This window comes from Nuphar pumila, chromosome 10 (genome assembly GCF_984573655.1).
Source record: "Nuphar pumila chromosome 10, dmNupPumi1.hap1.1, whole genome shotgun sequence".
NCBI classification, from domain to species: domain Eukaryota; kingdom Viridiplantae; phylum Streptophyta; class Magnoliopsida; order Nymphaeales; family Nymphaeaceae; genus Nuphar; species Nuphar pumila.
Genome location: NC_143258.1, coordinates 100,936,807 through 100,997,440, shown reverse-complemented (window position 1 = coordinate 100,997,440; position 60,634 = coordinate 100,936,807). Strand labels below are relative to the sequence as shown.

The 60,634-nt window shown below is 38.8% G+C and overlaps 2 protein-coding genes across 3 annotated transcripts; both read left to right on the top strand.

Annotated features, from left to right (window-relative positions):
* Positions 1 to 27,659: 27,659 nt before the first annotated feature.
* On the top strand, positions 27,660 to 35,985 carry MED21 (mediator 21). Of its 2 annotated transcripts, none has more exons than XM_090018179.1 (5): positions 27,660 to 27,985; positions 33,699 to 33,950; positions 35,171 to 35,248; positions 35,497 to 35,548; positions 35,636 to 35,985. In XM_090018179.1, exons 2-5 carry the CDS (start codon positions 33,741 to 33,743, stop codon positions 35,710 to 35,712), a joined length of 417 nt encoding a protein of 138 aa, XP_089874305.1. In that variant the 5' UTR covers positions 27,660 to 27,985; positions 33,699 to 33,740; the 3' UTR covers positions 35,713 to 35,985. The 2 variants fall into 2 exon arrangements, with proteins under 2 accessions (XP_089874305.1, XP_089874306.1); XM_090018180.1 differs by lacking the exon at positions 27,660 to 27,985 and adding an exon at positions 28,029 to 28,122.
* A 2,309-nt stretch (positions 35,986 to 38,294) lies between these two features.
* Positions 38,295 to 57,210, top strand: LOC149827604 (Spc97 / Spc98 family of spindle pole body (SBP) component). Its single transcript, XM_090018539.1, has 15 exons — positions 38,295 to 38,578; positions 39,202 to 39,987; positions 41,889 to 42,095; positions 42,170 to 42,526; positions 43,468 to 43,595; positions 43,893 to 44,350; positions 44,499 to 45,135; positions 46,115 to 46,238; positions 46,379 to 46,538; positions 46,647 to 46,810; positions 47,248 to 47,321; positions 50,934 to 51,033; positions 52,021 to 52,082; positions 53,520 to 53,679; positions 56,952 to 57,210. Exons 1-15 carry the CDS (start codon positions 38,321 to 38,323, stop codon positions 57,105 to 57,107), a joined length of 3,831 nt encoding a protein of 1,276 aa, XP_089874665.1. The 5' UTR covers positions 38,295 to 38,320; the 3' UTR covers positions 57,108 to 57,210.
* The last annotated feature ends 3,424 nt before the right edge of the window (positions 57,211 to 60,634 follow it).

Here is a 60,634-nt window from a genome sequence, read left to right as displayed (position 1 = left end):
CGACCTGAATCCGACCCGAGCAATATGAGGGTCGGGTTTGGGTTAAGATTTTTGTCAGGTATCTGATCCGACATGGCTTTTTTTGCCAATACCCAATCCAAATCGAGTATGTTATATGTATTTTCAGCAAAAACAGATTTCTAAAATTATGCGAGTTCGAGTTTGGGATTCCATTGTTTTGACCCGACATAACCTGAACCCAGAAATTTATTATTTGGGCGGATTTGGATATATATCCTGATGGGTGGAGTACTCGACCTGTTGGCAGCTCCCTTGTCCACCAGATAATACACCCAGCTTCAGTCGGGTGATAAATGACACACCTGTGGTTTTTTAACTCATGACATTCAATTAGATTTATAATGAGCCAGCTTGAGCTCGGTTCGATGCAGGTTCATACTCAATTAAGCTCATCACAGGTTCGGTCTTAATTTCGACTTTAAGAAGTCTAGACTGAATAAGCCAAGTTCAGCTCGTTACCAGCCCTGGAACTGCCACCTACAAAGCTCGTTGATAAACTTGTTACTTGTCTGGCAGGAGCAGCTAGTGCAAGCCACCTTGTGTTGGGACGTTGCAAGTTCGAATCTCAATGGTATTATTGTATAACTGGTAGGGGTCTGCCTAACCCCAGTTTGCATTTTTTTTTTTTAAATAAACTTGTTAAGATTTACAAGTTCACACACATACCATCCATAACTATAATTATAACATTTTTTTCTTTATCTTAAATATATGTATATGTGCTCCAAGTTTTTGTGTGCGCCCACCATGAACCATCAAATCAAACTAGCATAATCGACTAAAAAACACATTGTTATGATCTATATGGTTTGAAAAGTAAAAAGTAAATTTTGGATAATGTGATTGCATTGTATAAGAAGTTCTGTATAATGATATGACCAAGGAAAGTCTTTATCATAATATTTTTGCTTTTTACTTCGGGTATCGGTGGTGTTTTGCATCACAAAACCCTTTGTGACTCGTGTGTTACATATAAAAAAAAAATGTTAGGGTGTAACACTGTAAATCCCTAATTTTCTTCTCAAATCTTTTCAAAAACCTGGACCCAGGCCTTGGGACGGCAGGTCATGAGTCTTCGTTCCTATTCGGGATGGCCACAAACAGGGTCCTTCCATTTGGGAATGGCGCCATGTTTGGTCGTCTCTGTCTGGGATGATTCCTCTTCTCTTAGGTCATACTGGCGTCTGGTTGTCGCACATATGGGATGGTTGTTTGATTGGTCGTCCCTGCCCGGGGTAGCCAAATTATTGGGGATAAAGCGAAAACAAACCGATCGAGTCTTCTCCTCACAATGTGAATCAATGGAAACAATACAATGATAACATTGAAAGTAATAAAACCAAACCAACAGTGCACACAATGATTTACGTGGTTTCCTCTCAACTGAAGTACGTCCACGGCGATCGATAGGTCAGCAACTTCTATTATCTTTAAACAAAGATTACAAAAGGCATAAGCCTTACAAACACACGAGGTGTAACAAATGAACAAGATGATATACCTCACTGAAGAACAAGAAACAAATGATCTGAAGAACCAACTTGACAAAGTTGTCCTGAAAGAAGTGTAGCAGCACTTCTTACATTTGCTCTCTCTACACCCTTTTGGTACCCTAAAAGTGTTTCTCACACTTTCTGCATTCTCACGTTTTGCAAAGCTCTCACTGAAAAGTTTTTTCTCTTTTCTCATCCATCATATATTTATAAGGAATAAGACTCGCATTAAATGCCAAAAAGACTAAACGTCTTTCACAACTTACGAAGCGCCTGAAGCGCCAATTGCTAATCCAGCAATACCTGCAAATCACTATGTTGCGATGACCACAAATCGCCATGCAGTGATGTCACGAAACGACTACCAACTGAAGCCACAAATAGTTATCTAGGGATACACACAAATCGTTGTTCGGCTGACAACACAAATTGTTATCCCACGATACTCCAAATCACTATACAGTGATACCACAAATCGTTGTTCGACAGACAACACAAATCGCTATCTCACGATAACCACAAATCGCTATTCCAGCGAATACGAAGTCGACTTACGCAGCTCCAAACCCAAACCACAAATCGCTGATTCACAAACTCTGAACAACTCAATCGTCATTCAATTGAGAGGACTTCTACAAATCATTGTCCAGCGAATACGAAACTGTCCTTAACAAGATCAAGCGACGTGCTTGAAAGAGACTGCAGCGAACAGGGTTTGGAGTGCGGCGAAGCTGAATAAGGAGAAAAACCCAACAATTCTCCCCCTTCTCGACTTATGTGGAAGCTTCTTCCATTCTCGCTAGGAATCGACACATCTCATGCTTGTCATCAGTATGCACTTTCTCCAGTTGAAGTAGCTTTCCATTAAAGACATCCTGAATCCAGTGATATCGAACATCGATATGTTTTGATCTTGAATGAAACGAGGAATTCTTTCTCAAGTGAATCGCACTCTGGCTATCACAGTGAAAAATATACACTTCTTGCTTCAAACCCAACTCTTGCAAAAGTTTCTTTACCCACAGCAACTCCTTACTGGCTTCTGTAATGGTGATGAACTCAGACTTTGTAGTGGAAAGAGCTACACACTTCTGCAATTTCGACTGCCATACAATTGCTCCCCCTGCAAAGGTAACCAAATACCCAGAAATAGACTTTTTACTGTCTACATCACCAGCCATATCAGAATCTGTGAACCCTTCAAGAATAGGTTCACCCTTTCCAAAACACAAACTCATCTTTGAAGTGCCCTGAAGATACGTTATAATTCATTTCATTGTTGCCCAGTGTTTCTTCCCTGAATTTGACAAAAATCGACTAACAATTCTAACAGCATGAGCTATGTCTGGTCGAGTACAAACCATAACATACATCAACGAACCTACTGCCAAAGCATAGGGAATTTTTTGCATCTCGATTCCTTTTTCATCATTTGCAGGACATTGACTTGAGCTAAGTTTGAAATGGCCTGCAAGTGGACAATTAGCAGGCTTTGCTTTATCCATATTGAACCTCTCAAGAACTTTTCTGACGTACTTCTCTTGCGATAACCAGATCAGCCCATGTGATCTGTCACGAACGATTCTCATCCCAAGAATCTGTTTTGCTGAACCTAAATCCTTCATGGCAAAGGTCTCACTCAGCTTCAACTTTAACTTGTTTATCCTATTGATGTCTTGGCTCACAATCAGAATATCATCCACATAAAGCAAGAGAATGGTAAAATTACCATATGAAAATTTCTTCACAAACACACAGTGGTCTGTGGAGGTTCTTGAATATCCATGCTCAGTCATGAAGGAATCGAATTTCTTATACCACTGTCTTGGTGCTTGCTTTAATCTATATAAGCTCTTCTTCAGCTTGCAGACAAGGTGCCCTTTATCCTTGTCAATGAAGCTCTCAGGTTGCTTCATATAAATTTCTTCTTCCAAGTCACCATGCAGAAATGCATTTTTCACATCAAGCTGCTCAACTTCTAAATTCATGCTTGCAGTTATACCGAGCACAGTTCGGATGGAGGACATCTTCACAATTGGTGAAAAGATCTCATCAAAATCAACTTCATTCTTCTGAGCAAGGCCTTTCACTACAAGTCGTGTCTTGAATCTAGTATGGGAGTTGTTTTCATGAGTCTTCAGACCCACTTGTTCTTCAACACCTTCTTTAGTTTAAGTGTCTTTACCAGATCAAAGATGTGATTTTCATGCAATGAAATCATTTCTTCTTTCATAGTCTTAAGTCACTCAGACATGTTTTCATCCTCCAAAACTTCTTCAAAAGTTTATGGCTCACCTTTATCTGTAATTATCACATACTCATTTGATGAGTATTTCTTGGATGATTGTTTTATCCTGGTAGACCTCCTTATCGGAGTCTAAAGAAGTGGCACTTGAAGTGTTGGATCCCCTTCAATTTTTGTCTCAGCACTTCATTCCTCTGCATCATCATGAGGAGGTGACATCTCCTCCACGGAATCACGAACAACTGGTGCATCAAGGGGATCTATGTCAACAAGATCACCTTTACTTGACTCTGATGGCTCTGACTCACCAATGTCTTCAATGGTTTGATATTTCAAGAAGACAACATCTCGACTTCTGACCACCTTCTTATCAATAGGGTCATACAGTCTGTAGCCAAACTCTTCATGTCCATAGCCAAGGAAGATGCACTGCTTGGCCTTTGGACCTCTCTTCCTTCGGAATGTGAACAAATGCTCTGCAGCAGAACACTCTCTAGTGTCCTTAAGAAGGTTCTTTCCTAGTCCAAGATTTCTCTGAAAATCTCCCTTCAAGGGAATAGAATGAGACAAGTTGATGAGATCAACTGTTGTCCTCATTGCCTCACCCTAGAAAGATCTTGGCAATTTTGAGTGAGACAGCAAACATCTGACTCTCTCAAGAATGGTATGATTCATCCTCTCAGCAACTCCATTTTGTTGAGGTGTCATCCTCACAGTCCTTTCAAACTTGATGTCATGATTTGTGCAATACTGATCAAATGGCCCAAGGTATTCGCCGCCATTATCCGAGCGAACATACTTCAACTGCCTGCCAGTTTCTCTTTCAGCCATGGCCTGAAAATGCTTGAATACATCTAGAACTTGGTCTTTAGTTCTTAGAGTATAAGCCCAGACTTTCCTTGAGTGATGATCAATAAAAGTCATAAAGTACAGTGCACCACCAGGTGTCTTGACCTTCAAAGGTCCACATACATCAGATTGTACAAGATCTAGAACGTGAGAATTTCTAGATGTAATGCTTCTATGAAAAGAAACTCTATTTTGTTTACCATGAAAGCAATGAACACATGATTCTAATAATGTACCTGCTGCACCTACCAGGAGCTCTTTCTTGGCCAAAACTTACAGCCCCTTCTCACTCATATGCCCGAGCCTTCTATGCCATAATTTTGTGGACAAGTGAGTCTCCACAACATTCACAACACTCTTGCAAATCTTCACTTGCAAAGTGTAAAGGGAACAGGCCTTTGTCCCTCTGGCTACCACCAAAGAATCCTTAGTTAGCTTCCACCTTCCATTACTGAAGGTGTTGTTGTAGCCCTCATCATCCAACTTTTCGGCAGAGATCAGATTCAATCAGATGTCTGGTACATGCCTCACGTCTTTCAGCAACAACTTGTAACCAATGCTTGTTTCCAAGCCGATGTCGCCTATGCCCACAATCTTTGACGCATCTTTATTTTCCATTCGGACATTACCGAAATTACCTTGCGAATAGGAAGTGAAGAAGTCAGCCCGTGAGGTAACATGGAACGAAGCTCCAGAGTCAATCACCCAATCAGTCGCCTGACCGATTAAATTTATGTTGGTGTCATCACAGACAACCAAGAGCTCTCCGTTTGTGACTGCGGTTGTGGCACCCTGCTTCTCTTCTGTGCTCTTCTCTTTGCTTTGATCCTTGAACTTGAGCTTCCTGCAATCCCTCTTCATATGCCCCTTATTGTGGCAATAGTAACACTTGACGTCTTTCCTTGAGCTCGAGTGTGAGTGACCTTTAGATTTGCCATGGAAGTGCAGAGTATTGCTCTTACTCCTGCCTCTCTCTTTGTTTTCAACCACAAACGCCCGAAGATAAAAGCAGCACCTGATGACCTTCTCCTGGTATCTTCATTCAGCAAGCTACTGGTAACTTGACTCATAGTTACCGTTTCATCAGGTGCAGAGTTACTAACAGTAACCACCAATGTTTTCCAACTCTCATAAAGGGAACTGAGGAGCAACAAAGGTTGCAGCTCATATTAAAAAATGATGTTCATTGTGGTCAGCTGATTCACAATGCTTTTGATGTCATTCAGATGCTTTGATACGAGATGTTGGAGATAAAGCGGAAACAAACAGGCAGATTGAGTCTTCCCCTCACAATGTGAATCAATGGAAACAATACAACGATGACAGTGGAAGTAATAAAACCAAACCAACAACGCACACAACGATTTACATGGTTCCCTCTCAACTGAGGTATGTCCACGACGACCGATAGGTCCGCACCTTTCACTATCTTTAAACAAAGATTACAAAAGGCATAAGCCTTACAAACACACGAGGTATAACAAATGAACAAGTGGATATACCTCACTGAAGAACAAGGAACAAATGATCTGAAGAACCAGCCTGACGAAGTTGTCCTGAAAGAAGTGTAGCAACACTTCTTACCCTTGCTCTCTCTGCACCCTTTTGGTGCCCTAAAAATGTTTCTCACACTTTCTGCCTTTTCGCGCTTTGCAAACCTCTCACTGAAAAGCTTTTTCTCCTATCTCATCCATCATATATATATAGGAGATAAGACTCACATTAAATGCGAAAAAGACTAAATGTCTTTCATAACTTATGAAGCGCCTGAAGCGCCAATTGCTAATCCAGCAATACCCGCAAATTACTGTGCTGCGATGCCACAAATCGCTCTCCAGCGATGACCACGAATCGCCATGCAGTGATGTCACAAACTGACTTCCAACTAAAGTCATAAATCGCTATCTAGCGATACACACAAATTGTTGTCCGACTGACAACATAAATCGCTATCACACGATACTCCAAATCACTATACAGTGATACCACAAATCGGTGTTCGACAGACAGCACAAATCGCTATCTCACGATAACCACAAATCGCTATTCCAACGAATACGAAGTCGACTTACGCAGCTCCAAACCCAAACCACAAATCGCTGATCCACAAACTCTAAACAACTGAATCGTCATTCAACTGAGAGGACTTCTACAAATCTTTGTTCAGCGAATACGAAACTGTCCTCAACAAGATGAGGCGACGTGCTTGAAAGAGACTGCAGCGAACAGGGTTTGGAGTGCGGCGAAGCTGAATAAGGAGATAAACCCAACACAAATGACCTCCATTGTCCTGCGCCTCAGGTGGAGGATAAGCCACTGGGCTTATCCTATCCCAAACTCATCTCTCAACTGCACGATTTTCACAGGGGAGAACTTTTTTTGGATGAAACTTTCAAGAATAAGGACTCTCACAAGTGAGTTATATTATCATTCAAGATAGACTTTGATCTGTTGGAACTAAATCCAAACCCGAAAGAGCCCAATGACATGTGTCCCGCTCAGAAAACTATAAATAGGGGCCTCCTCCTAGAACTTGGTCATATGGAGTTTCTATGTTCGAGCCCTGACCCTAGAGAGAACGAGTTTAGGCTTTCATACCCTCCTCTTTATAGTTGTCTTACCTGCACCGAGGTATTGTCTAAGTTGTTGTAATTGTATTCGTGCCTACGGAGGGGTGTTGTTCGACCCAAATAAAGACTTAAAAGTTTAACGAACCCTCGAGTCTTAAAAAGGTAATTATTAAATCATTCATTTTATTTCATTTTGATTATTATTATTTTTATTGAATATTTGAGCATCCCGATGGTGGAATTCGAGCTATGGAGATCGAAGAACTTGCATAGATCATACCTTTCTGTTAAGCAAAGTACGATCGAGGCTTGTATACAACATCCTCACAATTTCAAGAAAGATTTCAACAAATCCGGGTAAGTCACCTCTTTCCCCATTTTAAAAAAAGCATGTAAATAGTTTTGGTGATCATGGTGGGACGCCATAAAATTTTTATTTTTATAGTTAGAAAAGCATTTTGGGACATAGAAAGGCCATTTTTTTTATTCAGACGGCTAAACAATGTGGTTAATTATTCGACCCTCCACAATTTGATCCTATGGCCATTCGTACCCCCGTCGTTCGTCTTTCACAATCTGCAGTCTTCGGAAGTCATCGTTTGTAGACCCAAAAGTCTGCAGTTTCTTCAATCGTCCAGACCCCCATCGTTCGACTTTCGCCATCTGCAATTTGTGGGAGTCATCATCTGTAGACCCAAAGTCTGCAAATTCTCCACTCATTCGGACCCCCACCGTCCGACTTTCGCCATCTGCAGTCTGCGGAAGTCATCGTCTGCCAACCCAAAGTCTACAGTATCTTCGGTCGTGTTCGGACCCCTGTTGACTGGCTTTCGCCATCCGCAGACCCACTATCTGTGGTAGTCATCATCTCCAGACCCGAAGTTTGCAGTTTTTTTTATCGTCTGACGCCTCATCGATCGGTCTCCGTCATCCGCAATCTGCGGGAGTCATCATCTACAGACTAGAAGTCTGTAGTTTCTCCAGTCATCCGACTTTCGCCATCCACGGACCCACTGTCTACGAGAGTCATCATCTGCATACCCGAAGCTTGCAGTTTCTATGGCCGTTCGACCCCTCCCCATCCAGGTTGTCTAGTCGCCCCGTCGTCTGGCCTCTTTGCTGTCCAGAATTTCATGGGCACTTTACTTCACCATTTTAGTGATTTTTCCAATAGTTTTTATTTTTATTTATTTATTTCATTATAGGGTTACTTTTTTTTCCTCCTCTTACGTATAGGTTCTTTGCATTAGTTTGTTTAAATCATAACAGAACTTGGTTTCATAACATTATTTAGAGACTCTTGCCGAAGATTTTCATGTCACGTAAAATTTAAGAAAATACCACCTCCATCAAATTAGGTTTTTTATGTGAGACTGTTTGACTTCTCTGTTTGCTTTGTTTTACACTTCTCTTTTAGTATTAGAACCTTTTTTTTATTTTTTTTGACAAATCCTGTCCTATCATTTGAATCTATGGATCTCCCACACTGGTACTCTTAAGCAATGAGCTTAGGTATATCGGTGGTAGTACCTTGAAGTCAAATAATCTATATATCAGTACCTTTAAGCGGTTAGCTTGAGTATATCGACAGTGGATCTGAAAGAGAGCCATAATTTATAGAATCCAAAAGGACCTCATGGATCTTTAGGAGAATTAGGGTACCTATTGATTTCAAAAATCTCGTCATTTGTTTGGGCTTATTTGAACCATTGTTTGGTGTATCATGAATACCTGATCTAAAACCCAAAAGAATAAAGTCTCATTCATTCTAGTGGACCCATCCCTGAAAACTATCACTTATGGGATGTTACCCATGGGAAATTCCGTGTATTGGATGCCCCTCCATATGAGATGAAGATTTGGACGAAGAAACCCACATGGATGTCCCGGGTAAGCCTAAGCAAGATCCAAGGAAAGGCAAGGGTTCAAAGATTTCCCGAAAACCCCAGTCAAGGAGGCATTTTCGCCATCCTCCAAAGGATTCCCTACATATGATGAGAAAGATACCTCCAATTCAAATGGGTTCACTAGAAGAGAAACTCTTAGGATCATGCATTTCAAAGTCCGGTTTAGAGAAAGGGATGCGCTAATACATGTCAGGAGGAACATGGAAAAGATGGAAGAAATATGATAGAAATCCAAGAGAAACTAGAATGGAAATAAGCACGTGCCCACCGAACAACTAGAAGGGCCCAAGAATCAGAACGAGAAAAAGGGTGTGTCTACATAAAGGACAGAAAAACCCAAGAGTCAGACTTTGATAAGGAATCCCTAGTGTTTGATTGTCAAGGAAAATTTCATAGACCCAGGTTGCCTGAACCAGGTCAAATGACATCAGAATCAGACCGAAAAATGAAGTTTCTAGAAGACATTGTCAAGGACCTAAGTGCCAAAATAAGGTATATGAAGACGGATCAAAGAGAATACTCCTTAGAAGACTTCCACCATGAAGAATATGATGAATAGGATGATACTCCCCTAAGTTCTTAAAGTTCAATGAAAAAAGGGATCAAAGAATTCATATGTCCTTATTCATGGGCAGTATAGCCAGATAAAAACATTTGTAAATTTCTCTAATTCTTAATAGAATAAAATAGTACTTATATTGAATTAATGTGTGCTCATATTACATTGTATGTGCAATTAGGTCTCACATATAATAAATAGTGAACTTCGGACATACATATATAGATCTAAACTCTAATGTTTAGATCCAATAGATAGATTTTTTGATATATCCAAGATGGACCTAAATTCAAGCATTTTGGATCTAATATGGATATTGAATTAATTAATGGGTTTGCACCCATATCTAATTAAGGTTAAATGGATCCAACCTAATTGGGTTGGATACCACATAAGACTTTTTTTTTATCCAATCTCATTGGATCGGACTGTGCCACCTATGTGGGCCCACTTGAGTATAATTGCCTAGGTAGCAATTTAGTTTAATTAATTAACTTAATTAATTCGAGGAGACTAAGTGGGTGGGACTTCCCTAACTCTCCTTCCTAATTAATAGAACAAGAGGTAAACTAACTTGTATATATATAGCATAATATGATATATGGAGTAATGAATACAAGCTTAGTATATAGACATAAGGAAAGAGGAATAACAATGAAACAAAGTTGCTGGAGTTAGAATAGGATTAGGAAAGTTGAATAATTGGGACTTTGTGGTTTTTGACTCTATAAAAATAGGGGTTCACACCTCTCTCTCTCTCTCTCTCTCTCTCTCTCTCTCTCTCTCTTCTTCTCTAAAACCGGTTCAGACCTTTTCTCATAAGAGGTGAGCTATATACAGCTGCAAAGGAGTAAGCTTAAGGAGATCTGGCCGGTCCATTTGAAGCCCGCAACCCACACGTCCGACCTTCTCTAGATTACACATGCGATTTTCAGGTAAGGGGTTCTATTGGATACTTGTAGATTGAAGATTTGTATACACAAGCATAATCTGAGTGCTAATGAGTTAGAACTTATACGTCAATTTAAACCTATACGGGTGTCAATGTAGGTTTAGACGTATCAAGCACCAAATCGGTCTCAAATCTGATACATGATTTCATGGACTGATCCGAATATGGATCAATCATGAACTTTCTTTTTTTCTGTGAAGCTGAATCTGGATCAGCCCCTGGAAGAGCCGGGACTGATCAATTATGCTCTATAACAAAATATATATATGATCAGTTTTTGAAAAAAATAATAATAATATGAATAAATTTTGATAGGAGACGATTTGGGTGTGGATGTGACTTTTTTCTTTTTTTGGATTCAACGGTGGTATGATTTGAGCAACTAACCCACTTATGGATCAGTTCCGAACTACCACTAGACACAGGCTAAACCAATCCTTCGGCGGACTAGACCTGCTCATTTTTGATAGAACCGTTTTTGAATATGAATATACATATACAAATTGAAGATTTGAAAATCGTGTGTCTAATCAGTTTCAATAAACCTATTTGTGCATGACAGGACAAAAATATGTAGAAATATATATTTAATAAATGTTATTATTTTATGTGTGGTTGGTTCATTTTTTCTCAAACATGTGAGCTAGGCGGTTCACGAATCTGACTCGTCTATGGGTCCGTTCTGAAACCATCTTGAGAACAAGTCAGACCTGCCTCGAAGGCGGGCTGGGCCTTTTCTGGTTCAGAAAAAAAAGGAGATGAATTGGTAAATGAAAAAAATATATATGTATAAATAAATATAAGGAAAAATTGTTAATGGTGATATTCGATTATTGTATGAGCCTTCGAAAAATGGATTCAACCTGGTAGTAGTCATGACAGTAGTTTTCATTTATTAATTACTCTTTTGTTCTTTCGTTGTTACAACCAATATATATATATATATATTGTTGAACATCAGATTTTGCATAAAAGAGCCAAACATGTGAAAATTCAATTAGTATCGTTGAATATTGTGCTCTCCGGAGAAACCGAAGCCTTAATGCCAAAATCCATTTTTTTTAGATGTTAACCAAATAAAATAAAGCAAGCCAACATCATCCATAAAAAAAACAAAAGTAAATATGAAGCATCAATCCCACTAAATACATCTAAATCTCAATATGCATGTAAATAGTCATAGAACTCAAGGGTGCCAAAGGCAAGTCACATATGAGCACAAATTTATTCATGTGTCACTTGCATGTTTTTTTTTTTTTTAAACACGTTATTGAAAACTTTAGAGAATGCCAACTATGATTCTGCGTCTAGATTTTTGGGATGGAGGCGGGGGTGGAGGTTGAAATCCATTCCCGTGCCGGGATGGAGGCAGGGATGAAGGTTCAGATTTTGAAACGGGGCAGGGGTAGAGACCTTGTCCCCCGCCCCACCCGGTCCACTGCCATCCCTAATGAAGGTGAATCAATATGTGTATCGATTTGTGGTTCGGCATGATCCTACATGTTGGCCCATCAAGAACCCTACTTTTGAGAGCTTGATATAGTCGAGGAACAGAGCACGTGTGGGTCGTGATCCCCCCCTCACAACAACGAACAAAATCCTAGGCTGTCCGCACTCCTCCAATCAACACAAGTAACCTTCAATGGAGGTTCTTTCCACTAGTGTGGAGGAAGGAGTATAGAAAAAGCCGAGAGAAGAGAGATTGGTAGAGGATATGGTAAGAGAGAGAGTGTAAGGTAAAATCGTGTGTGAGGGTCCCTATTTATAGGGCCTCACATAATATATGAACACGTTCCATGGCGGCATATTTGTATGTGAGGCTCTCTTTATAGAGCCTCGTTAAATATGAAAAGGCAATGAGAGACACCGCATTTTATCCTATGGTGTCCCTCAACTGCCTTTATGGTTATTATTATTATTATTTGTTACATTTTTAAAGAAGAGTGAGGGGGCTGTGGGAAAGAGAGAGGGAGGCATTAAATGTGAAAAAGAGAGGGACATGGTGTCTCGTCTTCTTCCTATTACATTTGCTTTATTTAATTTCTTGTTTATTATTTTAACTCCTTTCCAAAAGAGAGAGGCTCGATCCACCCTTTCTTCTTCCTTATTAATTTAAGGTGGGACCACTCTTGTCTTTTTTCTTTATTTATTATTTTATCATTTAACTCAGTTTATCTATTACATTGCTTAGGTTATTTTTAAGAAAAATCGTTAAGATAGTTTGTTAGGTCTCAAGTGATATATATATAATAAATATACTGTCTAACACTAAATTTTAAAATATTTAATTAAAACCAAAATTTATAATTTTTATTAGATCCTGGATGTATAATGAATGTTGGATCCATATTAGATCCAATTTTATTTGTATCAAACCCATACCTTATCAAAATCCAAAGTGAATTTTAGATCCTCTTGAGATCCAGGTCCAAATACCAAACCCAATTATTATTTTAATGGATTTTGGATCCTTTTGCTATCCAGAGTTAGATACTAGATCTGCTTAACTTAGATAATAGAGTTCAAATCTTTCTAGGATCCAGATCAAAAAACCAAAATCCAAATGGATGTCAAATTGCGAACTTAAATTTCAAATTTTAAATTTCTTGAAACATTTAATTTATCTCGAATTGATATTTCATATTTTTATTCAGTTATGAACAATTGATAATTCAGGAATTATACTAAAATCCTTTTTTATTTATTGAAATAATTAACAAAAATTTATGGGTCTTACAACAACGACTTGGATAATATACTTCTTTGAAAAAGGGACCAAGAAGTACTAAAGGACGATGGATCACACAAGACAGTGTAATAGTGGTGTCTAAATATGTTTCATGTCACCGAATTGAGGGTCAAGCACTCTAGAAGTCTGCAATAAAAGCAAAGTGAATCACAACCATCATGATCTCGAACTAGGCAATACCCAATGCCCACTAGATTTGAACGAAGAGTAGGAGAAGATTGTTCAGCACGAAAGTGTTCAAAGAACCACACTAGAAGGAGAATTCTGCAACCAAGGAACTTTGGGTGCCCCAAAACAGAATACTTGCTCACCCCCCTATAAGTTGCCAACAGAACAACCGTTCCCAAAGATAAGTTTGGCCCATTGATGTACCAACTTTTTGCATGCATATATAGTGGAGGTCCATGAGATGATCCCCATCAAGAAAGAGCAAGAGTCCCATAACACAAAAATAAAAAAACTTGTTTTGAAAATTATCATTGTGTGTCTACTTCTTTGTCATTAATTGAATCATATTGATTAACAACAAAGGGAATCATTTATAGACACCTAGTTTTGTTTTCAAATCTTTTCAAAAACTTGTGCCCAAACCTTGGGACATACAACTCATAAGTCAACATTCCCATCCGGGACGGCCACAGAGAGGGTCGTTCCATTTGAGGATGGCACCATGCTTGGCCATCCTTGTTTGAGATCACTCCTCTTCTCTTAAGCAACACCCAGGGACTCGCATCATCCCAAGATGGGGCGATGACCTGGACATCCCACCTATGGGACGGTCATTTGGTTGGTTGTCCCTACTTGGGGTGGCCAAATGACCTCCATTGTCTCGTGCCTCGAGTAGAGGATAAGCCATTGGGTTTATCCTATCCCAACTTTCTCTCTCAATTGCATAATTTTTAGGGAGGAGATTTTCTCTTGGATGAAACTTCCAAGAAGGAGGACTCCCTCTGGTGAGTCTTATCCTCATTCGGGATAGACTCTGATCCATTGAGATTAGATCCAACTCCGAAAGAGCCCAATGCCTTATATCCCGCTCAGAAAACTATAAATAAGAACTTCTCCCTAGAACCTAGTCATTTGGAGTTTCCCAGTTTGATCCCTAACTCTAGAGAGAATGAGCTTAGCCTTCCATACCCTCATCTCTATAGTCGTCTTACCTACATCGAGGTACTGCCCGAGCAACTGCAATCCTATTTGTGCCTATGCAGGAGTGTTGTCCGGACCAAAGAAAAACTTAAAAGCCTAACAGACCTTCGAGTCCGAAAAAAGTAATTTCCAGTTCATTCATTTTATTTTATTTCAACTTTTATTATTTTATTAATGAATATTAATACACTTTGATATTTATTGCATATCTGAGTATCTTGACAATACAACTTGAGTTACGAAGACCAGAGAACTTGCCTAGATCTTACCTTTCCATTAGATTAAGCACGATCGAGGCTTTTATACAACATCCCCACAATTTCAAAAATGATTTCAACAAACTGAGATAAGTCATCTCTTTTTCCATTCAAAAAAAAATTGTAAACAAATACCTAGCAAACAAATCATGTTGAATGCATCTATAAGGTGTGATTGAGTGATTGAGAGGTTGTTGATAATTGTGCATGTTAACTCTGGTCCATGCATGTCAATCTCTTATTTTGGGAGGTGTAATTAAGTTGGATATACTTGGGTTAGACCCAACCTGACCTTATATTAATAGGCCCATTGTCCGGTTAGGTGGGCAAGTTTGGTTGCATATCATATGATTTGAGATTTAAAAAGTGAATCTCATTTGAATCGTACTCTAAAAGCAGACAACCATACAACTTTTTTGGCATAGAACCTCAAAAGAAGGCCTCATGAAAAAGTGAGTTAGTACAAAACTCTAAAAGTGAGATTTCGTAAGTGAATCCTATTTGTGTGAGTGAAAAGATTTGAGCACACGATAATAGGATGAAAGTCAAGGAAAGAGACACCCACACATACGGGTTCTCTTGATTTACATTTATAAAGAAGATTACATACTAAACAACTTTCCTAGATTACAAAATTTCAGTTTTACAAAGATAGGAACAACATTTGAAAAGCTTGTGTGTTTCTCTACGAGATGGACGTGGACGTTTTTGTGTGAGTTGGAGATGATCATGATTACGCCAGACGTTATTCATTAAGTTACGCCAGCTTGATCTCTTTCCTTAACATGCCCCTTCAATCTGAGCGTGGTGTCTTCAACGCTCATATTGGTTCTAAATAGACTGAACATAGCAGAATCTAATGATTTTGTGGGTCCATCTGCTAGCTGCCCATTTGATCAGATGAATTCCACAGTAAGTTTTCCCTTATTAACAAGATCCCGAATGAAGTGGAAAGCAACTTCAATATGCTTGGTTTGTGCATAAAAAACAGGATTAGACGCCAAGTAGATTGCTCCTAAGTTGTCACACCATAGTATGGGAGCAGAAGGAGTAGAAAATCCCAACTCATTAAGTAGAGATTGAACCCAAAGAAGTTCGGCAGCACCTCCAGCTAATGCTTTATATTCAACTTCTGTGCTTGACAGGGCTACAATTTTTTGCTTTCTAGAGTACCAAGTGACAACATTGTTGCCCATAAAGAGTATACACCCTTCTGTTGATATTCGATCATCAATACAACCGGCCCAATCAGCATCGGCAAATGCTTGAAGCAATAATGGGGAATTAGAAGGTCTAATTATAATCCCATATCCAGTTGTACCCCGAAGATATCTGAGAATTCGTTTAACAGCTTTCAAATGATCTGTGGTAGGATTATGCATATATTGGCAAACTTTATTTACGACAAAGGCAATATTAGGGCATGTCATGCAAGCATATTGAAGGGCACCTACGATGCTGCGATAAAGAGAATCATCTTGTAATTTTTCTCCATCCTTGTGTAGCTTGGTAGACGAATTCATGGGGGTGATAGCTGGCTTTACTTTGTCCATTTTGGCCTGCAATAGAATCTTGTTGAGATAATTGGTTTGACGTAGAAGAATTGTACCAGCATGATATAGAACTTCCACGCCCAAGAAATAATGACCTTCCCTTTTCTTGTGTGGATAGAGTGTGCGGGGTTAGTAGTTTATATCTCGTGGCTACCTCGAACGAGTTGTAGCCTGAAGACTCACTCTTCTGAAGATTATAATAGAATTGGGCTACGTCTAGGAGCTTCACCCAGTCTTTCTGATTGGCACTAACAATGTGTGTGAGGTACTCCTCTAACAATCTATTGATGCGCTTCATCTGCCCATCGGTCTATGGGTGAAAACTTCTTGAAAATAGCAAATTGGAGTCGAGTATCCAAAACACTTCATAACATAATTTGCACGTGAAGCGAGCATCACGATTGCTCACAATGCTTCTTGGTACACCTCAATGGTTTACCACATGCGTGACTCTGTAGGTCACTCTTTGAAAGCTGGAATGAAGGTGGCGTACTTAGAGAAACGATCTACCACCACCACGATGGAGCTGAAGCCGTATGCTTTTGGCAGACTAATAATGAAACTTATGAAAATGTTGTCCCAAGAACGTTCTAGGATAGGTAGAGGCTCAAGGAGACCTGCAGTCTTCTGGTTTATCTCCTTGTCTTGCTGGCAAATGAGGCATGCTCACACATACCTCTCAACGTCGTCTCTCATATGTATCCAGTAGTAACCACACTCAAGGAATGCTAAGGTATGCTCTTGACCTGGATGACCGACCAATAAAGTAACATGGTACTCCTTAAGCAATTCAAGGTGGAGGCCTCCCCACCGTGGCACAAATACGTGTCTTTCTTTTGTCATGAGAAGGTTATCCCGTAGCCAAAATCGTTGAGTCTTGCCCGACTGCGCTAGGGAGACAAGGTGTTGCGTTATTGAGTCTTGTTGTATTCCTTCATGGATGCAGTTCAACAATGCACCCTCCAAGTGAACTTTAGAAGACTCCACCCGCACAACTCCTAGTTCAGCCTTATGACTGAGGGTGTCCGCAACAATGTTGGTCTTTCCCATGTTATACTCCAAAGCGAAGTCGAACTTAACTAGAAACATTTACCATTGAGCTTGCTTGGGCGCTAGCTTCTAAAGCGTATGAAAATATGTCATAGCATAATTGTATGTCTTGATGATGAACTGGGCACCAAGAAGATAGTGTCGCCATGTTCTGAGCCAATGCACGATAGTCGTCATCTCACACTCGTGCACTATGTAGCACCTCTCCACATCCTTCGGCTTTCGACTCTCATAGGCAATCGAATAACTCCTATGTATGATAACTCCACCGATGGCGAAGTCAAAGGTATCTGTGTGCACTTCGAAGGGTCTCAAGTGGTCCGATAATCACAACATTGGTTCCCTCACCAAGGCCTTTTTTAAGTCATCAAAGGCATCTTGACAGACTCTTGTCCAAAGGCATACTCGACTTTTCTTCAATAAATCAGTGAGGGACACAACAATGAGTGAGTAGACTTTGATGAACCACTGATAATAATTGGAAAAACCAAAAAATGATCACAATTCTGGTAATTTGATCGATGGATCCAATTTCTATATGACTTGTATCTTCTGCTCATCCATGCGCAACAAACCACGCCCCACGATGTGGCCAAGGAAGCTGATCTCCTCCTGGCCAAAGAGATCTCTCGCTTGACACAGATGTCATTTTTCTTCAACACCTGAAACATTGTTCGTAAGTGCTTGACATGTTTCTCTATGTTGGTGTTGTAAATCACGATGTCATCAAGATAGACTATCACGAACTTCTCTAAGGGTAGAAGATCTTGTTCATTAATATTGTGAATATGTCTGAAGCATTTGTCAAACTGAATGACATCACTAAAAATTCATATGCACCATAGCAAGTGTCAAAAGTCATCTTAAGCTCATCACTGTCAATAATCCTTATTTGCCAATAACTCAATCATAAGTCTAGCTTTGAAAAGATACGAGCACTGCCTAGCTAATTGAACAAGTCTGCCAGTAGCAATGAATACTTGTTCTTCACCGCGACCTTGTTTAATGCACAATAATCCACCCATAGTTGTTTGAAACCATCATGTTTCATCTAAAAGAGTATTGGAGCGCCAATGAGTGCTTTTGATGGACAAATAATGTTTGCTTCCAATATCTCGTCTAGCTGCCTACACAACTCCTTCAATTCAGCTGGCCTCATGCGATAAAGGATCATAACAGGAGGTTTCACTCTAGGGGTTAACTCTATCTTATGGTCGACCTTGTGTCTCAACGGTAGATGCTTCGGCAGTTCCAGGGGCATCACTCCCTGAAACTCCGCCAACAGTGGGGCAAGGGTCGGCAACACTATTGCTTTCACCTTCACTTCTATGGTGTGCATGATAACTAAGAATGTTTGCTTTCCTCACTTGATACTCTTCTTCAATTGTATAGCAGATAACATTGAAGACTTGCCTCCAAGAGTGAGGCATTGCATCGTGTGTGAAAAGTTCTACCCCATGATCGTCAATGAGTTGAACTTTGGTAGCATAATCACATTCTCGCTGCGAAGAAACTTCATGTCCAAAATCATCTTAAAATCATCCAGAGACACCACTGAAAAGTTGGCTTTGCCGACCTAACTCCCTATTTGGATAACCACATCTCTTGCTTCACTAAGGATTGGATTGACCTCAAAGTTCACCATCTTGATGGTCCTCTATTTTGACCCATGCTTCAAGAATAACCGCTTTGTCTTGTTCTGCAAGATGAAGTTATGCATAGCCCTAGAGTTTTCCATTGTCATAGTAGACTTTCCATTTACAATTACTTCGAGATACATGCGCTCCATGCTAACCGACATGATTTCGGCTGCACAACTTCTAGTTGTGTTGATTGATCTTATGACCCCCATCCTCGATTGCATGACTTCAGTGTCGCTACTCTCTGCTTGTACCACATTGGCTTGTTTATCATCCTTCACGAGGCGCTTTGAACATTGCCTTGTGATATGTCTATTGCCATATAACCAAAAAGTTACAACTGACCCTTTGTTGTTGTTAGTGTTATGCTTTTTATAATTCTGGCTCTTGTCAGAATAGTGTTAGGTCGATGGCTCACCCTTACTGTTGTGTTGATCCTCTTTCTTGCCTTTGTGGTCTGGCTTCTTTCTACTTTGGTCGATGCAATGAAGGAATTGCGTTGAGTATCTACTAGTCGCTCAGCCGTAACATACACATCTTCCCAAGTCTCAAAATTACTCATTTCCACTTCAGATTGTGCCCATGTCTGTAGTCCCACAACAAACCAGTTGAGTATGTCTTCATCCGACATATTAGGTACGTCTAGCATGAGCTTCTGGAACGTCTTGATGTTGTCTATCAAGGCTCGAGTATGCTTCAAATTTGACACCATCCGATAAGCTTGTCGTTGTACATTATGCGACATAAAGTAGTTGTGTAGTTCATTTTTGAAGGCTTCCAAAGTATCTATTACGCATTGTCATTTTCCATGTTGTTATGTTTCTATCTTCATCAGGCTATAACATCTCCGTCGAGCAAAGCTGTTGTAGCCTTCACCTTTAGGTCCTCGGCCAATACATTTTGAATATCTAAGTAGTCTTCTAACTGAAAAAGAAAGTTCTTTATAGCCTTATTGTCTTAAGAGTCATTAAATTTCGCTGGTCTTGGCACATCTATCTTTGATGGTCTATCCTAATTTTTGCCATTAAGGGTCACTGTCTGTTGCAAAGTGTGGTTCTTCAACTGAAGCTTCCAAACTTCAGTCTACAAGGTGGTCATTGTTGTAGTCAGCGAAGTAACCTGACCCATCAGCAAGTTAACCTACTATTACAGACACATCACATCATCATTTAGTCCTTTGAATGACTCAACTTTGCATGAAATTGCTTCCTCACGCGAAGTCACATCAACCACCAGTCTATTAACAGTCTCGGCCATCTGATCATGACCCCGAGGTGAACCCATTTTATCAGCTTTGGTAACTGCCTTACCTTTGATGCTACGCAAGTTGTATTGGGGTGCCATGATGTCTTGCTCACAAATTGGGCCAGTCGATATGTCTCTTGACACCGACTCTTGAGTCCTTTCTCCAGCTTGAGAACGAGCTCTGATACCACTTATTACATGCCTGTTTCTTCAATAGGCCAGTGCGACACGACAATCCTTCATTACTGTCGCAAGTCTTCTGGTCACTCGCTTACCGTTGTGGAAGCTTTGATCATAGAGAGTGCAAGAGAGCAAGAAAGAAGAGAGGGAGAGAAATTGCAATCACTCGAAAGCAATCACAGTGAGGGTGAACAAAAGAAAGCTCAACACATTTGCATTCATTCACAATTTTTCCCGTAGGCTCATTACAATTCAGATATATGAGCTAACCTTTCAGGGCATTATTAACCTCAACTAAAGTGCAAGGGTGGTTTGAAGAAAGTTACAAGTGACTTGACACTTATATTAAAACTTAACCAAAGCAAAATAGACTCTGGACACAAGTGTACAAAGTAGGTCATAGGAAAACATATTGGGTCTTGTCTATTTATTCCTAATCGGACCCAAGTATGGTAGGTCCGGTCAGACCAAGGTCAAGCACCTCCAGGCGGATCTGGGTTTGAAACCACCCATTTCTGTTGAGGGGTTCCAAGTCTTTCGACTTGTTTGAAAGTAAGGCAAAGACAAACCGACCCGCCACTTAAAGTGCACCCCTACTCTGACTTCCTAGGTCCTCTCTCTCTCTCTGACGCTGCCCCCGCCCCCGACGTTCCCTGGACCCTACTTCTCTCTGCACTATGACAACATCCACCGTCTGGCTGGCAGCATTAGTGGCCTCTCTGCTGGGCGCACAGTACATTGAGGTCCTCTTTCTCTCTCTGCCCCAAAACACTATCGTCCAACGTCTTGAGGTCTCTCTGGCGCAATCCTCTGGATGGGTCTTTTTCTTCTTCATCACCATTTTCTTCTTTTTCCATTATTTTCTCAATATTTTGTGAATGAGAATATTGTATCATGAGTAAATAATTTTTTATTTTATTTTTTTTCAATTAGCATAATGTATGATGTTTGTTAGGGATCAAGTTTTGATTTAGAATTTTTTAATAGCATGAATATTTAATTAAGGTTTTAAGGTTGTTTGTGTGTTTTTTTCCTTCAATTAGCTCTAGGCATGAATAATGAATACTTGATTTTGGTTACTGTATTAGGGGTTTCGTTTATTTTATTTTGATTAGCATAAATCTATGATTTTGTTTAGGATCGAGGGTGTTGATTTGGATTTTTGCAAATGACGAATGTTTAGTTAGGTTTTTAGTTTTTTTGTAATGTTTTCCTTTTTAATTATTACCAAGCATGTTTCCACCAATGAGTGTTTGATTTTGGTTATCAAACCCCCTAAATCTTTGATTTTTTTTAGGATTTAAGTTTTTTATTTTGTTTTTTAAAAGACATAAATAATTAATTATGTATTTTCCCAATAAGTATATCTATAAACTATGTTTGTTAGGATTTAGGGTTTTGATTTGGTTTATTTAGAATGGCATACATGTTTAGTTATGATTTTAGGGTTGTGTGGTTTTTTTTTCTAATTATCATTAGGTTTGAATCCATAAATAATGTGTGATTTGATTTTGGTTAGAATATCAGGGGTCTTATTTTTGTACTTTCAACTATCATGAATCTATGATTTTTGTAGAATTCAGGATATTGATTTGGATTTTTTCAAGTGATGTGAATGTTTAATTAGGGTTTAGTTTTTTTTTTGTACTATTTTTCTTTTCAATTATCATTATGTATGATTCCATTATTGAATATTGAGTGTTTGATTTTGGTTTTCAAACCCCTAAATCTTTTATTTATTTATTTTAAGATTTAAGTTTTGATTTTCATTTTTCAAATGACATAAATATTTAATTAGTTTTTTTTTCAATTAGCATATCTATGAAGGATGTTTGTTAGGATTTAGGGTTTTGATTTGGGCTTTTTTAGAGTGACATAAATGTTTAATTGTGGTTTTAGGCAAGGTTGTAAGTAGCATAGCGTAACTTGTATGAGGCCCAAAGTAAAAAATCATAAATTTTACTAAAAACTTCAGCAAAAATCTAAAGAAACCTAAAAAAAAACTATAGAATGCAAGAACACTATATTTATGTAATAAGATTAACTAAACATAGATATATCATTAAACATTTAACAACATGCATTGCAAAATACATTTAACATTTAACAACACAATACATTTAACTAAACATAGAGTTTAGAAACATATGTTTATATATAAAAGTCATCCTTAGTATCAAACTCTGGCTCAATAATTTCCTTCATTTATTGCATTGTTCAATGGCTTGAGATGATGATGGGTTATCTTTATTTTCTGAATGAGGGACCACCTCTGACAATTTTGTCCCACAAATGTCGTATGAACTTATAGCTTTCTTTTATAATCTTCTATAAGGCTAGTAAGAAGCTTAACAAAAATATCATAAGGAATGCAATGCGTACATAAATTCACGATGGAGTTGCTATGCCCCATAACATGATATTTAAATTTATACAATCCTCCATGCAGTACAAAATTAAAGTCAACTTAGCCAGCACAACTTTATTCATCTCCTCAATCCTCTTGACCCTTAACCCTCCTCAGGTTTGCATGCATCTTCCCATTTGAGCAAATGATGATGGTCTTTATCTTCCTACATAATTCCATATTTGACTTAACAACAACTAGTTTGCGTGCTATTGGATAAATAAGGGTATTAACGTGTAGGGTTCAACCTCATCCCGACCCAAATTATGGGTTTTATAGGTTCCAGGTTTGGCATGAAAGAACGAGGTCTGATTAAGAACTCAGGTCAGACATGCGTTTGATGCATTGGTCGTGTGTGTTTGAAGGATGGCCACTGTGTGGGCCTCATATGTGTCCGTGCACCCATGCATACATGGGACACACGAACGACCGCTTGGTGCATCTGACGAATGCAATAACGTCTGCCTCTGTTCTGTGCACCCCCCAAAACAGTGGAGGATGAACATGCACATACACTATTTTTGTTGGGGAGCATTAACAGGGCAGGACAGTACATCCTGTTCTGTCCGTGAGCAGTACAGGACACAATAAGTTGTCATGTCCTCTGTTGTTTGTCATTCAAACACCATCAATAGGGTCTGATTATATACAAATTGAGTATTGCTATTGAAAATTCATAATAGACTTGGTTTTAACACTTATAGATTGCGATTAATATTGGGACCCGATATGGTTTATGAAATTTCATATCAGACCTAGGTTTGACTTATAGGATCCGATTAATATACTGGACTGGGTATGGCGTATGAAATTTCATACCAGACATGGGTTTTGATTATGTTTCACAAAAATTCGATGTAAAAGTTATAAAAAATATTATTTGATAGAGCATGGAATGGGTCTTGTCTATTTATTACTAATCGGACCTGAGTATGGTAGGTCTGGTCGGACCCAGGTCAAGCACCTCCAGTCAGATCTGGTCCTGGAGCCACCCAAATCTGTTGAGGGGTTCTGAGTCATTTAACTTGTTTGACAATAGAGCAGAGCCACACTAGGCCCAGAGTGGCCCCACCCTGACACTATGAAAGGTCGGGTTAGGGTGGGAGTGCCCACCCTAACCCGACCTGCCACTTAAAGTGCACCCCTACCATGACTTCCCTGGGCCTCTCTCTTCGATGTTGACGTTCCCAGGACCCTACTTCTCTCTATACTGCGGCAGCATCCATCGTCTAGCCGGATGCACCACCGTCATCAACAACCTCTCTACCGGGCGCACAGTACATTGAGGTCCTCTCTCTCTCTCTCTACCCCAAAACACTGTTGTCTGACGTCTGGAGGTCTCTTCGGTTCATTCCCATGGTCATGGGTGGGTCTTCTTCTTCTTTATCATCATCATCATCATCATCATCTTCTTTCCATTGTTTTTTCAATATTCCATGAACGAGAATGATAAATTATGAATGAATATTTTTTTGTTTTAGTTTTTTTCCCAATTAACATAATGTATGATGTTTGTTAGGGATCAAGTTTTGATTTAGTTTTTTTTAATAGCATGAATGTTTAATTAAGGTTTTAGGGTTGCTTGTGTATTTTTTTCCTTCAATTAACACTAGACATGAATCTCGAATGCTTGATTTTGGTTACCCTCTAATTTCAATCATACACAAATAAAGCAAAGAGCAAAGATTTTTTATCTTATCTCACTTCCTTGAGTGAAATTTGGATGAAAATGCACTCTTACGTGAAAAAACTACAAAGGCCTCTTCTTTGTGCAAGATTCGGACCCCAAAACGCTCTCAAGTCTCCTATGGGCGTGCAGGTTTCCCTCTAATGGCCTCTACTCAAATGGAAAACAGGCCCTAATAAGATCTTTAAAACCCAAAGTTAAAAAAGGTTTTGGCCCTTTTAAAGTGCACTTGAAGGGTATCGTGCGATACACACAATACGGATATGACACACACTTGTATCATGCTACGAGTATGTATCGTATCAGTAGAGTAATTAATAACAATACATATCATATCGTATCATACAATACAATATGATACAACATTGGTTTTAGGGTTTTTTTCATTATCTTTAATTGTTATTAATCATGAATCCATAAATATTGCATGATTTAGTTTCAGTTAGAATTTTAGTTTTTTTTATCAATTAACATAAATACATAATGTTTGATGTTTGTGGGAATTAAGGTTTTGATTTTTTTTTAAATGGCATGAAAGCTTAGTTATGATGTTAAGGTTTTAATGGACTTTTTTTTTTTCAATAGCATTATGCATGAATTTATGAATAATGACTTCTTGATTTTGGTTATAATATTAAGGTTTTTGTTGATCAATTAGCATAGATGAGAGATCTATGTTTTTTCAACTTTTTTTTTCTGTCCTTTTAGCAATAATCATGATTTTATGTTTGAATTCCATTAGGATTTTAGGGTTTTCTTTGTGTTTTTTCAATTAGCGATAATCATGACCTCAATCATGCCATGTTCTATTCTATTATGATTTTAGTTTTGTTTGAGTGTGTGTATTTTCTTTTTTAATGATTTGTTTTGGTCTTTTATATAGCTATACTTTTATAGAGGTAGTTTGATGGGAGATGAATGGATGAATGATACTTTAGTTACCTACATTGAGAGTGGCATATTAGACACCATAAGTAATGAATGAATTCTGAATGGTTTTCAAAATATGAGAAGTTGATGAGGTTAATTGTAATGTTAAAATCAAGCTTCAAGGCGCACAAATGTGCGTCACCTTGAGGTGCACATATGTAGTTCTATGGCGTGTGCCTCGTAATCCCTGAGGGCGTGTAGCTCAAGGCGAGGCACACACCATAAATTTATTGGGTCAAATAGGGTCAAAGCCCCTGTTTGACCCAAATCTAACTTGTAAGCTAAGATTGCATTCAAAATTGCGAGAGTCCTGTAATTCTATTAATTGTGGTTGTAAGTGCCATGAACACGAGAGGGTAATTTATAAGGTACATTTTGCAAATTTTGTGCTTGAATGACTTGTATGTTTGTATAATTTATTGGATATTTCTGAAGTAAATCACCTACGTTATTTGAAATATTTGGTTGTAGGATTCAATAATTTTTTGAATATTGTAGACAATGACGGCCCATAATTTTTAGTTTGAATAGTTAACGAACGGTAGCTCTCTAAGGGGGTCTTTGGATGCAAACCCCAATATTTATTTATTTATTTAGTAGTATTGTAGATTTTTAAAACCTCAATTTTATAAAATCTAAGACTCTCTAGTGTTTGGATGCATCCCAAAATGAAAAATATATCTAGGTTCTAATTATGTGCATGCTTGGTTGGTTATGTGAAATTCATGATATTAGCTCTTGTCTCTCTCATCACAAGTGATAAATCTCATCTTCAGTACTTCATCACTGACAGCAGCCACCCATTTTAGTATTAGAGCAAAACTCCTCTCTAGATGAACCATGAGGCCAAATTCTCCATAGAGCTTTTCAGTGTTTAAACCTTTGAAAATAGGCAATTGATGGTATATGGTGTTGGTACTTGATATATATTGTGCATACCAGTTGCTTGATGAATGTAAATACTGCTAGAGCTGTTTAGTTGATGATAGCTAGGGGTGGCAATCGGGTCGGGTTGGCGTGTCAGCATACCTCAACCCGAACCCGACCCGTTTATTAAACTGTGTCAAACACGAACCCGACCCGTTTAATAAACGGGTAACCCGACACGACCCGCCAACCCATTTAATAAATGGGTTGGGTCGGGTAAACGGGTTTTCAGGTTGTCGGGTCAGGTTGGCGGGTCGGGTTGGCGGGTTGACGGATCGGGTTGGCAGGTAGGCAGGTTGGCGGGTCGGGTTGACGGGTCAGATTGGCAGGTTGACGGGTCGGGCAGGCGGGTTGGCGGGTTGACCCACCCGCCTAACCCGTTTATTAAACGGGTCAGCCGGGTTGGCGGGTTGGCATACCCCCAACCCGAACCCGACCTGTTTAATAAACGGGTTACACGGGTCGACCCGTTTATTAAACGGGTTGGCTTAAGCCCAACCCGAACCCGCCTAAGAGGCGGGTTGGTGGGTCGTGTCAGAAATTGCCACCCCTAATGATAGCTTTGTGTTTGTGGCATAAATTAAGCTTGGAGTGAATATTTTTCAGTTTAATTTTGCATTGAGTAGTCAAAAGCGCTAGGAGGAGACTAGTCGGTGGACCCCTAAAGAGACTAGTCGGAGACTAGGCGTGTTAAACCTATAAATTTGTGAGAGTTTAAATAAATAAAGAATTCACTTTACTTTGAGTTAAAAGTGTATTTCTATCTTTTGAATTTTAATTTTGGGTGATTTATACGCCTAAGTATATATTTTTGACAAGGAAGGATAAAATGATTATTTTAATAAATTTTATAGATAAAATTTTGTTGAAATAATCAATTATCACAAAAATTAATTATTTTTAAAAAAATGTCACAAACGTAGTTAGTTGTTTTTTGAAGTTTCCAAATTTAACAAGACACATTTTAGTGCTTTTGGAAATAATGGCTTAAAAATAGTATTTTAGTCATAAAATTAATCACAGGAAATTTTCATAATGAAACCAATATTATATTATATTCCATTTTATTTTTTTTTTATCAGGGAGTTGTTTTAAAACCGTTTTTTTTTGTCTAAAAACAAATTCTTATTCGATAAATAGGTTTAGGTTTTATTTCTCTATTATATATATATATATATATATATATTAGGTCTTTTGGGTTGAGATCAAACCGGGTCCGATCCGAACCTTCACACGGTAAACAAACCCTAAACCCCCGTTTCTTTTTTTCGTTCACTGTTCGCCACTCACCTTCTTCCTCCCTTTTTCTCCTTCTTCCCCTTCCCTTCTCCTTTTCTTTTCCCCATTCGGGCGCCGACCGGAGGCCAGCCAGCCTTGACCTCCGACGCCACTGCCACATCTTCGGCAGTCTCTCTTCTCATTCTTCTCTCCCTTCACTTCTTTCTTCTTCCTTACCCTGTTCGAGCGCCGACCGGAGGCCGACTGCCATTGTCTTCCTTCAGCGCCAATCGCCGGAGGCCTACGGCGAGATGCTGTCACCTGTGGACCCAGCCGAGCCCCATCTTTCACCGTAATCCCTGCCGTATTCTGGATTTTCGTCAAGGCATCTTAAGAGGTAAACTCCTCATCGTTTCGATTAGGTTTGGGCGTTTTTGACGAGCTTCTATGATTCTTATTATCGAAGGCTCTCCTCGAGTATGCGGGTCTCCTATGCTTCATGTACATCACTACTATTGAGGTCTTCATTCGCAGGTCACCCTCGTAACAATTTTTTCACTCCACGATATTGCCTCTGGTTCCATGCCCTCAGTTTTCCTTCTTTTTGTTTGTTTTTCCTTTTGTTGTTGTTTTCGTTTTGGGATTACTCGGGTTTTATAATTTAGGTTCTACTGCGTCGAATCTAAATCTGTATTTCCTTCTTCTCCTTTTAACATACTCAACTTTGTTCCGAATGAGCTAGACATTTGGGGTTCGACATTCTGTTTTTGCATTGTGTGGGACTCCCTTATCTGTTCGTCTGAAACCAGGGTGGTAGTCAGCCTTTGCTTTGGTTGCTGTAGTTTCTACTTTTTTGGTGTTTGCTGGGTTTGGTGCCATTCCCATTGATGATCTCATGCGTGTAAGGGGTTTGATTGATGCATTTTGGGGATCCTTTGCGTCTTCCACCTTTCATAATGAAAAATCTGCTGTGTTCCATGTATTCTTGTCATATTTTAAGTTCTCTGTTCTGTGTTTCGTCTGAATTTGATGTCGGACTCGAACTGGAATTTCTTTTCGAATCATGCTTCATGTTGCATGATTTTTAATTGTGGTTTGGGGGAAAATTTATGCTCTCTTATGTGCTTCACGGGATTTTAGCTCTATAGTAGCCTCCTTTCGGTCATGGCCTTTCCTCTCAAGCCTCAATGATCAGGTTGATGGTTTGAGCAAGAAAGGATTGCTGGAAAGGGCAACATATCTGTTTGAAAAATGTTGGCTAATGGAGTTCGGGGTGATAGATTTATATTCACTTCAATGATTGATGGTTTCTTTGAAAATGGAAATATGGATGCATAGATCATATGCTTTGGTAGAGTTATAGAGGAAGGGTTTAAACTCGATGTTGTGCCATCACTGGGATGATGCATTGTGCAGTGTGCACCCATGGTATGCTGCTTATTCTCATTTTGGATTTGTTAGCATATTGCTTTGGGGTTTTTGCAAATAGGATTACCGAATTAAGTTTTGATTTTTATTGCTCGAGTGCGAAAGTATACAACAACAACAACGGCTACGCCTTCATCCCAAAACAATTGGGGTCGACGATATGAACCAACAAAGAAAATCATTTTGGGTCTTCCGCATGAATCCTTCTCCTCCAATCATTTCTATCCAATGCCATGTCCTCGGTGAGGTTCAAAGCATTCATATCCTTTCCTATCATCTCCATCCAAGTCTTCCTAGGCCTACCCCGACCTCTTTTAACTAATATATTTTCACATTTCTCCATCCTTCTAACTGGAGCATCATTAGGCCTTTGCCGAATATGTCCAAACCATCGTAAACGATTCTCTCTCATCTTATTTTCAATGGGTGCAACGCCTACCTTCTTACGTATCTCCTCGTTCCAAATCTTATCTTTTATTGTATCTCCACACATCCATCTAAGCATACACATCTCATCTACACTCATTTTTTGAATATGATGTCTCTTGGCAGCCCAACATTCCGTACCATATAGTAAAGCGGGCCTAAAAGTCGTTCTATAAAACTTTTCTTTCAATCGCAACGCCATTCTACGATCACACAACACTCCAGTTGCACTTTTCCATTTCATCCACCCAAACTTTATCCTATGATTTACATCTCCATCAATTTCTCCATACTTTTGAATGATAGATCCCAAATATTTGAAACAATCATCCACCGATATTTCTTGCTCACCAGGCTTCACTACACTCCCATCACTACTTCGTTGCTTACTAAACCGACATTTCATATATTCTGTCTTACTCTTACTCAACTTAAAACCTCTTGCTTCCAATGTATGTATCCATAATTCTAACTTAGCATTAACCCCAACGCTAGACTCATCAATCAAAACAATATCATCAACAAATAACATACACCACGACACATTTTCTTGAATTGATCTCGTAAGCTCATCCATCACTATAGCAAATAGGAAAGGGCTTAAAGCAGATTTTTGATGTAACCCAACGGTTATAGGAAAATTGGTTGTCACCCCTCCACAAGTGCGGACATTGGTTACTACTCATTCATACATTTCTTTAATTATACTAATGTACTTGAGAGACACTTTTCTTCTTCATTGTCCACCAAAGAACGTCTCTAGGTACTCTATCATATGCCTTCTCCAAATCAATAAAAATCATATGCAAATCTTTGTTCCTCTCTCTATATCTCTCAATAAGTTGTCTAAGAAGATGTATAGCTTCCATAGTTGATCTTCCAGGCATAAAACCAAATTGATTCTCCGATATCATGACAACCTTCCTCAACCTAGACTCAATCACCCTCTCCCAAAGTTTCATAGTATGACTCATGAGTTTTATATCACGATAGTTTGTGCAATCTTGTATATCATCTTTATTCTTATATAGAGGCACCAAAGTACTCTTCCTCCACTCATTAGGCATCTTATTTGTCCGCCAAATCTTGTTAAAAATATTTGTCAACCATTCTAAACCTTTCTCTCCCAAGCATTTCCAAGCCTCGATAGGTATACCATCTGGGTCAACTGCCCTTCTTGATTTCATTTTCTTCAAAGCCTCCGCAATTTCTTTCTTTTGAATCTTGCGCATGAAGTCACGATTAATCTCATGAAAAGGAATGTGCAAGTCTCCAAGATCCTGTGCATGACTTCCATTAAATAGCTTATCAAAATAATATTTCTATCTCTCCTTAATCTCCTCATCTTTGACTAAAACCCTTTGTGTTTCATCTTTGATACATCTAACCATACCCAGATCCCTCGATTTCCTATCTCTCATCTTTGCAAGCCTATAAATATCCTTCTCACCCTCTTTGGTATCCAACTTGTCATAAACCTCCTTATATACCTTATTCCTCGCGTTTCGAACTACTTTTTTAGCTTCCTTCTTTGCTATCATATACTTATCCAAATTCTCATTATCACGACTCTTACTTAGATTTCTATAACACTCTCTTTTAACCTTAATAGCTAATTTGACATCCTCGTTCCACCATGATGTATCCTTACCTAGCGGTGCACTGCCTTTAGACTCACCCAATACCTCCTTAGCCACCTTTCTCGTGCCACCCGCTATCTTATTCCACATTGATTCTGAATCCTCCTCGAGACACCAATTAGTTTCCTTAACTACATGCTTTACAAACATTCCCTGTTTAGCTCCTTTCAGTGCCCACTACTTAATTCTAAGATCTATCCTATGTCTATCCCTTTTGCGGCATTGTCTATTTCTAAGATCTAAAATTAAGACTCTATGTTGTGTAGCTACACTTTCTCCCGGTATAACCTTACAATCGATGCATCAACCCCTATCTCTCTTTCTAAGTAGGAAAAAATCTATTTGACTCGTATTAACCCCACTTTTAAATGTTACTAGGTGAGACTCTCTCTTCCTAAACCAAGTATTTGCTAAGATCATATCATAGGACAAACCAAAATCTAAAATCCTTTCTCCAATTTCGTTTATTTCTCTTATACAATAGCTTCCATGGATACTCTGAAATCCATCCCTACTAATGCCTACATGTCCATTAAGGTCACCTCCGATGAAAAGATTTTCTCCATAAGATATCCCTTGTACTACTCCATCTAAATCTTCCCAAAATTGATGCTTAATGTAATCATCTAAACCTACTTGAGGTGCATAAACACTAATAATATTAATAATATCCGTACCTAATACTAATTTAATAAGTAAAATCCTATCACTCTTCCTACGGACCTCAACTACATTATCTATAAACTCACGACTCATAACAATCCCTACTCCATTCCTATTTCTATTTATTCCTGTATACAAAATCTTATATCCCCAAGGTTCTATCACTTTTCGTTTTCACTTACCCATTTGGTCTCTTGTAGACATAAAATATCAATCTTTCTCCTACACCTATGTTCCAAGTGGCTAACCTAATTTTATGGTCTTGGACTAACTTCTTTACCCCCACCCGTCCAACAAAGTAAGGGAACCCTTGCCTATTTGACACCACACCCGGGCGCTGGTGTGATGCGTCGCTTTCGGGGCGACGACCTAGCAACCCTTGCCCATTTATCTCTGCCTCCGGGCCTATAGAGTACAACGCGTCGCTCAGTAGGGAACGCCCCAACAAAATTCTCATATTGGTTCATATTCATAGGGTATGACTAAGTTTTTATGGTGGCTGTCACTGGCCTACCGCTGCCCTCCTCATTTATCCGGGCTTGGGGCCGGCAGTGTATAACTAAACAGTTATACATAGTAATAAATATGTGTGCAACATAAAATCAATCAACAATAAGCAAAAGATAAAAAAACATGTATGCAATGTAAAATCAATCAACAATAAACAAAAGATAGGGACAAAGCAATTACAACAATTACAGAACTAGGGAGCAATTACAACAAAAAAATAGGAAGAGAGGAAGAGGAGGAAGAAGAAAAAGAAGAAGAATAGGTGGAGGAAGGGGAAGAGAAAAAGAAGAGGCAGTGTAAGAGAAACGAGAAATAGAGACTGAGAGAGAAGAAAGAGGCGGAGGAAGGGAGAGAGAAGAAGATGAGGTAGTGGAAGGTGGAGAGAGAGAGAGAGAGAGAGAGAGAGAGAGAGAGAGAGAGAGAGAGAGAGAGAGAGAGAGAGAGAGAGAGGACCCGCCCCCCGTGTTATCATCAATTTTTTTTACTGCTCTCGCGCCTAGTTCAGGGCAGGTTTGGTGTCGACTAGGCACCTAGTCTGCAAAAAAAGGTACCTTTTTTTGGAAAGCTAGGAATCTGAATCTGACCGATTCCTAGTTTTCCTAACGCCTAGTCGGCACTTTTGACTACACAAAGTAGATTACTGTGAGGAGTTTCATAGCTGTTGATTTTTTTTATCTCCAAATGAAATTTTCGGAATCTTTAATGAGTCAGTTTCATACACTTCTTTGCAGAGTTTTATCTAGACAAATGCGTGGGTATTACAGTATCAAGATTGTCCACAGTGCATATGATAGGGACATGATTTTACATATGTTATGTTTAGGTCTACCGTTGAAGTGTCACGATATTTTTCTTCATATTTAATTTTGCATATGAGATGGACAAGCTCTATTAAGATGTTTAAGGATTTGTGGACCTTGAGGCTGTTACGAAAGCAGAATTCCTATTGTGTTATTGAGCTCTTGTATATTGGTTGTGGTTTCAGGTGTAAATTTGACTAGTAATAAATGCACGCCAATTTTTTCCCTAAATTAATGTATTTGCACAGTTTTATCAAATTTGCGGAAGCTGCTTATTCTGACATATTGGTACATGTCTAGGAAGGGAGGGACTGGCACATTTTTTAAAAAATTCAGTAAATCATAATCTGTATGTTTTAGATTATGGGTGAGGTCCTCTAATTTTTCAAATACGAATTGGCTGTTGTCCATTTGTGATTCTTGTATGTATGGCGTGCCTTTTCAAGGGATCCTGTCATGGATAAGAACTATAAATTCTAATCCAATTCTCCAAGCCAAAAAACAAAAACTTGAAATCCAGGCTCTGAGGAACTGGAAATGATTCAACAAAGAGTATGGGCTCGCATAAAGACCTATCTTATAATTGAACTGCGAAAAGTGTTATTCATTTACTGAAGTAGTTGTGATGTGTTATTTTTCTTAGGGATTATTCTATGAGGGCTTTGAAGCTGAGGTTAAATACCGTATGGACATCATTTCACAGCTACAAGAGCAAGTAAATGCGATTGCATCTCTTGCTTTTAATACCTTTGGTACACTGCAAAGAGATGCCCCTCCAGTTCGACTTTCTCCAAACTACCCTGAACCACCAGCTTCCAACACTACAGATGATGCTGCAAATATTGCAGAACAACCCAAGATTATGAGCACTGCTATGGTTCGTGCTGCCAAGCAGGTATGAGTTTCTTTATCACTTTATGATTATATCCATTTACACCTTTGCTTGCGTGGTATCTACTGCTTATGAATTACAACCATATATTTTATATTTTATTTAATTTTGTGTTAATTTTAAAACTAGAACTTGAATCCTCATAGTTTGAGTTTCTTATTCATTGCAGTTATCTGATCATTTAACGTGCTTTTCTTTTCTTGTTTCTGTTAAATATTTAGAGACGTTTTTGAAGTACTTCACTCAGTATAATTCAGGGTGAGAAATTCAGTGACTTAGTGGCCTTTTTCTTTCATTCTTTCTTTTGGCATGCATTATCTTCATTTTGGACTACCGAGTCGTTCCATGTTCACTTCTACATGTTTAATCCCAAGGGATGTATCTGCTCTTCTCCTGGGACCAAGTGTATTGTTTTGTTGAAGAGGTTCAAACCTTCCGGGACTACTTCTCAAGGTTGTCTTTGTCCTCTCTATTTGAAGGAAAAATGGATAGCTAAAGCAGTTGCTACGCTCTGCTGAAAAGCAACTTATCTAGTCAAATTCCTGTTTGAAAGGCTCTATAATTATCTCATTCAAGCTCCACCATTTTGTGTTTTCTTAGTTTATACATTTCTATGAATTTCTTCCTCACCATGGCAATGGAAAATGTCAAGAGATACCCTAGTCATTCACAAAGTTGAAGCTACTAAACTTTTATTTTCTTTATTCTCTCTTCTTCATGTTTGTCAAGAGGAAGAAGGGATCAGTTTCAGTGTCTCCATAGGAATGGTTCATATACTTGCCATTAATTATTTATTGAGGATGCATTGATCTCCTTTTTCCGTGAGAGGCCATGTTATCAAACAAAGGTCCATCATTGTCACTGTAGGAACTGCACGTCTTTTACAGTCTGACAACCATAATATCAAGTTTGCTTAACCTCCTGTGTCCTTATTTCATACAGTTATATGTGCTCTTTATATATCATTAAGCTTAAGAAAATCCCTATGTTGATATGAAATGTTTTTTCTTTGCAAATTGGACACTTGGACCATTCTGCTGATCTGTTGTGGATGAGGCTTGCAGTTACTGCCTCTGATTTTGTTTTCTTCCCAAGGGAATATTTAAAAGTTCTCTCTTACTATTTCTTGACTTATTTAATGATTATGGTTTCACTTTGGTGAAGTTCTACCCTCTACTGCATTGTCCTTACCATTCTTTGCTTTCCATGTTTTTCTGTTGTAGTTTGATCTACTTGTTGCTGCACTCCCTATATCAGAGGGTGGTGAAGAAGCACAATTGAAACGCATAGCTGAACTCCAGGTATGGGGAGCAGGTTTTGATGCTAATCCTCATTGCTGTATTCTTAGAAATTCCAATTGCTAGTTTTATCCTGCCATATATGCCACACGGATATTCTGTCTCGTCTTTCGTTCTGTATCCCCTTTTATAAAAATTGTCGTGTCCCTGTATCTGCAGGCGTATCCATGATATAGATCATGCCAAAGTAGGATGATGACCACATATGTTTAAAACACTAATCGGGTGTTATTCCCACTTTGCTCATTCAGGCAGAGAATGAAGCTGTGGGACTGGAGCTCCAAAAGCAACTAGATGCAGCTGGTAAGTTCTAAGCCTTTTGAGATTTATTAAACTAATAAGCTTGTTGCTTGATGTCTCTGTGATAAAATAAATGTGTGTATGTGGCAGAGCAAGAGTTGAAGCAGGTTCAAGAACTATTCAACAAAGCAGCAGACAACTGCTTGAACATGAAGAAGCCGGAGTGATTAATATCAAGATATTATGCAATGTGAAGAATGGTGTTGATGCTCTGATATTGAAGTATTGATGGTTCTATTTGATATAGATGAGAGAGAGAGAGAGAGAGAGAGAGAGAGAGAGAGAGAGAGAGAGAGAGAGAGAGAGCTCCCACTTTGTCTCTCGAGGTCTTGCTTTTGTCAATTTGAATATTGATCACCAAAATTCCTTGTATTTGAATCCCTACTTCAAGATGCAAGCATGGATCAGACTTCTTATCTGACCAATTAAATCCTTTTTTGTTTTATTTTATCTATTTGTTGTGCGTGTGTGTGTGTATATATATGTGCATCAGTGCTGGGTCTTTTGGCTGATCAAGTGTATATGTGATGTTCATCAATGTGCCAAGGGGTGTCAACGGGTTGGGTTGGGTTGGGTTTGGTTTGGACCCAGGTGGGACCAAACCCATATCTGATTTGAGATGCTGGTACCAGGTCTGGACCCGGGTTCCATCAGACTCATTGTAAGATAAACCGTTCTCAGGTCCTATAAGGATTACATGAACTAGACCTTTTTTTTTATCCTTTTTACATAAAAAATTTGTAGATCTTAGTTGGAACTTGGGTCGGGCCTGGGTTTGGTATTAAATTTTACAAACCATACCCAGCTTCATATATTAATCTTCTGACTCGGATTCTAGGCGGACCTCCTTCTTTATTACCAAACCTTGATCCCCTAGGGTTAAATGTGCCAAATCTCGTTCTCATGATCGGTATGGAAAAATCCTATGAGATTTTGAAATTTCTGGTTTTTCTTCTTCTTGAACGGATATAGGCATATTAATAAAGATATAAGTAATACAAGAGTTACAAAACTGTTCATGACATTTAAAAAGACGATATTTTTAGAATATCACATTTTCTGATATTATATTAGCGATATTTGAGACCTGGCTAGATTCAGACTAATCCTAGCCTTTCAGATGCATCAGTTGGACGGCTACAATCAACATAGATTCTCTGACATCTATTCCGATCCTTCCCCTGGTGCAGTTGGACGTCTAGTGCGTGCGAACATCAATATGAAGACGTTGGATTGAACTCCACTGGCATGTGGGTATGTTTGCAGCTTTTACACGGTTAGGTCCACAACCAATGATAAAAAAAACTTGGATCCAATATGGACCCTTCAAAGTGTAACTTAGATCTGCTTTATTGGGCATGGAGGTACGTGGGTCCTGTCTGTTTGTCATGTCCTTTGGTCTATGGCAGCTGACTGGATTGATCTCGCTCCACTAGTACCCGCCTTAGTCCAGGTTCGATCTGACATGCTTTGTTTAACCTGGACCTAAGTCCACGATAATTCAAGCCTAGATCCAATTATGTCAATTTTGGATTATGCTTCACCCTTTTAGATCATTCGGGTTATGTCCAATCTCTTAAATCTAGACATGGTAACACAACTGGATCCACATATTAAACACTACCGTATAGGAATGTAAACGGTTTGGATTCAGGTCAGATGCAGATAATATCAAATCTGACTAATCAGATATTGGCTAATCCGAGTCGGATCAAAATTCGAAGTTGAATAGAAAAAGCTAATACCCCCCCCCCCCCCCCCCCCCCCCCAAAAAAAAAAAAAAAAAAATACATGAATCGGATTCTGTCATGAAATCCTAAACAGGATATGAATCCAAATACTGATCAGATTCAGTTTCCTTAAACAAATCCAAATAATCGGATTCAGAGTTGGGTCGGATTGGATATATACAATCCGTTGACATCCCTACTACCGTATCAATTCAAAGACAACACATGAGTGCAAAAAAAAAACAAAATTTAGCATGTTGGGCAGTTAAGGACAATGGATAGATGCTATGCTAAAAAAACTTATTTCTTCATGTGATTAACACGGTTGCACATCTAAATACCACATTTGCACATCTGTTTGTAAATTAATACTGAAGAGGCAATTATGAAATCCCTAAACCCCCAAACAGCTTCAAAATGGATTTGGTAAATACTTGCTGAAATTTTGATGGTGCTCGCAAACAAGCAGGTGAGAAGTACCAAATCCATAGAATTTGTGGATTTCATACTTTCCTCCCCAGCTACCTCAAACTACCAGCTCCCAAACAGAGCCTTAGGTTATTTTCTATCCAAATTTCACTTGTACATGGGCTTGGTTAATATTTTAATCGGTCCTTTTTTTTTGGAAAACCAAAGGAAACGTCGGTGCAAAGGCCCCAAGTCTCCCTTGCCTATCAAGGGGCATACTCAGCTTTAGCCTTGTAGCAAGGGACCTACACCGGTAGGTTTCGAACTCGTGATGTCCCTTCACCTTACTAACATTTACCAATGGCTTCTTATTGAAGCTAAGAGAGGCTTGGCATAGGTCAAATAACTTGAAACCATTCCATAGATATTGTCATCCTATTAACCCGGGTCTTGTACGCATCACTTCGACCAGGGCTCACATCGGGTTTTGTCTAATCCAGGTCCAAGACAGCATGGATCGGGACCCGATGCAGCAACTCAAAATCGGATCCAGTTTAGAACCAGTTGCTACCGGGTAAGTTCCGACCCGTGCATCCCCAACTGGCGGGAACTCCTTTTTCAATCGTCCGGGGAGTCGATGGGTGGGGCTCGCTCGCACCCATCGGAGTCAGTGCGCTCTTCCCCCCCCCCCCTCTCTCTCTCTCTCTCTCTCTCTCTCTCTCTCTCGCTCGCTATGGAGAAGAGCGAGGCTCTCTTTTCGATCCTGGAGAAGTACAGGTTGCAGGATCCGTGGCTCCCTGCAAAACCCTGGGAGTCGATCGCCTCCGAGAGCGGAGCCTCCCGATCTCCGGGTTCTTCTGCACCTAAGGCGGAGCTTCGCGCCGAAGTGATCTCGGTGAGTCCATCTTCATCGCCCGATCTTACGAATTCTCGTGGATTGACGAGTGTGAAATTTCAAACCCTAATTCGCGGCCACCCTTTGGACTCGAATTGGCTCCATTATAGGACGTGAATGCAAAATGCTGACCAATGTGTTCGATCTAGGAAAAGTTTTTGTTTTGGGGAGGGGCTCCATTTTCTTCTTTCTCGTTGATTGGGAAAAGGGAATTGTTGCTGCCTTCGTGTTATTAGGGTTTTTAACGTTTGTGTTTTCGGTCTCTTGATGTTTCATTTTTTGGGCGTTTTAAGGATTTGAAATCCTATGCTTGATGGAGGTGTCTTTTAGATTTGTTCACAGTTAATTAAGCTATAACATGCTTTTAATTTTTAAATAAAGTGTAGATACATAGTAAAATTAATAACGGATTAAGAAATAATATTTTTCTTTATAAATGTCATAGTTTTCAGCAGATGGGCACATCAAATACACCATCTTGGATTTTTCTTCTTTTTTTCTGATGGTTGCTGGTAATGGCTGTCCTTATGATTCCTAGCTGCTATGATGGGAAAATCTTTGTATATTCTTTTTTCAATAACATTAGGGAATTTAATTCGTTGCATTTACTTCGTGTTTTGCAGGAAGCTGTTTTGATTAGACTGGCTCTTAGTGCATTACATGGCGTGGATTCAGCTCTTGCTGACATAGAGAATCTCTCTTTGGAATTTAGCGTTATTCCAGCTGATGTAACTGCGCACCGAATTCCTAGTTTATGGCATCGATCTGCAAGCATAAAGGCATTAGGAAAGATCCTTAAGTCTATAGGTTATTATGGTGCTATATGTTCCAATCTCCGTAAATTTGTGGACTATTTTATTGGCAGAAGCTTGAACTTCCATGGAGAAACAAGAAAGGATGAGGCCGATGTTCGGAGTTCACACCCCAAGGGAAGAAAAATAAATGAAAAGCCACTTGATGATTCTGCCAATGGCGTAATATCTTCGAATGTGGAAACAAATCCACCGAGTTCTGTCGGGTCATGCCCTCCTTACAGTCTCATAAACTATGGATTTTCTGTTAGTGTCAATATGGTTTTACAAGGATATATTTGTGCCCTGAACACTTTACATGCATCTGTGTCTCTGAGGCGCCCATCAAATGCCAAGGGGTTGGCGAAGGATTCCTCTGGAACAGGCTGCCTTACAAGTATTGGTCATTCTGATATTACACTTTTGGAGGTTTACCTGCACACTGAAGAACTGAGGACTCACATTGAAGCACTTGGAACAATTTGCATGCTGAAAAATGCACAGCCTGTTTTCTCCCGATCTTCAGAAGAACACAATGATGGGAGTACTTTAGTGTCAGAGTTCCATAATTTTCCCAGAGGAGCAGATTTACTTACTTACCTGTATAAGCAACTCCTGGTAAGTGCCATGATGCTCTGTAAAATTGTCATGTTGTCTAGTTAGCAGCCCTTTTTCTCTTTATACTTTATACTTCTAGTATTTGACTTGATGTTGGGGGTACTTGCTATTATTTTTTTGATGTGAAAATTATAGTGCTCTCCAGTAATTAGGATTGTATCTCTGGAAGATGATGCACATGCTACTGATTTTCTCTCAGTAGCATAACTTACAAGCATTGTCAGGGGAAAAATGTTTATCATGTTTCCAGTTTCTATTTGTGAACTTCATTTATTCTGTTTAGAAATAGGAATGCTTTGTAGATTTGAATTCCAAGAATATAACAAAGAATGCATGCATATGTCGGGGTGTGTCTGCAACTGCATGGAGAAGTGGGACAGGGAGAAATGCAAGTGAAGAACTATTCAATAAAATGTCAAAAGAATAAATGAATTTGAATATTAGTTACTTTTACAGTCACCAATTAAATATTCATGTAAGTTATTTCATACAAATATTTTTAAGTAATATGTTTTTTTATTTAATTTATTAAAAAGATTATGAGATTTTTATAGTTCTATATGTAAAGATGCTGGTTAAAGACTAGTTACATGAAAATATTATTGCTTTGCAGACAATGTGGTATCATGGATTAAAAGGGAAAAATGAGATCGTGAGAGTTTGTAATTGCTGACTGAACTTTGTGCTTCAAAGTGTCTTCAATCAGGTTATTTTCACAACTTTGATTGATCAGCTTAGAATTTGAGATACTATAGTTGATCTTGCAGAGGAAGCTATCGATCGACACAAGCGGGCTTGTTGATTCAGATGGGTAGAATGAGTCAACCAATCACCAGTATTCCTCTGTTCACCCTTAGACTTGATTTAGTTGTCCTACCGGTTAGTTTCCACTAGAGATTGACCGTTCTTGAATTTTCAAGTCAATAACTCACATTTTGATCTGTTGAAGTCTAAACATAAGTTTTGTGTGGTGCATGTGCAAAACAACTCCCAGTCTATGATACTTATGTGGCAGGATATGTTTGTAATAATTGACAATCAAAATGTTTTATAGTTTTTACTGTAATTCATTTCACTTGAGCTGTATTGTCTTGGGAACTCTCTAGTAAATTACCATTTCTAACACAGCCACACCCTTGAAGAGACAATCCCAAGTAAGGAAGATTAACTGATGATAGCTTCATCTGCATGGTTTGAAGTTTTACTGGTGAATGCTAATATAATCATTCAAGATTTTACTGGTGAATGCTATATAATCATTCAAGATGACAGACTTTCCTTTAGATGTTGGCAAAATATATCAACAATGTCAGGATGATTTAGATTTATTTTGGTTAGTTGCATATCACATTTTTATTTCTATAATTCATCAACTCAAGCTGTTTTCTACCTTGGCTTTCATTATTTCATTTTTAGTTTTGATTTTCCTGACAGCATTTTATGTTTTTGTGGTGCTCCTCTCACTAGAGCTTCTCTTTCATCAGTACCTGAATTCATAAAAAAAAACTAGTTTTCCATCCACAATGGTGATATGTGTGGATTATACTTGCTAGGCTTATCAGAAAACTCAGGCCCAAAATTATTGGAGAGTTCTACGGCATTATGGGTTTTATATGAAATCTAATTTACCTTATCCCTTTACTTTTCACAAGATGTGGGTAGATTCCAAACATTGTAAAGTAGCCAGTTTATTCTGGGAGGAGATTCTTCCTATAAAGTTTTTATCTGTTCTTCTGGTCTTATTTATTTTGCTATGAACTGAACTTTTTAGTTGATTTCTGATACATGCAGAGATTGCTCTTTTTGCTTATGGTGTGTTAAATATAAACCATGAAATTCGGACTGATCAGTATATCTTTTACAGTGTTCTTGAAAGTCTTTTACTAATATTCTTTTTCTAGGATGCTGATCCAGTTCATGAAGTGCTGCTCAAGTTTCTATTTTATCACTCATGTGATCCATACTGTCGTCTCATTAGATCATGGATATATCAAGCATCCATAATCGATCCTTACAAAGATTTTATTGTAGAGTGTTTGGATGACTCAACTTGTGATTCTCATGGTGTTGCTGCTTACAATATTGGCCCTACTTTGCCGCCTTGTAAGGTAAGAGATGTTCCTCTGAGCTTGTTCAACATTGAATCTTGTCACCAGGAAGTTATATAGCCTTGAAATTGCAGATTCATGAAGGGGTTGCTGTACCTTGCTTTCTGAAAGATGTTCGTGTGCTTATCCTTCGTGCTGGCCAGCAACTTCAAGTACTGATAAAGATGTTAGGTTTCTTTGACTGCCAGTTCATTGGTATTAACAGTCATAATGAAGAGCCCCATCTGCATTTTGAGTTGGCCAATCTAGATGTCATCCTTCCCTTTTGGAATTGTTCTTCACATGAGCTTTTCTATTCCACCTTGTCATTCAGCAAGCAAAATATTGAAGATCTTATAGTCAAGAGGAAATCCATGTACCAAGTAATGGAGGAACAGCTGCACAAATTTTTCTTAAAGCTGAATACCATATCAAGAAAGATGAATCATAATGTAAGTATCATGCAGTTGATTTCTTGGTTTTGTGGAGCTGCATGGAGTATGTTCCTGTTGGTTCATAGACCTTGATTTTTAGCTTTCCCTTTGTTCTTTCTAGAATGTTGGAGTGAAAAAGTAGAGTGGCTGGGGGAATTTATAATGAGATTCAGATTTTTAGAAAAATATGCCAGTCTATTAATTTTTGTGGACTGCACGTCCTATAATTTGGTTCATACATTATTATCTAGGTAGTTGTGCTTAGGTTGGGTGTTTTTCAGTGGAGCACTGTTAACAAAATTAATCTTTTATATTTACCCGCCCATTGGCTCCATCATTGTTGCCTTCTCAACTGCCCAACTCACATTTAGTATATTTTCGAAAAAAGTTTACTCTAATTTCAACTTTGCCATGGAATTAGCTAGCACTAAGCAAGAAAATTAATACCTTAAAATCCAAATTTCAAATTGTGTAAAGAGGGGAACAAAGTCAATTAGGCTAGCCTTCTCAGGAACAACTTGTCTAAGTTTGCTACTCTGAGGAAGGCATCTCAAGATTGGAACAGCTTTTCTTCAGAAGCTTTAATTTTATTGAGTTGGTTGGAGTTATTGATCATGAATCTTTGTGTGTGTGTGTTCCTTTGTTTTTCTAGAGTTTTTTTATCAGCTTATAATGTGTCATAATGTCATTTTTTTTCTTTTTGCTTTGTTTACTTTCTGCCTCTTCTGGATCATGGAATAACTTGATCTGCTGTATACTCTGCAGTCTGATTGTTTTCCCTCTCTCCTTTGTGTTCTTCCCTATTTTGGTTGCTTTACTCAGTCAATTTAATCAACAGATTTAGTGTTATTTCTCTTTAATCTCTGACTCAATTTCTTTTCATTTTCTTATTATATATATTTTTTCTCACTGATTTTTGTTGTTCAATTCAATGTTTCTATTTTATGTGCAAATTATAGGTGCTGTTTTCTGGCAGTGTACCTGTTCATACCGATAACAGAGAGGCTGGTGGTAATATATTAACTTCATCAGTGTCTGAGGAGGCTGCATCCCTTAACCCATCTGTTGCTGGTGGAGTTACATTCTCGTGAGTTCTTTCTCTGCCTTTTTTCTTTTCCTCCTTGTTTTCTTAATGATTCATTACATTATTATACTGGTGAATGTTAGATTTGTGCACGTGCAGGTCACTGTTGGTGTTGGGTTTATTGTCTAAGCTAACTGAAACGTACTGCTTTTTCAGTTTCATGCTATGCTTATTAGGTCATCAAGAATCAATTGTAGGGCAGCATATTAGTTCTGAAATAGAGTTTAAGGTGGAATATTTCTTAATTTGGAATTGTATCTTTGTAACTTATTGATTGACATATACTGAATCATGTTCCAGGGTTGTTGATGTGGAAGAAGACTCTGATTCTTTTAATTCATCTGAGGTTCTTGGTTCTGAGATGAACTCATCAAGTGATGGCTCAGAAGCTTCTGAAGGCTCTTCATTGCAAAACTGTGAAGTAAGATATATAGACGTGAGGCCAATGGAAGAAAATGGTGTTTCAAATGTTTCTGAGCTGGTAAATCCTGTAAAGAAAATTGTGGTCAAGGAATCTTCTCAAAGTGAAAGGTTGAGTCCTTTTGGTGGAAATGCTTCCCCTTTATTTCCTGACAAAACATTGGAGGATTTGCAGTTTGCTTCTGAATTGTCTGACTTGACAAACAAATGCCTAGTGACAGGCCACACAGCTGCGTCAAAGGTCCTCTGTGTGCCAAGTGCATCCTCTGATGAAGATCATCCATGTTGTAGAAGCTGGCCTCTTGGTGGTCTTTTGAAAAATCCATTTCTTGCTGACAGTAAGTACTGAACCTGAGCACAACTTTGTTTAGTTAGGTCTGGTGGAAAGATTTATGATGGAATTTTGAGACTCTTCAAAGGGATGCCACTCATTGTCAATGTATGTCCTTTCTCTTTCTGTTTTTTTTGGTGAATTTCCAATGATAGGCTTTCAACAAGTTACAGTTGAGGACCATCTTGACAGCAAAAGATTTGAGGTTTCGTTTGAAGCATCTGATATCCATCCATGGGGCCTTTCACAAGGATGCAATCTTCTTAGCTCCAATCCCGTGTTGGCAAGACATGACTGGTTGCAGATGATGCCGACAAGAGATAGAAGTCAAATTAATAGGCTTCCATACTTTGATTTTGCTTCTGTCCAAGATCCTTGTAGCACAAAGGGAGAGAATCAACCTGTTGGCACTTCTGATCTTCGATGCCAGATTACATCTACTGGATTCAGGGCCAGGGACTGTGTTACTTCTGCTTCAGAGGAAAATAAACAAAGCAAGGGTTTGTTGTTTTGTAATGGGGCTGAAGGCAGATCCAGATTTCCAGTTGCTAGTGAAGCTCAATTAGTTTCTTGTAATCCTACCCATGCAGGTGGGACATCAACCGATGACTTACTGAAAGAGAGCTCGCTAGCAAGCTTTTCTGGAGGGGCACAGTGGGAAACTATGCTGAACAGCTCCAGTAAAGATTGCAAACACAGTGCAGGATATCGAGATCACAATTTGGTAGATAATTCTGAGATGCCATTAGATGTCGTTATTGACAGCTGTATTGTGCAGGAAGTTTTGCTTCAGTATCCTTAAATCTGTTTTATTTGTTAGAAAGGGGCATTCTCTGATTGAAAAGCCAATTCCTTTGGGGTGGAAACTTGGCTATATTGAAATTCATGGCCATGTTTAGGAAATTTTCTATCATTCTTAGCTATTTTTAACCCACCTCTATGGAATTTCCGGGCAGGATAAAATTCTCAAATGATTTGCATTGATAAAGTGCCTTAAATTGTTTCACAGGATCCAATTTGGAGGAAATAATCAGTTGGCCATGAGTTCCTGAGTGAAATAGGCATGGTTTTGTCGGAATGGGTTTAAACTTTAGTGGAAGCCCTTCCAGATAGCCATACATTGGAAGGACCAATATTGTAACTTTTGTAGCAGTCTGTGGTACAATCAGTTGGCTAGTAGAATGCTAAAAGATCTTGGCATTTTTGTTAAAAAAAGAAAAAGATGTTTCTGAATATTTCTTGCATGTCAGTTATTCATCATGGCGAATTTGTTTTTATTATAGGGCTGCTATACATTTTCATAGGATATGACAATGTATTAGTTAAAAGAGGTCGGGGTAGGCCTAGGAAGACTTGGATGGAGATGATAGGAACGGATATGAATGCTTTGAACCTCACCGAGGACATGGCGTTGGATAGAAATGATTGGAGGAAAAGGATTCATGTGGAAGACCCAAAATGAATTTCTTTTTTTGGTTCATATCGCTGACCCCAATTGTTTTGGGATGAAGGCGTAGTTGTTGTTGTTGTTGTATAGGGCTGCTATACGATGAACATTGATTTCATTGATGAACTCATATGGCCAAACTTGCAAATGCAATGCATTACCTAATATTGCTTTCTCTTACACCATCCATAATCTAATGGTGTTGTTTTGCAGTCAGAATTATGCTTGTTAAGCAAAAACCAGTTTATTTCTGGAATCTTCTCATTTGAAACCCATGTCTACCACATGTTTCCTCAACTTTGATAGATATAAATATATAAGCAGTTTCTCTGTGAGGTTACTTGAAGAAGGATTTGATCTACATGAAAATTTGTTGGCTTTGCGCCGTTATCATTTTATGGAAGCAGCCGACTGGGCAGATGCATTTCTTAGTTCTCTTTCCCAGCATGTATTATCCATTCCTGTTTATTATTGCAGATAGAATCTCAATTTCTTTGATTGCTATGTGGTTGTTGGTTAGATTGTTGTTTTGTTGCCTTTTTGATTGCTTTGGTTGTTGGCCATGTTGCTTTTGTTGTCTCTTGCAAGCAGAGATCTTACAATGATACCAACCAGAGAATCTCTGTAGTTCAAAGATTACTGGATTCAGCATTGCAGAGCTCTTCATGTGAGAGAGATAAATACAAGGAAAGGCTTTTTATATATAAGAAAGAGCAGCCTCTAGGGCCCTTATCAACATCTTTATCTGGTATTTTTTCTGTTATGTGACTTCCCCTTATATTTCCTCTTCCATGTTATATAAATATTCCTTCCTTTTTTTCTTAGATTGCTGATCATCTCTTGTTCTAAATTGTAGGTATACATATTTATGATTTCATTGCCTTGGGTTATAAGGTGGACTGGCCAGTTTCTATTGTCTTGACACCAGAGGCACTAAAAATATATGCATCAATCTTTGGTTTTCTGATTAAAATCAAGCTGGCTGTTTCTTCATTACTTGATGTTTGGTTCTCTTTCAAGGTGTGTTGTAGATATTTTTCCAATTTTCTTTGCATGCTGGACACATTCACAGGCATGTATTGGGATGAATGTGTGTGCACATATATGCATTTTCATGTACATGAATTGCATAGGTGTGTGTGTGTGTGTGTGTGTGTGTGTGTGTGTGTGTGTGTGTGTGTGTGTGTGTGTGTGTGTGTGTGTGTGTGTGTGTGTGTGTGTGTGTGGGCTGAGAGTGCTTTGTATTTCATTATTTTGGTTCTTCATGTCTTCTTTTTTCTTGAATCATGTTGGTGTTCATAAACTGAGACACTCATATATGGAGCTTTGTCACATGAAAAGTTCTCTTTTCAATTGATGCTTTTATGCTTCCTTTTATGTTTGACTTTCATTCTTTCACCTGATTCCTATATAAAGCATCTACCTGGTTGAGATTGTTGTTTCATTCTTTTTCTCAGGATCCGAAGCAGATGCCAAAATTTGGAGCTGATGGACTGGAATTGGGCAGCTTAAATATTTTGTTCCAGCTTAGGTGCATTTTGATTATCTGATTATTTGGGAATTGTTCTTCTTTCATGCTGTGTGTGTTCAATTCTCTTTCACTTTTTTATAGTCTGCTCAGTCAAGTGGTTTTTTGATATAGTATCTGTTCTTATCTGCATCGTGTAATGAAATGGTGGTCTTCAACAAATGCACGAATAACTCACAAACAAGTGTCTATTGGAGACACTACAAGCATGACCCTTGAAAGGGTATAAAAGGATAAACACTTGAAAAATAAATAATACTTTATTCATGCACAAAATGCTTCTAATTTACATTGAAGGGGTTCACCCCTATACATACAAAAAAGTGGAAGAGAGAGGAGAGCTCATTTTGAGCTCTCCAAAAGAGACGTTGGACTCTAGTCCAACCACTCTTATTATAGCTGTTGGTCTACAATCCAACAACTATTTGCACAGTCAAGTTCCAACAGGAACTTGATTGGATCAAATATCTAGTTCCTATTGAACTAGATACTAAAAAAGAAAATAAAGAAAAATAAAAAAAGAAAATAATAAAAGAAAAAATATAATAATAATATTAAATAATATATATGTATTACAATTTACATTTTAACACTGCAAAGTCCAACTTTTCCGATCATTTGTGCGTGATACTTGACTTGCTATCTATGGGTGCGGGTGCAGGGGTGCGGCACTTTCAAAAAACTTGGGTGCGGAGGTACGGGGTGCGGCAAAAATATAAAAAATTATATATATATTTATATATATATATACCAAAAGTTGGACATAAATGACCCTGGATGCATTGACTGCACCCAAGGTCAGGTTGACCGCATCGGGTGCGGGTGCGATGCGGGTGTGGCATCTAGTTGGAGAGTCCCTGTGACATAGCTTGCTATGAAGATTTTTTGAGAAAAAAGTCGGTCAACAGTTAAATTTTGAATTGCTTATGCTTGCAATATTTTTTGGGATGCTTTTTCCTTGAAGATAAAAATTTTCCGATATACTCTATGTAGTTGAGCAATTAAGGCCATCTCTAAAGTGTTCAAACTGGAAGATATTCTAATCTTTATTCTCCATGGCAGCCATACTGACCAAAAGGGTTATTTTAAGATAGTAATTATGCTCTTCTAAGCAGGCTGCCTTGCAGAGTTTGATTCTTTTGTGCTATACAATGTTATTAAAAACGCGCCTCAAGGCGCAAAAAGCGTGCCTCGCCTCAAGGCGAGGGGCTTTATGCCTTGAGGCGCAAGGGTAAAGCGCAAAACCCCCGAGGCGTGTGCCTCATAGGCCTTGAGGCGCACGCCTCGAGTCGAGGCGCGCCTCAGGAAGAGGCGTATACGCCTCAATGCATTTGGTCAAATGAGGGTCAAAACCCTCATTTGACCAAAAGTTAGGGCTTAAATAAACGCCCCAACTCTAATGAGGGTGAAAACCCTCATTTTTTTCTTACGCCTGTTTTTTTTCTCACAACAGTCACACTCTCTCGGCTCTCACACAGTGGCGGAGCCAGAAGTTTTTCGTTGGGTGGGCAGACTTCGGGTGGTGATGATCGACCTCTATCGGTGGCGCAATGGCTCGAAGCCTCCGTGGTGGTGAAGATCATAGATCGAGATCGAAAGCCTGTTTCGGTAGTTGAGCCACCTCCTTCTCGGTGGTGATCCAGCAGCAAGCCGAAGGTCTTCCAACTGAGGTGCCGCCTCAGCTCCCTCTCGGAGGGGACAGTCCTCGCCACAGCATGAGGCGGAGCAACTCCCTCGGCTGGCTCCATCCCATGTCCACCGTCTTCTGCGTCTGGGTGCCATAGGGTACTCTGTATCGCAGGGAGGCTTGATCTCCACTCGTGCACCACCCTGCTCTGATCTTCTTCGACAAGCATTCGCAAGGAAAGAATGCAACCACCAAATCGTGCGGAATGAAGAAGAAGACCCTTTAGTTTATTTTACTTTCGTTTGGCATTTAATTATTTTTTTAGTATACACAACATGCATATCTTATTTCTTTCCCGGGCTGCAAACAAATCTGCGTGAGTTGCATACTCACGCAGGGTGTTTGATCTCGCAGTACGCCCAAAAAGATCTGCAGATTCCTGTTTTTTTAGCCATATATGTTATGTCAGAAAATCTTGATCTACGAATCATGCAGATGTGCGTGATTCATAGACCATAGTTGTCTGGTCTGCAGCAGTCGATCTAGTAGTTTGGGAGAGCGCAGTTGGTCCTCAATCTGCCTCGCATTATCGGCAAGATGAAGCCAGCGTGAGCACTTCGTAAAAAAAAAACTCTGATTTAGTGCGATGGAGCATCAGCAACCTGTGTACATCACGCTGCAGATCATCGCTGATCTGCAGCCCTGTGCATAACGAAAAAATTAATACAGTCGTGGTCTGCAATGAATCAATTTGATATACACTCGTAGATTTGCTCAGATCTGAACACCCTGCACAAAACGTAATTTTTTTTATTTCTTGTTTTGGGTCGGTAGCATATCGGCACCTGCGTGGATCAGATCACTGCGAGTCTAGATCTGTTGATCGTTGACATTTAGCATAAGTATTGAAAATAATTTTTCTCTTATACGTTGACCTGCGAAATCAGCAGATTGCACTGTTAGGTCCATTCAGCATGATCAACGGTGAAGTTGTTGTTTATTAGCTTTACATGTGTGCTGCAGTATATAGTTAGGTTAATCATTTTTTTTCTTCATTTCTGCAGATTCTTGTTAGTTTCTTGATAGGTAAGTTTCATATTTATTTTCTAAGTAGCCAGATTTGTTAGGGAATGCTGGAAACTTACTGGAGGTAATTGCTACAACTTGAGGGGCTTAAGTCCACCCATGCAATACACAAAGCTCCAGTTGAGTGCTACCGGAAGAATTTCAAGGATGACCAAAACATGAAAGACACATTTGGGTATAATATCTGAGATTAGAGAACTTAGCGACTTTGAAATGATATTCACACAATTGATCACAAATATATTTACACAAACACCACATCTACTTCACTGTCTTGCTCATCTAAGTAATCGAACTTTCTTGAAGTACAACCAACAGCAGTTTTGCATCAACAAGAATACACGACCCTGATCCTTTCCCTTTACCCACTCAGGGTCCAAAGAAACAACAAAAATAAAAAGGAAAGAATTAGTAAACTTGGACAAAAAAACAGCAGTTGTTGCTTCATCAATAAAGCATTTCTTATGTATTTATAATTTTAGATAATTTTTATAGTTTTTTTTTAAGTTTTAATACAAAAAAAATTTGAGGCTTACGCTTTGCGCCTCGAGGCTTACGCCTCGCCTCAAATTTTGGTGGAGCGCCTCGCTACGCCTCAACGCTTTTCACAACACTGGTGCTATATGAGTATCTGGTGCATGCAGAAACTGTTAATTCTTATGTCATGATATAGGTTGTGTTTTGGAGTTTTTTATTATGTTAGCTTTTTCCTTAGGCTGTGTATTTGCATGTCAATGTGCATCCGATGAACCACCTTGTAATTATTCAGTCACATGTGCCAGATTTTGGGGTTGTTTCAAAATGCATTTTTAGTAATTTAGTGAGGACTGCTGCTGTTTCACTAACATGTATGAACTCGAATACTGCGTTTGGTTCTTAACTCTTTTTCATGTCTGTTTCAGGCAACAACTCAATCATTTCTTAGTGACTTTGCAACTATATGTGCAATCTCAGCTGTTGCATGATGCATGGTGCAGGTTCCGTCATAATCTTGAGTACAAGGTGATTGGTTTTGGTATTGGCGGTTACTCCTCACCTGGGAAAGTTGGACCTTTTTCCTTTCAAACATATTGAAATTGTGTGCACATTTTGTCCCTAGAAAAGGAAGGATTAGCTTTTACTTACCGAAAGCGGACCTTTAATTCATTAAATGATGTTTTGTTCAATAGTTCTTTGATTTCCAAAACTTAAATCTTGGATTATCTTTTTCTTGAGTAGCAAGGTTTATTCACTGTTTTCCATCAAGTGCTTCTGATGTACATTCTTCAGATATTTCATATATGTGATGGAAGGTTTAGTCCTGTATCATAAGGGTGTGAATTGTTGAGGTGTGAATTTGTTGGTGTTGGTAGTGGTTTCTGGGGGTTATAAGGGTTGAGGTATGTAACATGCATGGGGTGCAACATATCATTTGGATAATGTGGCTGTGGCAGCATTGGCTGACTACAGAGCATGTCGGAAATTGTAGGAGGCAGGATGGCACTAAGAAGAGGGTTATAGTCGGATCACCGATGTGAGTTGGGAGGTGCATGTGGGTGTTGAAAATGTCCAGGTAGCTTGGGCATATGTGGCAAGACTCAAGAGTGAGAACTGGAGAGCTATATCACCAGGAGAAGAAAAACAACCTGGCAAAAACATGGATTATTGTTTGCTTTGAGTGTCAGATCATGGTTATGTCAAGGCCTGAAGATAGCCTGCCATAGTTAGTAAAAAAAGGCAGTCTTTTGTTGGATTAGGAGGTGTAAAGCATGATCTATGCCTGATTTATGTCATCACCATCATCAAGCTCTCTCTCTCTATTTCTATATGTATATATCTGCCTATTTATCTATCTGTGACATGCAGGTGTGCATGCTTGGTATGTTTTAATCATCAGAGCACTGAATTGAATTTGGTTGCACTGTCACATTTAAAACCATGCTACTTTGGCTACACTATATTTTAAAACTATTAGAGTTGCTACTTCATTATTTGGGTTTTCCTCTGCAGGTCAAAGATTTGTTGGACTTGGAATCGGTGCATATGACTTATCTTTCTGAAGCTTTGGAGATGTGAGTTTAGACTATTTTGGTGATATGATGGGTGTTTCATGCATCTTGATTGATTAATTGATGTGTGGCAGATTCTTTAACATCACATCTTGTATGAATGATGAAAATTTGTCAGAATGTCTTAGGATTGTCTTTCACTAAGTCACACGGACTTGGCTAAAAGGTCGATGCACCCGTGTCGCCCGTACCCGACACGGGTGCGGCTTCGGACACGGGGTGGACACGGTCAACCAAGTGTCGGACTCGATCAACGCACCGGGGCCGAGTCCATCCACATTTTGGACTTGGTCAACTTTGACCGAGTCTATTTTTGTCCATTTTAGGGCAAAAGACGTATAAAAATTAAAAAAAATTGATCTTTATATATATATATATATCTATATCTATATATAGCTGAGTCTTATTATTGTTATATATATATATAGCCGTGTCCCCTAATGGGCACAGCTTTGACCGAGTCTTATTATTGTTATATATATAGCCGTGTCCCCGTGTCCAAAATTTTTGAAATTGCTCCGCACCCGTGTTGCACCCGTACCCGCACCCATGTGACATAGGTCTTTCATTTGTTAGTGATATGGACACACAATGAGTATCATGTCACAGGTGTTCTTTCTTATTTTGGTTATATGATACCAAGAATCACTGCTTCTGGTGGATTATTGACCTTGTTTGTGGTTGTTATTTAAGAGTTTTAAAGTTGACACTGTAGGCACTCTAATTCAAAACACAAAAGCTAGTTCAAGAGGAAAGGGTTTGAAGGAAAGGAGTCTTAAAATGTATGACCACCAAAAACCCCATTGTAGTCTTAAAGTTAGTCTTAAAGTTGACCTTGATCATTCATTTTCAGTGTCCTCTTTTTTGTTTTTGTTTTTGTGCATGTCAGATTAGTTTGCATTTTTGTCCTTTCAGATTTGTGGTTGCTTCCGTTAACATTTGATTATTTGTTAAATGCTCTTTTCTATCACGGTTTCTTGACCACCTTTCTTTCTGATAATACTTGCATATTTATTACAACTTAGTTTGTTTTATGATGATTTTGTAATTTTGCTCTTCACATTGATGACAGTTTGTTTTGTGATGATTTTGTACTTTTTCTCTTCACATTGATGATTGTTGTTTTGGCTGTCAAGATGTTATGTATTGTAGGCTTATAGTGTCTCTTGCCTGCCTCTCTTTCTGATATTGTATTTATGTTTCTTGCAATCCTTATTAGTTACATACCGTTCACCTTTCCAAACGTCTCCCACATTGTTTCACAAATGTGTTAATTTGGTTCAGCGAGTGTTGTTTAATTTCCTTGGGATTATTGGAAGCTCTTTTATGATTCTGTTGGTGTTTGCAGTCTGTCCTTTCTGTTCGGTAGGCATGATTCTATACCTTAATGGATGTTGTTTTCATGGGTCACCTTATAAAGTTGTTTGACTTGTTCTGTAGATGCTTTCATGTCACTGGGATGCAGGCAGTCGCAAACACTATAGACAGCATCTTGGAATGTGCAGTAAACTTCCGCTCATGCTTTACTGGACATGACCAGCACTTCTGGATTGAGCATGACAGCTCCTCAGATTTGTTATTACGAATTAATTTTTCACAAGTGAGTACTGAATTTATATAAGTTAATGCATTTTTATGATCCAACATTTGAAATATTGGTGAGCTTTCTTGACCATATAGTGTTTCTAAACAAAGATATTGAAAACTTTTATACATGAAAATTGGCTGTATTTAAAGTGTTTGGGATAGTTAAATATGCTAGTAGAATTAAAAATGATCATGTAGCAGCCCATGTTTCTGTCAAATTGCGTATTTTCAAGTCATTGTGGATTCCAACTGCATGTTTGTGTGTGATGAAAGATATGCTTAAGAACCAACCATAAAAGAAATTCCATCTAAATGCCGCATAGAAACAAAATAAAAAGATGGTAATGGATAACTGCATTTATCAACTAGACAAGTATGAACTCTTCTCCATTTTCCATCTGTAAGACAATGGAATCGATAATTGCGCCTTTGCAGATGTGAAAGTAAATCATATGAATTGTTACACCTCAAGGTGATGGTCATGATTAAATACACATGGCAGTCCTCTTCTACATAAAATAAGTAAATAAATAAAACCCACATTTGTGGTTCTTGCTCTTATAAATCTCATTAAACAATGAAATGCAGCTTCTTTAGATCTTAGAAGACCACTGATGCCAGCATTTTAGCAACCTACACCGAGTGGGTATGTTTGTATTGAAACCTTTTTCTCCTTTTAATTACAAGGCAACATAAGCTATTTTGTTCACTATAAAGAGCATGTACTTGTGTTGCCAATGACAATGGATGTATGGATTATGGTGGAACTCTGCCAGGAAAAGGTCCACAATCCTAAGGCAGGTTCAAGCCTATGGCTAGCTCGAAAAGAACTTCAACCCAGGCAGGATCCGCCTCTGATAAATTATCAAGCCTTGGCCTGAGTGGCCAATCTCATCGTCCTATAACAATCAAACTCATAAGCTCTAAAAATAAGCAGAAGGAAAACAACCTGACTCTGATTTGCAGCACCAGTCTCAGGTAGTCAGTGTCCAATCTAATGCAGAATGTGTTGGGTTGGAGATCAAGGTTTTATACATAAATGTAGTGTGTATACAGTGATTTGGTAATGGGAAATAGGTCCTGCACGTTGTGCCCATTTTTTTGGTATAATTAATATCATTACCTAGAATAAAACCTGAGAGTCAGGTTCCTCTTTGTCATGCTGCCAGTTGTACAAAATAAAGGTATTTCTAGCATTAACATAGATGAAAGAAATTTTGGGAGAAGGCTCCCATAACTTTACATGTGCCAACGGATAACTTTAAAGACTTATTTATTAAACCTACAGCTAATCAGGAATCATTGTCCTTTTAGTTATTATGAGAAAAAATGAACATCATTTTTGGAGAAAGCTGACAGTCCTTTTCACATGGCAGCAAACAGATGTTGGGCATTATTCTTCAATGTTCAAACTCGAAATTCATTTTCCTGTATATAGTTCTATAATAGACATGTTTATTAGAAAAATAGTAAGAATACAGAATTTACTATACAGTGTCAGAGGTCTCCTCATTTCTGATCTTCAAAGTATTTAGACATATGTGCACTATATACATATACTACACGTTCTTGTACTATAGTACAAAATTTGAAAATACAATATAGCATATACAATTTTATTACTGTATGAAAACTCTACTATATATAAGGGCTTGGTCCTTGGCCCAGCTTGTTCTAGTTTGGCCCAGCATTCTGTGTTGGGCCATGCCTAAGCTAGCATCTCCTGGACCTCAGGCTCACAATATATAAGGGCTTGGTCCTTGGCCCAGCATTTTGTGTTGGGCCATGCCTAAGCTGGCATCTCCTGGATCTCGGGCTCACAGCATTCTACCAAGAAAGCAGCTGTCTAACTGACATAGCACCAGCCTGGCTTGACGTCCACCCTTGTGATGAGAGTGAAACTTTATTAGTGATCTCATTTTTTTCACCAAATGCATGAGGCCGCCTATTTGAGCACAAAAAACTAAACATATACAAGCTTACACTCCCATGCATGTGTATGTGTATGTGGTCTCTCTTGCATCTTGTTCACAGGGAACAAGGTTCAAGACTCTTTGGTTTATTTCTAGGATGAGATGGTTTAGCGTGGTGAACCGAAGTGGTCCTTTTCAGCTAAGCAGGCATGTAAAAGTCACTTCCTAGTAAAGCTAATCATTGCTAAGCAGCAAATGTCATGGGTTGGTGATAGAAAAAGGACGACTGGATGAGCAGATGGCTGTCACCAGTAAAGATTTGACATTCTGATATCTAGAGTGTTGTTTATACTTCTCAACCTTATGAAAGTAATTTGCTTTAATCAATATGTTTCCCTGGATTCTGAGTGATCTTCATATAACTAAGAAAACCTCCCCTTTTTAAATCATTTTGATTGGCTAATGACTTGAATATTTTTCTAGATACCAAGGTCCTTTTGCCTATATTTTTGACCTTACGAATTCAGTGTATCTAGTGGAGGTTTAATCTTGCCACTGGTTAGACTTTTAAGCATGCTTTAGAGATGGCAATTTACGTTTATAATAGGATAGAGTAACTTATGCTTGTCTCAACCCATGGTGGAGTGACTGGAGCTTTGTCTCTGTGGTTGCCTTGTTACCATAGTTATGAACCACTTATGCTATTATGGTGGAATGACTATTAGTGGATTATGGTCACCTCACTGCTGGAGGTTAGTAACCTAGATTTCAAGTGACGCCTCCCTGAAACAGGGAGCCTAGGCCTAATAAAGCTTTTTTGGTAAAATACAGAACACTTTATCTGTGCTTATGTTGGTTTCTTCATGTTTACATTGATTTTTGCTGATAGCAGTTTGTCTTTTGATATGCTAATGACTATGAAGAGTATGCTTCTAGTACTATGCCTAATTCCATCTTCATTTCAAGAAAGTGTGTTGCTATCTGAAATTCCGGTATCTGATTATTTGCCCTCTGGAAGATTATTTTCTCTTAGTTAATATTATCTCTCAATGTTGATGGGAAGGTTGATCTTATCTTTTTCACTGTTTATATATACCTTTTGTATCTTATCATTACACAGAGAGATGATTTCTAGCTTATAGTCAACACATGCTATTTCTACGATCTTTCTGGCATATACAACTTGTGAAACATCACTTTTGACCAAATGCTTAAAAATCTTCCTACTAATATATCTTGCATTTTCTGCTTTTTTACGCTTTTATAAGTTGATTTCTGGTTGTGTTTGAGTTTTACCGACTGAACCATGCTACTGGTGCTGCTTAAGTCTTATTTCTTTTATCTGGTGTTGTAACGGTTTCATGCACTACAGGTGCTTTCTGTTAAAGCAACATTTGAGAAGAGTATTAAAGAGCTGCATTCATTCTATTTAAGATCTGAAAGGCACACCGAGTTTGGCCTCTCTCTGTTTTGGGAATATCTTAACTACAACGAGTACTTCTGCAGCATGACCGTGAACAGAGTGTGATGTTGTTAACTTACCATTATGTCCATCTGAAGCTCCATATTTCATTTGCCTAGTTTTTGTTCATATGCTGCAAGAAAATATCAAGAGTCAAAGGGGCCCCATCTTGTGTATTGTGGGATTGTTGCCTCCATGCTTGTTACCTATAGTGGAGGATTCTGAATATTATTATTCAGGAAAGAAGCACGTCTGAGAATGATGATGGTATCAAAATGAAGTTGTCAGAGGAGGTTATATGATGACCATGAAGATCTATTTGCTAGATTAGGAAGGAGACAGAATTGGCAATGGATGAAAAGGATGCGAAATTGAAATGGATATTGATGTTGGAGCTGTGGAAATCTGCACTTTATGCGAGGTAGATTGAAATTGTCAAAGCATGAGGTCAGTATGCTTGCGCATATTTTTGTTGATTGAGTTTATTGTGGCGGATCTTTTGCTTTTTTTTGCCTATAGCGCTGATATGCTTATAGCACATATTGTGGATGGTGGATACGTCTGTGTTTGGTGTCTTGGGTGAATTGAAGACCTGGAAGTCATACTCTAGGAAGGGTCGAAGAAAAATCACTCATGAATTAGGTTGCTAGCATGGGAGTTAAAGCAACTTAGGCTCACCCCAATTTATTTATATGGGATCAGTTATGATGGAGCTTGGTCGTAATCAAATGTTCAATTAGGCAGTATGCTCATCTGTTGTATGACCCTGATGCCTGTGTATAACATCTGTAAAAATAGATGATAATCCTTGTCAATGTGTTCATTTGCATATGAACAAAGTACATTGGCTTAAGCACGCCTATCTGCACGATTCTTTTCTTGAGACTCATTTATGCTGAATCATGCTTTTTTCATTCATGTTCATGACATCAAACATGAAACATTGCCATGTGCATAATAGCTTGTACTTGTTTTTGTTTGGAGATGTCATAAGCATGTAATATTATACTGTTGTGCGGCACTTTGCTGTGATTATGCATGCACTGCACAGTTGTGAAGTGATTCATTGAATTCTCCATCTGCTTTTGGCGAACATCAAGTTTGACTACAAATGTAGCCATATATTATGTACCTTGGCGATGTCATATCCATCTATGTCCTTATATCAATAGAGCAGTAAGATCTCATCTGCAGCTGGTTCATCTATTTCTACTATTATCCTGTCTACTGCTTCATACAAACCTTTTGCATCACATTGGGCAACATATAAACTGCACCCATGCCATTTCTTAATGATGCATCAAAGATCGCTAGTATGTGAAACCATATTGACAAATATGGGCAATATTTTGAAAATATCATGAAGAAATGCGACATTTTAAGTTGCTGTTTAAACTCCAAAAGGTTGCAAAAATTTCATTAAAATGTAAACATGTTTTTATCACAGGATTTATGTTCTTTAACAGCTATTTTCACTGTGAAAAAATGTGATTTTATTTTTGTTATATTTTTAAAACTTTTGTTTCTTCTTAGGAATCTACTTTTTTTTGCTGGTAAAAATGTGAGAAATATGATCATTTTCAATTTCACACAAATTTGGCTGCCGATAGTTGCAGTTTTAAACGTGTGCACGTCATCATACTGTAGGTGCCCCCTTTGCTTGTAGCTTCTCAACAAATGTTAGCCTTTTAATTGATGAAATTTGGCGATATTGATTTTTAATTTTGGCTTAACTGTTACACTGCGGCTGCAGTTGGGGTAGGCCCATCGACGGGTTGGATCTATGTCATGGTATCTGACCCAAACCAAACCTGAATTTCTGGATGCAGGCATCAAATTGCTGACCTGCATTAGGGCTGTCATGGATCAAGCTTGCAGGTACCTGATCTGAATACCCAGATATGGGCATAGAAAATTCCGACCTGAATATTATTTGGATCAACCTGAACCCAACTTGAGTAGGGTGGACATCCCTAACCGACCTGGCTTGAGCCAAGTCTTTTAAATGTCTTTTTTAGAGAATATACATATCTTAGGAACTCTTTAGATTACAGGTAATGGGCCGGATACCCAACCCATTGACCAACCTGAACCTGAATGTTGATTGGGTTGACCCGACCCTGACCCAAGTGACATTTGGGCTTGGGTTTGAGCTGTGATTTTTGTTGGATATTCGATCTTGCTTCCTACCCAAGTACTTTATACGTATTTGGAAGTAAACTTGAATATATAAACATTTTTTTAGATGATGTCATGATACTGGTCGGGTTTGGGCTCCCATTTTTGTGATCTGACATAACACGAACCCTTCTTTATATTATCTGGGTGGGCTCGACTTCACCAGCCATATTTGATGCGTGGTACTAGGGGTTTAGATGGGTCGCAATGTTATCAGTATTGGTGTGTATCGGATATGCATCTTATAGGCAGAAAATCAATTCAGGTTCGATACTGACAACATTGATGGGTCGGGTTTGACCCAAACCCGACCTGTACTAAACCCTATAGGGTCAGGGTTTGGTGATAAATAAGGAGGTCCGATTAGAATCCAGGTCAGATTCAAAGGATCCGGCTAATATCATGATATTGTATGGTTTATGAAATTTCATGCCAAACTGCGGCCCAACCCTAATTCTCATTAAAATATGCAACTTTTCAATGTAAAAAAGATAAAAAGATATTTTTTTATTGGTTATGGTCTGGGTTTGGTTCATATAATCCTTATAAGGTTCAAGTATGGTTTCTCTTATGGTAGGTTCAATTTAACCCGAGTTGAGACCGGTACCAGCATCTTAAATCTAATATGGGTTTGGTCTCACCTGGGTCTGAACCAAACCCGATCCCTTGACACCCCTACGTGGGACACACGAGATGAGACAAGCACATGGACAAAAGAGTCACACCACTAATGGTGTGACTTTTTTGTCCGGACAGACACAAGCCATGCTTGCATCCTATTTGGGTGGGACATGGTTGTCCTGTCTGCAAACGTACCATGGGGTTGGTACTGTTAGGTACTGAGAAGTTATCAGTTTCCCACTTGAATTGTCAAGATGGAGTCTGCGTCTGCGTCTGGCTTTCACCCTGGGAACCAACGTCCCCTCCCTGAGGGCGATGAGAAGCACAATGCTTCTTATAGCCCAGGCCCTCCCCCCCTTCTCGTGCAATGCTACCAAATCATGGGTTAGTATTGTGGAAGGCTATGAGAACCAGATTTACCTGAAGCGTCATAGTAGATGGGGAAGCATGCTTTCTCGAAGCGTGTCTCGAAAGCACGAAACGTGGCGCTTTCGAAACATTTTGGGAGGTGCCAAAAAAAATTGGGAAGCATGCTTCCTAATTTATGGGAAGCTCGGTTTCCTTTATTTTTTTGTGTTTTTTAATAATTTTTTTCTCTTTTTTTTTTTGCTTTTCCCTCGTTTCTTAGGTCATTTTTGGTTCGCTTTCGAGACTATTTCTAGTTCGCTTCTAAGTCGTCCTGTGCTTCATGCTTCTTAACATTTTTGAAGTGCCTCACTTCCTGCTTTCACTTTCTGAATCGTTTCCTGCTCCCACTTCCCCGATTGGCAACTCTTGTGAGAATGCTGAAATTT

What these genes read in the sequence shown, in the direction of transcription:
- MED21 (XM_090018179.1), top strand. Translation starts at nt 33,741, where the DNA reads ATGGACATCATTTCACAGCTACAAGAGCAAGTAAATGCGATTGCATCT. An exon ending in TGGTTCGTGCTGCCAAGCAG is followed by an intron (nt 33,951 to 35,170) that starts GTATGAGTTTCT and finishes TTTCTGTTGTAG; the next exon opens with TTTGATCTACTTGTTGCTGC. An exon ending in AAAGCAACTAGATGCAGCTG is followed by an intron (nt 35,549 to 35,635) that starts GTAAGTTCTAAG and finishes TGTATGTGGCAG; the next exon opens with AGCAAGAGTTGAAGCAGGTT.
- LOC149827604 (XM_090018539.1), top strand. Translation starts at nt 38,321, where the DNA reads ATGGGTGGGGCTCGCTCGCACCCATCGGAGTCAGTGCGCTCTTCCCCC. An exon ending in GCTGGTGGAGTTACATTCTC is followed by an intron (nt 43,596 to 43,892) that starts GTGAGTTCTTTC and finishes ATCATGTTCCAG; the next exon opens with GGTTGTTGATGTGGAAGAAG. An exon ending in CTTTCTGAAGCTTTGGAGAT is followed by an intron (nt 52,083 to 53,519) that starts GTGAGTTTAGAC and finishes CTTGTTCTGTAG; the next exon opens with ATGCTTTCATGTCACTGGGA.